General features: G+C 35.9%; 2 protein-coding genes across 6 annotated transcripts in view; both read right to left on the minus strand.

The window, feature by feature from the left end:
* Positions 1-7,417: 7,417 nt before the first annotated feature.
* Positions 7,418-37,365, minus strand: LOC116070587 (UDP-glucuronosyltransferase 2A1). 5 transcript variants are annotated; one of them, XM_031342025.1, is made up of 7 exons: positions 37,336-37,365; positions 33,494-34,263; positions 13,914-14,062; positions 12,539-12,670; positions 11,428-11,515; positions 10,501-10,720; positions 7,418-8,602 (listed from the first exon to the last, which is right to left on the minus strand). In XM_031342025.1, exons 2-7 carry the CDS (start codon positions 34,206-34,208, stop codon positions 8,323-8,325), a joined length of 1,584 nt encoding a protein of 527 aa, XP_031197885.1. In that variant the 5' UTR covers positions 34,209-34,263; positions 37,336-37,365; the 3' UTR covers positions 7,418-8,322. The 5 variants fall into 5 exon arrangements, with proteins under 5 accessions (XP_031197885.1, XP_031197884.1, XP_031197883.1 ...); XM_031342024.1 differs by lacking the exons at positions 33,494-34,263; positions 37,336-37,365 and adding exons at positions 24,793-25,535; positions 29,858-29,879; XM_031342023.1 differs by lacking the exons at positions 12,539-12,670; positions 37,336-37,365 and adding an exon at positions 24,793-25,422 and having other exon boundaries at positions 8,323-8,602; positions 33,494-34,208.
* A 23,281-nt stretch (positions 37,366-60,646) lies between these two features.
* The window catches only part of Sult1b1 (sulfotransferase family 1B member 1), a 13,639-nt gene continuing 2,196 nt past the window's right edge, over positions 60,647-72,089 (minus strand). Inside the window, exons 3-7 of the mRNA XM_031342028.1 lie at positions 69,957-70,054; positions 66,761-66,887; positions 66,062-66,156; positions 63,278-63,458; positions 60,647-61,013 (exon numbers count right to left, since the gene is read on the minus strand). Coding sequence (XP_031197888.1) covers positions 60,892-61,013; positions 63,278-63,458; positions 66,062-66,156; positions 66,761-66,887; positions 69,957-70,054 — 623 coding nt within the window. The 3' untranslated portion in view covers positions 60,647-60,891. The remainder of the gene's footprint in view (positions 61,014-63,277; positions 63,459-66,061; positions 66,157-66,760; positions 66,888-69,956; positions 70,055-72,089) is intronic.

The following is a 72,089-nucleotide window of genomic DNA, read 5'->3' on the forward strand; positions in this document are numbered from 1 at the left end:
CTTTAAGAAAATATTAACATGTTTATCTTAATGAGCAAAGTCTATGGAATAAAACTAATGTCGCAGAGGCAATAAAAATCATTTTATATAATCTGGCAAGCTTTGTGATATTATGTAAATTTGAAGCAAAAAAAGGTATAGTAGTAGATAATATCACTTGGTGTTTTGGGAACTGATTTCCAGCCATAGGTTTTATTAAAAAAATTCAAAGTTGCTTGATTTTGTAAAAAAACTAAAGTCTATATATTAAGATTTATTTAAATAAATTTAAAAGTGTAAGTGCTTTGGTGGTTTGAATGTGAATGGCTTTCCATAGTCTCATATATTTGAAAGCTTATTACACAGGTGATGGAAATGGAAGGATTAGTAGGTGTGGCTTTGATGGAAGTTATATTATGAGGTTTCAAATTCCTTGGTTTGCAATCAAGCCCCCAAGGAACTCATCTATGAGTTGTCTTTGTCTCTATTGATTTATTTATAAAACATCAGAATAATAAAAATAAAGCTGCAAAAGGTACATTTCTCTTCTAGTTAAGCATAATATTTAAAAGTATGGATAAAATGTAAATGTTTTTTAAATTAATTTTCATTTTGGCAACCAAATAAAAATCACCTTCTCTCTTTCCAGCAATTCACCCAAATATGAAAATAAAATCCTGGTATATAAAATTTCCCCAAAACTTCAGCACTTAGTGTGCTTAGAACAGTGATTCTCACCCTGTAGGTCATGACTCCTTTGAGGTTAAAGGACCCTTTCACAGACGTCACCTAAGACCATTAGAAAACACAGATGTTTACATTATGATTCATATCAGTAGAAAACTTACAGTTATAATGTAGCAATGAAAATAACTTTATGGTTGGTGGTAACTACACCATGAGGAACTGTATTACAGGGTCACAGCATTAAGAAAGTTGAGAACCACTGACTAGGAAAAATGAGAATCTCTAATATGGGACTCACAAGGTTTTCATTCATTCTCATAAGTCAACTCCAGTAGAGATGTTTATAGCAAGTAGGATACCTGACTTGGCATGACACTCTTGAAAAGAAAAAAAATTCCACCTTGAGTATTACCAGGTAGCAACACTCATAAGCATTTTCATATCTAATTAAAGTTACAATGGAATTTTGACAAAATTCTACATTTGAATTCAATTTTTTTCTTAAACAAAAATGATGCTTCATATAATAATCAACACCAGAAGTTGAATAAAATATTAACTTCATGAGTCTTGTGGTGGGCTTTGCATGCTTCATGGACCTTAGCTTCCAAAGTGATATATTTCTGTTGTCTAAGTGAGCTGGACAAGACACACCATGGCAGTAATGAAGTACACTTTAGGTTTTCCCTGAGGGTAAACTGAGGAGAAGGTACATTCAATCAATGTTGCTGGCAGCATCCCATGAGTGGAGCTATTAACTGAATATAGAGGGGAATAGAATTAAAGCCAGCTGAGATCCAACATTCCTTTCTCTCTGGATTTTATCTGTTAGGATGTGAGTGCCCATGAGTTTCTGTGGGCACAACTACAAGCTACTGATATGACAGTGTTCAAAAGTTGCAGTCTAAATAGATGTTTTATCCCTTTAATTTTCTTGTCAGATGCTTGACCACTGTGACAAGAAAAGCCCCCAGTTAGTATGAACCTCACGTTAATCATAAGAGCATATAACAGCAGTTAACAACATCCTAAATGAAATAACTGAGTACAACTTGAAACATACTTTTCATTCAGTATTTATTGGTACAGCCTGAAGTAATAAATTTGATTTATTGTATGTATTCTGTTCAATTATTATCATTTTTTTTTTACTCAAACTTGTATTTTTTTCTCCTTTTCACATTGGCTCCTTCCTTATTTTACTTGATCCCACTGTGATTAGAATAGAGGCAGATCAAAGCTGCAAGATCTCCATGACAGCACATGCTCCAGTGGTGGCACACACCTTTAATCCCAGCACTTGGGAGGCAGAGGCAGGTGGATTTCTGAGTTCGAGGGCAACCTGGTCTACAGAGTGAGTTCCAGGACAGCCAGGGATATACAGAGAGAAACCAACCCTGTCTTGAAAAAGGAAAAAAAAATCTCCATGACCCAGAACATCAAAAGGATATCTGAGAGGAGTCCCCCTGGAGGATCAATATATATATATATATATACATCTTGGGATGCTATCATAATTTAAAGCACAGTAAGATCTAAAATTTACCCTAGTTTAAATAAACATTTTTTTCAGTGTTAGATAGTACCTGTTTAAGGCATGATTTATTTGCAAACACCACAAAGATTCAGGTTCTCCATGATCCAAATATTTATCTCTACTTAGATTTCTTTTACCAATGGCAAGGATTTCTCTATGGTGGGTATTTTATCATGCATGAGGTTCACTGTAAGGACAGAACCCATCTATCCCCATGCCTACTTTTACATCTCTCTACTACAAATGTTGACAAGGCACATTCTTTATTCTCTTTTTCTCTGTTAACATAGCAGAAAGAATACTTGGCTTGAGAGCTGGTGAAACTTAGTCTGCTTTTAAATGATTCTTTTTATTCCAAGAATGAAAATAAAGATTGCATGAGTAACATAGGCTGCATGCTATTTTTTTATTTTGGATATCAGTCCAATACTACTGTGCAGGTGAGGTTATTGATAAAAATCAAACTTCTTAAAATGTCTTTAATATGTATAGTGACCTCAAATTATCAAGGAAAGGACAGAATCTTGGGCACTTTGTATTCTTGTTTACAGTATCATAATAACGCTAACATTTTATAATGACCCAAAGTCCTTGTCAAAGTCATAGTCAATCAAAAGCATAGTCTATACTATTATAGCATCCGTTATATTCATTTTTCTTTTTAAACTTGAAAAATAAATTAAAAGTTATACAGACACATACTTTTTCATACGGGAGTGTCTCTAATCAGATCTTTACACACTTTAATAGTTTGAGTAGTAGTGGACTAACACGGGCACATTTTACTTCACTCTGTGGAAACCATGCAGAAGCTGGTGCAATTGTGTTGGACTTTTCCTGTTATGTAACTAATCATTGACCCCAGAGAAAACACTACCACATTCTGCTCCCAGGAGCTCTGAATAAAGCCTTCCACTTTCTGTGAAGACAGGCTTTATTATATCACAAAAGAGCAACATCAGGGAAAACAGGAGTGTAATTGTTATGGAAAAATAACTAGGAGAAAAATATTGAGAATTATCAGGTATATATGCAGTCATTGTCTCCATGCTTGTACTCTTTTCTCACCCACAAAATAATTCTTAGAGCTGTCAGCACAAGTTCTTTGTAGTTTCTATGTTGGAGTTCTCTGTTTGTTTCCTGATTTCATTAAAACTGTTCAAGGCAGCATTAACAAGCAATGTTCCAAGTCAGATAAACACATTTTACTCAATATTTGTTCTTATTTAACATAGTTCTACTTCAACTACTGAAGTGATAATCTGTGTTTCTGACTCACTGTAGTCACAGGGTTTTACCATAGCTCTCTCTCATCTAAGATTACCATCTGTACAGTATATGTCCATGTTCTTATTTTTTACATTAACTTTGTCATCAGTTGTCTACTGGATGCCCAGGTCTCCTATGTACTCTTTTTCTCAGAAGATTCTTGGCTGTCCAGCAATTATACACAGGCTTTTAAAAATTATATTGTTAGATATAATCAGTATGTCTAAGAAGCCAAGGTAAAAGGAATTTGACACATAATACACAAGGTTCTTGGTTTCCATAATATGCATTTCATAGGTTGAGAGTTGTATCTACTATTAGCCAGATTAGATGAGTTATTTGCCTTTTTGCTGTCAATCTCCTTTTTTCTGATCTTCTAAAAAATTGCATAATTCATGTGCAATACAGCTATGATGGCCAAAATGGAGAATTTACCTAACTCCACAACATTAGATTCATCTTACCAAGGTTAATCTTTTCACTGAAACTGGTACACAATTACTGTGCTAATAGCAGAGACATCCAAGCAGCTCTCTAATATGGCACTGATTTCTGAAGTAAGGCAGCAAAATATTTGATGATGCATTTGTTAGTTTGTAAGAAAATAATTATAATGTCCAATCATTTTCATAAAGTATTCACCAAAATCACAATCTTGACCTTAACATTAAATATAGTTAGTGATATATTTATAGCAAAGGGATTGCATCAATGTCAAGGGTTACATTTTTAAAAATGCATTATTTAATTTTGAGTGTTTAAGGTTTTGGTAAGGACATTGCAAAGGACCAGCCCTGGCTTGGAGAGGGCTTCCTAGGAAAGGATGTTTAGGAGTAGCAAAAGAATGACTCGAAGTCAATCATGGGTACAACCAGAAAGCTCTATGTTCTGCTTTAGCTGGCTCTCCAGAGAGCTGTGTAGATAGTTCAGCTATTGTAGATCAAAGCCCAGGCATTCATTTATACATCTATTCAATCATTACCCCAGGTTCCTTTTTGATTATTCCACAAATCAGTATTTTATGACTTAAGTCCCTTGATTCAGACAGCCAGCAAGTACATCCTTTTTAACATAGCAAATGATCTCAGAGATCTGCCTGATTTTGTAAGCACAAATTATAAGTTTAGCTACATGTAGTCCCATCCTGAGATTACCATTCCCACAATGCCTGAACCCAAAGTCACTCTGTTCTAGGATGAACTTGAACTCAGGTATCTGCCTGCCTGTGCAAACACAAACAATAAACGTAGCTGGGTGGGATCTTCCCTGAGATCACCATTCCCTAAATTTCTTTATCTCTTTCCTTAATATCTTTCTGACAATCTGGCTCATTAGTGTAGCTGTCTGCCCTTTTAGGTCTGTGAAGTCGCTCATATTGCAACCCTATATTTTGCATAGTTGAAAAAGTATGTACTTGTGAACTCATGTATTCAGAGTTCTTTACCACAGCCCTAAGGGCTGTCCTTAGGTTACAGTGTTTACCTTTTTGATGAAGAACACATTCTTGCCTCTCAGACTCATCCTGTTTCTAATTATCATAGAGTCATTTACCTTAACAGGGAAAACACTCCACAAAGGAGGAACATTAATATATGTATATTATTTGTATATTATTACAAACAAGCCCCACACCCAAGCTACCATCAGCACTCATGGGAACCCATGTCCTGCTGTCTCTGCTCCAGGGGTGGAAAACTGTGTCATGCAGTCCCTTCCATGGCCATGCAGGACTCAGCAGACACCACACCATACTTTAGGTATTTGAGGTACTATAGTAAAGGATGTAGCCTAACCTTAAACTTAAAGCCAAATATATGATCCCTTTTTATTTTCTTTTGTATATACAAACCTAAACTCCAAAGGACTTAGAGTAAGACTGGGACCTCTAAAACGTATGATTCTTTATTTCCTTAAATGTTTTTTTAAGAATTAGTCCATAATCAGGTAATTTAGAGGTGATATTTTAAATAGGGCAGTGGTACTGCTATGGTTCACTTCAATTGGAAACTATTAGGGTTCTGTTATCACTTTGAGCTAGTAATTTTTAATTCAATAAGGAAAAGCTTATATTCTCTTATAGTTTTGCAACCAACTCAATTTTTAAAACAGGTTGAGAATAGACAAAATTCATATCTATCATCCACCATTCAACAACCATGCCAGGAGAAGGTTATATGAAATTATGAAGACATATTGTGTTAACATGCTGATTTGGAGTTAACCTACTAATGAGTCTCTTGTTCTGAAGAGACTAAGAGAACATTGAATACTTATGAACAATGTACTTTGTAGCTCCTCCCCACTCTTGTATACATCTAATTGCTATGTAGCAATAACTCTGCTGATATGGCCTGGCCTCTGTTTCATGAAGCCTGAGTTTCATCATATTTCACATTTGTCTTCTATCTTCACAAAATTGTCTTCCAGTTTCACAAATGTCTTCTATTGTCTTAGTTTGGGTTTTATTGCTGTGAAATGATACCATGATCAAGGCAACTCTTACAAAGTAAAACATTTAATTGGGCTGGCTTACAGTATCAGATATTTAATCAGTTATCGTTATCATTATGGAGAGAAGCATGGAGGCATGCAAAGCAGACATAATGTTGGAGCTGGAGTTGACAGTTCTTTATTTTGATTCAAAGGCACCAGGAGCAGAATGGAATTCCACTCTAGGAAGAGCTTAAAGCTAGAAGCCCTCACCCCCACAGGGATTCATCCCATCCAACAAGGCCACACCTATTTCAACAAGGCCATAACCCCTAATTGTGCCATTCTCTGTGGGTCAATCATTCAAATACAGGGGTCTATGGCAGCAAAACCTATTCAAACTACCACAGCTATAGAAGTCATTTCCCAGTTGTTTGTTTTGTAATCTACAGATAAAATAAGTTACACTGATGAATGTGGCTTGTATCACTGAGGATTTTCTGCAGCCTCATTTGACATTTGATAATACCTAGGCATGGGAGGAGCAGAAGAAAAGAGCAGAAGAGGGAGAAAACTTGAGTGAGAAGGATGTTGAGTGGCCAAGGTATCAGAGAACAAAAGGGGTTCTTAGGCTCGGTGATGTTTAATCACAGTTTCTCGCACTGCTGGCATGGCTAGCCTACTACTTCTCATACTTTGATCTCAGCTGGGAAATAAAATAAAGGGAAAAGAAAGGGAAGCAATCATGCAGCCAAAACAAAAAGCCGTTTTCAAAACATAAATAAAGATAAATCAAAATACATCAATATGAGTCATTTTGTGATAAAGTTGTTAACATTTACCAAATGCTTTTAATGTTCACTATATTATAGCAATTTATGTGCATCTTTAGTTATGTACATATACAAGAATATTATATAGTTATTTATTACATCATCCACCAGAGTGGCTCCTTTGGATAGCTGTTTCCCATGCTCCTTTGCTCACTTGGAAGAACTGATTTTCCTAATAAGAGCACAGCTGACTAGAGAGCAGATCAGTACTTAAAGGTAGCTGTCACACTGCCCTGCTAACTTAAGCTGCCCCTTGGAGGGATGGTCTTCACATGAATAAGAATGGACCTAACTACTGGTTGTAAATCTGAATTACCTCCAACGTTATGGGAATGGAATTTAATTAGCCTAATCATGATGAACAAACATTAGCTTACTAGCATCTTAAATTTTGCTGGTCTCCATCTGCCTTGGCTAGCACACCACTTCTTTAGTATTTTGGATGCAGTGCTCCTTTAGCTAAATTCTTAGTGTTATTTAATTACTTTTAAGTAAATCTATTAGTAAATTCTTTATGCATCAATTCCATCATTTCAGGCCTCTCCTACATCAAGATGAGTTCCCTGTTCTTTAATTTAGGCACCTATTGTCGTATTCTCAGTAAATCTGGTAAACGTATATATGTGTTGTTACAATTAAATAATGAGTTTAAATTTATAGAAATTAGAGACTGGAAAATAAAACAGCAATCACAATGTAAGTATTTATTTTAGCAGAAAATTAAATATTTCATTATAAATAGTGATTATACAGTAAGAACTACACAATTTTTAAATATAATAGATTAACACAGAGCCAAAGAACAGTCATTTAAAATTTAAGAAACTCTTACAATATTTCAATATTTGCTTTTTCTAGGAATAACTTTCAAACGTTGCTAGTAATGGTAATCTGAGGAAAAAATGGTGCTCAGTTCATGCCTTCTTTTTTTGAAAAAAGTATCTAAAACATTTGACTGGAGAGTGAGCACACAGATAAATATTTTAGGGAAAAGCGGGAAAATAGACCATCACAGTTTAAATATTCTAACAATATTTATGGATTTTTCTACTATAATATGGTGTCGCAGTTCTGAACTGATCCTCTAATGCCTGTGACATCAGAGAAACACAAGAGTTGGCTTTTATTTAGAAAAAAATAATGAATCTTCTCATACTATACTAATCCCTGTGATCAGAGCTCTGTTTGTGTGCTCCAGGAGGACTCTAAGTGACCTTCGTGTGATCCTTAAATAAAACTCAGTATACCCTGTGTGCCTTCTCAAAGATTAAGAATGCTATCAGTTATTTTCTCATTTAAATTTAAATGACATTCGGGAAAGAACATATTTAAATTAATAGTGCCCCTGTGCCAGGAAGCTAAAATAATTCTAGGACAGTTATTGAAATAGTGAAGGAAAGATGAGATTCCTTCAGGAAAGTGTGACTATGTTGCATCCTACAATTTACCTGCAGGCTAAATCAGGAGTGGCAAGTTTGAAAATGGGATGAGGATGGGTGACTGGCAGCTCCCTGGACTTCTAAGTACTATTGCTATTCCATTCTGTACTTCACCAAACCCAGAGACCTGACGTGTCTTTACCTTCATCTAATCTCTCTTTTTCTTTTTTCCTGTCTTACCAATTTTTTGAAATATAAACAAACAACATTTTGCAACCAATAACATAGCAGATGCCATGCAGGTCAGTAGGAACCCAATCACATCCAGAGAGTGGTACTGAAACCAGCTGAGGTCATGGGCTGCCACACGAAGGTGCTTGGCTCCTTTATGACGCATGACAAACTCAATCCAAAAGACTGCTCTGTCCAGGGGCTTCACTGGCTGGTCATGGTGAATTCTTGATAGTCTCATGGCATTTTCTTTATAACTTGAAAAATGCACAAACAAACATTTTGTTGTTTTTTTTAAAGTTAATATGTGACACATGTTTAACTAATCAATAGGTTATTTTAAGAGTGTTTGTTACAGCCCTAACAGTTTTAACCTTTTTCTCAAACAGTATCCAGGGCCCAGAAGGCCAGCCAAGGTTATATAATGAGATACTATGTCAAAATAAAACAACCAGAACAAAGCAAAACAAGAACAGATAACATCAACTAGAGAGCTAAATATTTAGAAGGCAAAGCATGCTTTCTCTTGGAGTTCCCTAGTAAATAAGGAGAATTAATACATTTAACTTTGGTTTGTTCACAAGGTAAAGTTCTGAACTCTGTCCCGACTATATTCATAGCAACGACGGGGTTTGTGAAGAGGTGTCCTGTTGCTTCCAAGACATCCATAGTATTATGGGAAAGTGATTAACACTTATTTGGGTGTTAAAGAGCCAGTGTGGCCTTACTCATGTGGGTCATTCTTGGTGCATGTTAGTGGAGGACCTGTGGGCAGGTGCTAGCTGATAGAGAAGGGAGATTCAGTTTTCTTTAAAGTTTTGATCTTGATGTGTTAACACTGCTCTAGTAGATAAGTCCAAACCTATGTGCTATGAGCAACAAAAATCAGACTCTGTGGTTTATTTTAAAAAAATAGATATGAAGTGGGAAGGAGTGAATCTGAGAGGATTTGGGGAAGGAGTAGGATATGAGATTGATCAAAATATCATGTATATATATGTATACATATATATACTCAAAGGATAAAAATATAGTTTATAAACTAAAATAAAAGAAAATAAATTTATAAAATAAATAAATAAATAAATAAAAAGTTTAATACAAATTAAACCACCTATTCTTTTTCACATGTATTGAGCTATAGTTAATTAAAAATAATAGTTTACATGTTCCTTCTAAGAAATGTTAGCAAATAATTTTTATTTATAAAAATTCTAAGTTAAGATTTTCAATAGAAAATGTAAAGTTAAATTTCTTGATTGAAAATATTTTTGTGAATACCAATAAAATTTTATTATAAGGCAGCATAATTAATAACCATATTCACATACCATTTTATATCATATGTGGCAATAAAGTATGACTGTTAAAATGCTCTAAATAGTTAAAATTATTATCATTTACATATCATATAATTTTTCATACTTTTAAGATGTCTTATGAAATCTGAGACTATAATGCAAAAATCACATACTTGTGATTTCAGATAATATCAGTAGTAGTAGTAGGCTTGGAGTTCATGAGAAGTTGTTTCCAATGCCATGCATTTTAGTGCATAAGTGGAGTTCCCAACAGTAATTGCAATTCTTTTTTATTTTCATAAATGTTTTTAAAATCTAACATAATCTAATAAACATTCTGGGAAGCTGAGCTGAAAACAATCATAGATTTTCTTACATTTAATAAAATGAGTCAAATCAGCAGCAATTTATACCTTAGTAATAGTTTAGTTGAATAGATTTCAAAGTCAATATTTATGGAAAATGAAAGCTCATACTAAGAGTTACTGATATTCCTAATGTATAATGTAGGTCCTAAATTAAGATTTGTATAATGTTTAGTCAATTAAAATATTTAGAAGTAACTTATAACACCAATGTGTGGTAATACAGTATTAATAGTTAATTATGCATGATTATATACAAGAATAAATATGCTAATAATATACTTGAAAAATGTTTACTGAATATTTAAATCCAATTTATTTTCAATTTTTGGAAATAGCTTTATTAATTGAAAATGAAGCAAGTAATATCTACATCAATCTCTTGTTACTTGTATTAAACTAAGTTCAAAAGAATGAAGTTTCGGAATACTGTAGAACTATAGACAGCCTAACCATGTCAACCATAGCTGTACAAGATTCAGTACTTACGATGGTTCGTTAATGACTGTTCTCACAGCATTGAGCAGATCTGAACTTGTCATAGTGTTCATGTTCACCTCCACGGCTGCTCCTTTGGCCTTCATGTGAGCAATATTGTCAGGCTGATCAGCGAACATGGGGACTCCCACCATAGGGATACCATGGTAAATGGCCTCATAGATTCCATTTGTTCCACCATGGGTGATAAAAGCTCTGGTTTTGGGATGTCCTATTTTGAGGAGAAAGGAAGAAGTGAGTATAGATTTCATGCTAATTACTTGGCAGAATTTCAGAGGTAGAAGGGATAAAGGGTCATAGTCATCAATGAAGGCAACGTTTTGTATAAATGTTGAGCATGAGACATTGCTACTCTAGGAAATCATATCCCCACAGTGGGGGAAATGAACTCTTTTTCACTGTCTGGGAAAGTATTACTGAGGTAATACTTTCTAACATCTGATAGGAACTGAAGATGTTTAAAGATGTCTTTTTGCGCACAGGGCAGTTGTGGATGAGTACAGTTCAATTATTTCTTCCTTAAACCTGGAGGTGAAGGACTGTGCTGTAGCTCAGTGGTGTAGTATTTTCAATGCATGCAGAATGTTCTAGATTCAATACCCAGTACTAACACAAAAGCAAAACTTTAAGTAATATATAAAACGTAAGCAATTTCTTAGTGTTGAGGAAGTGGAAAACATCCAATAATTTTAATTTTTATTAGATATTTTAATTATTTATATTTCAAATGTTATACGCTTTGCTGGTTTCCCCTCTAGAACCCCACTTTCCCCTCCCACTCTCCATGCTCTCCCACCCACACACCCACCCACCCATTCCCTCCCTCCCATCTTCTGCCCTGACATTCCCCTACACTGGGGCATTGTGCCTTCACAGGACCAAGGGCGTCTAACTTGCTTTCTGACTACACAGTCTTACCAAGCAGATCATTCTGAGGAATCCAATCAAACAGTCTAGTATTGGATCCTAATGTGGTTGGTATCTTTCCTTTGTATCGCCACAAAACCTGTGGAAGACAGTGCTTTGATTTTGCAGGTAAAGCACACATTTTGAAGGTGTGCTGAGGCAGCAAATTACTGAATACAGTCATTGTACATACTTTAGGTCGTATTTGAGAAAGGGTTACAGGTATGGGCATTTGCAAGCAAGGAGTTGCAGGGTAGGATTGTCCACAGCTAGCCACTCCTAGTGGCCTTTACTACTAATCTAATAAACATAGATTACTACTTTGATCTTTATTACTGAAAAGCTATTAGGAGTATACTAGAGTACATATGGGGATAATATTCTTTTCTTCTTTTAGTTTTTGGGTTTTTGTTTATTTGTGAAAGAATGAAAGAGACAAATGTAGGTATAAAAGCTACAAATTTTAAGATGCCTACTAATGTATTACCTTTATACAATTATATTAAAACTAACCAATACATGACTGACGCTAGATTAGTCCATGAATAGGAATAAATAGAGAGTTAAATTGTAGAATAACAAGGATAAACTTTAAGGTTAACTGAGTGTCATAAATTATAAAATACAATATATTTAAAAATAATATTCAAATTTTGTTTCTACAACTGTAGAATATTCAATTTAGAAAGAATAGTAGCTTCTAGGCCTTCTACTTCTAAAACACCTATTTTTCATATAGCCTTAATGTGATTCAGAATGTTGGAGTATAGTTTTTGGCATGATTTTTTTCTAAAGGGTGCATAGTGTCTTTCTTCTTAAAAGCATTCTGGTAAACCAAATTTCAGAATTTGGTGTCAGTCAATCCAGGCCAAATGGTTTTAGAAGTGGCCTAATGCTTTCTTTTCTATCCTATTAATAGATTATAGAAGTCTATTTTTTCATAGTAACTGGATAATAAGGCAAATGAACAAATATATCAAAAACATAGTACTAACCCTTGGAAACCGTAGTAGTTGGGCTCAGCAGCTGACAGGTTTCAGTGTCTATCTGCAGATAGCACTACCACTCTCTCTACTGCCTGCCTGAAGCTGCTCTGTTCTCAAGGATCAAGGGTTTTACTGACCTTCTGAGGAATCTGGGCGAGTGCTGAGGCAATGAGATTGGCCTTTTCATCTGTCAGGTTTTTGACCATTGACCCCAGAGAAAACACTACAATACCATGTTCTCCTGAAGTCTGGACAAATTCTTCCATTTCCTGCAAATATGACATTCTGTTGAAAATGTGTAGAATCATTAGGGGGAAATTTAGTTCGCTTACCATTCTAGGTAGAAAACATGGAAATAATGATCAAAGAAACTTTTTATATTTCTCTGTCCCATGATATGTAAAACTAGATAGTAACTGAATGAGAAAATATGTTTTCTGGAAAAAAAATAAGGTATATTTAAGAATGAATGTGACACGAAATCACCATAGAAGGGAACAGAAAATAAGGGCATCACTTCTCTTTGCAAGTGAACATGTTATTCCCAAAATGTATCTGAAAGAAAATAAAATGTTTGTTGACATTAGTGAAGACAATGAGCTAGACTTTTAGAATTATTATCACACCTGTTACACAAGTAATTCTAATAAAATTATCATGGAACTATCATAATATTTGAATTTGTCTACTCATGGTAGGATTTTTTCTTGATGTAGATGAGTCACAGTCTGCATCAAACCTTCTTTGTTGACCTAACCAAAGTTTCCTAAAAAAAGAAAAAATCATGTAAAATATCTTTTTATCTCCTTAATGATATTATGCTAAAACTTAAAGCCATCTTCATTATTGGTTCTTGATAACAGTTCCATACCAATTGTTACTAGGACAATACAGGTTACCACAATGTCTATTAACCCACACACTAAAGTCTGAGAGTTATGCCTGCTCTTGAAGGCTCTCAACATGTGCTTTCTCTTACTCATCCTAAACAATTCATCTGGAGTTCTCATGAAGGCATCTTTCTCTACCAAACAGTTAGGGAATATTTCCTTCTCCATAGCTCTGTCAGGCACATGAGGAAGACTTCAGCGTTTCCCTGGTCATCCATGGTCCTGTTTTTCTACCCCAATTGCAGAATCCATACCACAGAAAAACAAATGTTTTTAATATATCTTTTATTCGACTTTTAGTTGTTAGTTTCTTCTTTATTTTATTTTTTTATTGGAATTCTTTTTTCTCACATAAAATATATCCTGACCACTCCTCCCTCCATTTCTCCCAATTCTCCCCCTCCACCCAACTCCCCTCTCCCCAGATCCACTCATACGCTTAAATTCTCAAGTCCAAATGATCCACTATAGTTAATAAAATAATTATGATGAGAGCAGAAATTCTCCTGGCACAGTGGAGTTACTCAGAAATATAGATCTTTGTTATTAAAGATATTAATCTTGAAGGAAAATCACTTATTGTATCCTGGAATAATTAAAAACGTCTCTGTCATAAACGTACCTTAGGTAAAGGCTTGGCAGGTTTGCAGTGCAGTCCTCCCACAAACTCAAAATTTGGTAAATATGGACGAGGAAATTCAAAATCCCAATATGTTCGCATTAGCCAAATCTCAGCTTTCCCCATAGTCTCACACAGTGTGGTGGGTCTTCCTGGAGAATACACATAATATTGATTGGAAGAAATTAATACTCGTATTTGCCAAGTAAAAAGGTATCATGCATTTCCTCATTAGCTATTGGAAGAAAATGTAGACTTCCTAAGATGGTTATCATGACTATATTAAAAGAATAGGAAAGTGAAAACTAGAGATTACAAAGAGAGTGAAAAAGGGTAACATACAACTATTACCCCTCCCTAAAAATAAACCAATAAAAGTTTATGTGTAGCTACAATGACTGATGAATTCCACAATTTCTTCTCTTTAGTAAAAGGCAGAAGATAGATTGTCTCTATCCTGTAAACTACTTGCCATCATTCATTGTTCTCCAGTCTCCTGCTAGGAACAAATTTCTCTTATACACTGTGTTATACTTAGTTTAAAAAATATGTTGAAGGATTCCCATTATGTAAATGATTCATCATTATTTCATCATTAGGCGAGCCCTGATTAACTCTCTGAATACAACAGTTTGGGATGCGAGATACAAATATAAGGATAACCAATATACGTCTTTACACTTGCCATTAAGAAAAACACAGGAATGAGAAAAATATTAAATGATACTTTCAAGAGCTATTTAGAGAAGATGACTATGTTGAAATGCTAATATCAGGCAATTATACACAGAAAAACATGTGCTTCTGATGAGAAAAGAGTCAATGAGAATCTTTTTAAATAAACCTGTTGATCTTGTGCAGGCCTGGCATATATTATTTCTAAATGTCATCGTTTAGTAGTTTTGACAAGTGCGTGAAGTCACACAACTTAATGACATAGTTACATTCACTGCCTGAGGATACTGAGCTTGGAGTTTCCAGGCAGTGCATTTAAACCGTCGCAAATTTCCCCCACCAACATGTTTACATCCCTTCTTGCTTTATATTATGTGTGCTTCTTCCAAACTTTAGACAAGTTCAGTAGATGAATTTTATATTAATAGATTTTAGATTTAACAAATAATTACTTACAACAGTTATTGAATTCTATGTTAAAATAGCTATATACGGATTTTGGAGTGTACATCATTGGTAACATATTTGTCCTACATCAAGAAGTCTTGAGATTTTATTCCAAGAATTCTATAAAAGGCTGGCAGCAGTACATGCCTATAACCTCAGTTTGGGGGATTTAAAGAGAAATGAATACCTGGAATTCATTTGCCAACCAGATTTGAAAATTGGTGAGATCCAAGCTCAGTGGACCATCTCTTAGTAAGTAAGGCAATAGCAGTATGAGAAGACAGTTGATACCCTCTAGCCTCCACACGCAACAACACGTAACCTCATACACATGCACACATATACCCACAGAGATCCAAAACAGTGATTCGGGGATTGTAAATATGAAGTCCATGTGAAGTACAGAAAATTGAACAAATATTTACACTTACTGGCAAATAATTTCTTAATGTATATTTTTGAAATACTAGGGGGAAGAATGATTATAAACATGAGAGGATCAGGGAGTTTGCTATAAAATTGTGTCTACTAGCAGCGTTAGAAGGTATATCATAAGTTTCACCAACCGAGTGCTTAAACATGAGCTGAACAAGGAAAACAACAGAAGCCATATCAAAGTGGGCAGTGGAGAGACCTGGAGGCCTCAACCTTAAACAACTCTAGGTCATACTAATAGTGGAAGAAACAGTCTTTCCCAGAGAAAAGCACACCAATGGGTTATTCTTGATCCATTGAAAACATATATTCAGCCCTGAAAACATATATTCAAGTAGCATTTTGCTGACTAAGTGGATTGTATTTATATATTATATATATTTATATATTATCTATATAATATAAATATATCATATATATTTATATATTATCTATATATAATATAAATATATTATATATATTTATATATTATATATTGTCTATATATAGCATTATATTTATATATTATATATATTTTTATATATGTGTGTATGTGTGCTTACAAAAATTAATGAAAACAGAGGCCATCAAGTTGAAAGAGAATAGCAGGGAATTATGGAAGAGATTTAAGGAAAAATGGAAACTGGGGAAATGATGTAAAAATATATAGTCATAAAAAAAGAAAGAAAATTTCTTACAGTCATAAGCTGTACTAAATTGAATTTATCGAGATGTTTAAGAAATAGTTTACCAAGAACAAATTAATAACTATGATATACTAAGTTGACATTTAAGAATTAAAATAATGTGATAAAAAAGCATTTTCTACTAGATTGGCATTTATTTGTAGCTTTCTTGTATGTTTTGACAACATCTATTCTATTTCAAGTTATCACAAAGCAGTTTGGTGAGAACTTCATACTTCCTAGTTTCTAGAAGAATGAAATGTTGCATTTGTCATGCTGCTTGCAAAGTGGCAGTGTTATGATTGCATTCACAAGGAGGTCTACACTGTAGATTCTGTCATTGAAGCTATTGAATTGTTGGTAACCTCATTCTCACTGGGCACGTAGGAGACTTGAGGTGCTGTGATCTAGGAAGATACTCTGATGTGGGAGCTGTCACCTCTGTCCACTCTATGCAAGCTTCTTGAGAAGAAGCTCTAGGCTGAAGCCCATACCCTGGTTACACTCCAGGACATTGTTATGAAAGCTCTGATTAGCACAGCAGAGCCACAGCAGGGAATCATCATGGTCCTTTCTGAGAAACTACTGCTGTGGCTCCCCACCCTGCGCTGCAGAGATTAAGTGTCTGCTCAATCGAAGTGCCAATTTATATATGAAGCAAGTCAAATACTAACTTCCAGAGTTATAAAAACACACAAATGGGGAGAAATATGTCAGTTATTGTCTATGTATAGCATGTGTAGGCCTCATAGGCAGCTCTAAACTAATGAAATTAGAACAAAAGACATTTAAATTTCTTCTGTGACCCCATGGATCCAGTTGTCTCTGCCTCCAGAGCGCTAGTATTAGAAGTGTATGCTACTGTACTTTATATTTTCATGTGGACTCTGGTGATTATTATCAATCCCTCATACTCATTAAGCTAGCCCATTACTGAATAAGCAATTTTGTCACCTATTGTGATCATGTTCATTTGTAGAAGGATTTTTAAGATAATAAAAAGGTAAACTTGTTGGTCCATGATGTTTATTAGAATAAACTAGTTACTAGTCTCGGAAAATGCAAAGACAATATACAACAAATATAAAGATATGACTTAAAGGACAAGATAAACATTTTAACAGTAAAATTGAAAAGATGCCTTAATTTCTTACTAAAAGTAAAACCTGTCTTTCTTAAAGTTATGCTTTGTTTGTGTTCTGTTTCCATAACATAAATGATTTGGCTATAACATATAGAATATGAATTAGTTTAGTTAGCTCACTTTGTAAGGTTGAAATCTGACATCAGGAAGAAACTTGAGTTTGGAGATGAAGGACTTCTGGCTACATCAAAACATAGGAGATGGCATTCTAATTGAATGCATGTGAGTGTGAGAGAATAGCCACTCTGAAATATAGGGAACAAAGATGAGCACAATGAAGAATAATGGCTACATGTGCTGCTGAGTAGGAATGATATTATCATATTACTGATATTCCCGTTCCATTGCCTGTTAGGTAGATAAAGGTGATTAGCCCCTCTTCCCATAATAGATGCAATGCTGATAATACAAGATATAAACTTCACTTGTATGTATTCTTGTATTTACCTCTGGCCCTTAAAAGCATGTACCTCTGGCCCTTAAAACCACAATCCAACTTTACTACTCTACTTTTTTCATAAAGAATAAAAGGATAACATTATAAAGAGAACCTTGTAGGAAACAAGCACTTTATGAAATCTCTTATATTAAGAGTAATAATATAGATCCTTCCGGTTTCTGTCTGTGCCCTGAGCTGATCCTGAGCCACAGTGCTCCTTACATAAATACTTCCTGGAGAGACCTGGTCTCCCAGGAGTTCTGACACACAGGCTTTCAGGAGGGACAAGACACAGCAAGACACAACAAGACAAGCTAACACCAGAGACAACCAGATGACAAGAGGCAAGGGCAAGAACATAAACAACAGAAACCAAGGAAAACTTGGCCTCATCAGAACCCAGTTCTCCCACAACAGTGAGCCCTGGATACCTCAACACACTAGAAAAGCAAGTCTCTGATTTAAAATCACATCCCATGATGAGGATAAAGGACATTAAGAAGGACGGAAATAACTCCCTTAAAGAAATGTAGGAGAACACAGGTAAACAGCTAGAAGCCCTTAAAGAGGAAACACAAAAATCCCTTAAAGAATTGCAAGAAAACACAACCAAACAAGTGAAGGAATTGAATAAAACCATCCAGAATCTAAAAATGGAAAAAGAAACAAAGAAAAAAAAACAAAGAAACCATAAAGGGAGACAATCTTGGAGAAAGAAAACCTAGCAAAGAGTTCATGAATTATAGATGCAAGCATCATCAACAGAATACAAGAACACAAGAATAAATCACAAGAATAGAAGAGAGAATCTTAGGTGCAGGAGATACCATAGAAAACATTGATACAACAGTCAAAGAAAATGCAAAATGAAAAAAGCTCCTAACCAAAGCTATCCAGGAAATACAGGACACAATAAGAAGACCACACCTAAAGATAATAAGTAGAGAAGAGAATGAAGACTCCCAACTTTAAAGGGCCAGAAAATATTTTCAACAAAATTATAGAAGAAAACTTCCCTAAGCTAAAGAAAGAGGTGCATATAAACATACACGAGGCTTACAGAGCTCTAAATAGATTGAACCAGAAAAGAAATTCCTTCCTTCACATAATAGTCAAAACACAAAATGAACAAAACAAAGAATATTAAAAGCAGTAAGGGAAAAAGGACAAGTAACATATGAAGGCAGACATATCAGAATTACCCCAGACTTCTAACCAGAGAAAATAAAAGCTAGAAGATCCTGGTCCGATGTTATACAGACTCTAAGAGACACAAATGCTAGCCTAGGCAATTATACCCAGAAAAATTCTCAGTTACCATAGATGAAGAAAATAAGATGTTCCATGACAAAACCAAATTTACACAATATCTTTCCATAAATCCAGCCCTACAAAAGATAATAGATGGAAAACCCCAATACAAGGAGGAAAACTACACTCTAGAAAAAGCAAGAAAGTAATCTTCATTCAACAAACCAAAAAAAGATAACCACACAAACATAAAAATAACATCAAAAATAACAGGAAGCAACAACTACTATTCCTTAATTTCTTTTAACATCAAAGGACTCAATTCCCCAACAAAGGGACATAAAATAACTGGATATGTATACAGGACCCAGCATATTGCTGCATACACGAAATCACCTCAGTGTCAAAGAAAGACACTACCTCAGAGTAAAGAGCTGGAAAACAATTTTTCAAGCAAACTGTTCCAGGAAACAAGCTGGAGTAGCCATTCTAATATCAAATAAAGTCAATTTTCAGCCAAAAGTTATCAAAAAGGATAAGGAAGTATACTTTATATACATCAACCGAAAAATCTACTAAGAAGAACTCTCAATTCCATACATCTATGCTCCAAATGAAAGGGCATCCACATTCATATGAGAAACTTTAGTAAAGCTCAAAGCACACATTGCACCTCACACAACAATAGTGGGAGACTTTAACACCTCACTCTCATCAATGGACAGATCATTGAAGCAGAAACTACACAAAGACACATTGAAACTTACAGAAGTTATAGACCAAATGGATTTAACAGATATCCATAGAACATTTCATCCTAAAACAAAAAATATACCTTCTTCTCAGTGCCTCATGGTACCTTCTCAAAAACTGACCATATAATCAGCCACAAAACAGACCTCAACAGATACAAGAAGACTGAAAAAAAAATCCCATGTATCCTATCAGATGATCATGGACTAAGGCTTCAATTAAGACAAAAATAATAGAAAGCCCATATACACGTGGAAGCTGAAGAACACTAAGCTCAATGATAACTTGGTCAAAGAAGAAATAAATAAAGAAATTAAAGACTTTTGAGGATTTAATGAAAATGAAGCCACAACGTACCTAAAATTATGGGATAAAATGAAAGCAGTGATAAGAGGAAAACTCAGCTCTGAGTGCCTCCAAAAAGAAACTGGACAGAGGCTACACTAAGCAGCTGGACAGCATACCTGAAAGCTCTAGAACAAAAAGAAGCAAATTCACTCAAGAGAAGTAAATGGGAGGATAATCAAACTCAAGCCTGAAATTAACCAAGTAGAAACAAAAAGAATTGTACAAAGAATCAACAAAACCAGGAGCTGGTTCTTTGAGAAAATCAACAAGATAGATAAACCCTTAGCCAGAGTAACCAGAGGTCACAGAGACAGTATCCAAATTAACAAAATCAAAAATGAGAAGGTAGATATAACAACAGAAACTGAGGAAATCCAAAAAATCATCAGATCCTACTACAAAAGCCGATACTTAGCACAACTGGAAAATCTGGATGAAATGGACAATTTTCTAGACAGATACCAAATACCAAAGTTGAATCAGGATCAGATAAACTGTCTAAACAGTCCGATAACCCCTAAAGAAATAGAAGCAGACATTAAAAGTCTCCCAACCAAAAAGAAAAAAAAAAAGCCCAGGACCAGATGGGTTTAGTGCAGAATTCTATCAGATCTTCAAAAAGACCTAATACCGATACTCTTCAAACTATTCCACAAAATAGAAACAAAATGAACACTACCCAATTCATTATATGAAGCCATAATTACCCTTATTATTCTCTCTTGGAGATGGAACCGTTTCTGTCTAAGCATGAACTTGTCACAATTTCTTTTCATAAAGAACTTCATAAGAGATTTTTTCTACTTATATCATGTTTAATGTTCCAAATAGATTTTAAAAATTGGTAGAGTGCATATTACTTTTAGCTTCAGAATATATCATGTGTATTTAAGAGGCACTTAACTATTATAAATTATTTTGATGCCTAAAAGAAAGAATAATAATATAAAAATGCTTTTGTCTTCTTTAACTCTTAGTTTATTCACACTAGGTATTCCTAACACTATAAAAAATACATAATTCCCAGGAAAAGGCATTACATATCACCAGTTTCGGACAGTGTGGTCCTTCTTACTTAAAATATTTCATGTTCAAAAATGTTTAGTGGGCAAGTGAGCTGACTCAATAGGTAAAGGTGTTTGCCACGCAGCTTAAAGACACGAATTCAATCCTGCTGACTTACATGGCAGAGGGTGAGACAGATCCCCAACTTAAATTACAGCCTCCACCTGCACTCCATGGCATACAGAGAGAGGAAGGGAGGGAGGGAGGAGAGAGAAGGGGGATGTTTAGTAACTGGGAACATAATGGACTTAAGTACTTAAACAACTTCTCAAATGATAGGATTTGTAAGTCTAGTTATTATCCTGTAATGTAAGAAGTTGAGAATTTTTTATTTACAAAGACATTCACAGACATTATATGTTTGTTATGGCTTACTTTGAGAGAAAAGATTTAGTACCTACCATATTTTTTTGCAGATTTTTGCTTTTAAATTTTACTCTTACTAAAACACAGGACAATAGCAGTTGGATAAAGAGTTTTAGTTATTTACAACTAACCCCATGTTTTAGTTATCAATAAACCATGTAACTCTAATCAAGGAAGATTATAACTTACCAACTTAATACATCCAAAGATGTAAAAACTCCACAGTTAACATTCTTGACAACCATGTGAATTTCTTCTTGACCCCTGTGTGTCCTGTCACTCATTTTGATTATATTTACCCCTTACGCAACTCTTCCCAGATATACCCTCTCCCATACTCACCCAACCTTTTGTTTTATTTTGTTTTCTAAATTCTCAATATTAATTTGTGCTGCCTTAATACTCTTAAATGTCTGGTATCCCAGTGGAGCACATAGAGTTACTACATCCTCAGAGAAAACTGTCTCTTCCTTTCCTACAGTAGTTCCGGCTTATGGGTAGAATTTTATGACCCACTCCTAACACCATGCAGAGATTTAGTTCAGTTTTTACTTACCCAGGTTTTATTCATATTGTTGCAATCACTATGAGTTCCTTTGTGCAGGTGCCCTGCTGTGTCCGTGAGACACTTTTCCTTCCAGCCATCCACGTGTCTCTGTGTATGTACACATGAGGTTACCCTTGCTTCTGCATGCATCTCTGTATTTACATATGAGGTCATACTCGTCCCCTGCATGTGCCTATGTATGTACTTGTGAGGCCAGCCAGCTTCAGCTTTTGTTTCCCAGATGTTATTTAATTTTTATTGTTGTTGTACCAACTTTCCAAATGGACTAGGCTGGGTGACCAGCAACCCCCAGGGAACTGGTATTACAAGTAGATACAACCATGCTTACCTGTTTTTGTTGTTTGGTTGGTTGGTTTTGCTTGTGGTTTTGTTTTTGTTTTTAAAATATATGTACTGGAGATTGAACTCAAAACTCTCATGCTCTCAAGGCAAACACTTTACCTACCAAGCAATGGTGTTACATCTTTGCAAGATATTAGCTTTTGTGTCTAGATCCTCACTGGCATATCATCATGGCTCTGCCATTAAAGATTTAGTGAACAGTAAGTTGTAAACAATATTTAACATAACTTTTTAACATGACAGAATGCATCCACACACATAAACTTCTAGAGTCCACTGAAATTATTAACCTAATTTATAGAGAATAAAGGATGCTGACTGAACACTTCATTAAGCCATATACGTGATACCAGAGCAAACAAGATGTGTCTCTACCCAAGAACTAACATCACTTCCAAAGTCTTCACTATCATACTGTTTGAATGTCAACATTAAGGGAGGTACAAGTCACCTTAGCATCTACGATACATAGTGTACCCTGCAAATGTGAGCAGTGAATGATAACTAGTACAGAACATATATCAGAGGATGAGAAATGACCATGTAGACAATGCTTAAATCAAAATGTGTTTTTGATTAGCTTGGGAGATGGCTCAGCAGTTAGTAACTTATAATGTTCTTTCAGAATACTCAAGTTCTGTTACTAGTATCCATGCCAGATAGCTCACAGTTAATTATAATACCAGCCCCAGGGGCATACTACCCCTCTAACCTTCAGCAACACACACACACACACACACACACACACACACACTTCTATATAACCATACATACACACACATTAACTTAAAAATTAAAAACATCTGATGAAGCAGTTCTAAGGCATAATATACTTAAAATGCGTTCAAAATAAAGCCTAAATTATACTGTATGAAATATAAAAATGAATCATTTTACTCACCATTTTGTAGTTACCAGACCATCAAAAGATCATGCAAAAATTTTAATTAGCCTTCATATTTTACCTTATATACATGACATGTAGAATATCTTCCCTCTATAAAATTTTATGAAGAAATCAAAACAAAGTTCTGTGGATATTTGGATAAAGGACTTACAAAATATACAAGAAAGCAACAGAGAAGTGATTTTACCTATGACAGGAGTAGAATTTCAGTGTTGCAGGACTGCATGTGGTTGCTAGTAATTCTTTTTAAGGCTGAAACACTTTTGACACAGGCAAAACACTCAGCACCCTTGGAACCTCGTTCAAATGTTACTCTTAATTTTGATACCTCCAAAGGCCTCTCTGAATAATTGCAATTTCAATTTCACCCCAAAGGACTGATTTTCTTGCTCTACTACATAGTAGATGTCATAGGCTAACATATGTGCATATATATCATATAAATATATTGATATCTATAAGTATACATATAAATATACAAATATTGATTTGTATAAAAATACATTTTTACACATGTGATGAATTATTAACTTCAAATGTAAGCTCTAAGGGGTGATTGTTGTCTGCTGTGCTCATTATATTTTTTATATGCAGGAATTTACTAGCCATATATTTTATATTCAGTAAATGTTCCTTTACACAAAGAAAAGAATAGAAAAGGAAGAAAATGAAAAGGATACAAGAAGTAAAGGGATGAAAATCTGGGTAGAGGAAAATGTTTTGCACCTAACTCCTGCAAACAAATATCACTGGCAGCCTCCAGTGTTATTCTGTGTACTAATTAATCCCCCTGTGTACTAACAGAGCTAGAGGAAAGCCATTCAGGAAAGAAAAGAAATATGGAAGTAAATCTCACGAGAGTCAGAAAGAGAAACAATATAAACCATCATCCAGAACGGCCTTCTTCAGCTGGCATTGTTTTATGTGGTTCGTTCTCATAAGGAAGCTTTAAGGCTAGAAAGCTGTAGACCCATAAAAGACACAGAAGCACTGTGAGGAGAGAGGGTGAGTCCCCCTAAGATGTCTAGGATTAAAAGGAATCAGCAGAATAGAATGTACTTGTGAGTTTCCCAATAATAACCTTTTATGTTTTCCAATATATTTTTGCAGATAAAGGCTGAAGGATAAAGAGAGAGAATATGTATTATCATAATATTGCCATTTTGTTCATATGGCTATTATCATATTTACCTTAGTAAAGTGAGTTTTATTGGTTTTTGAAAGTTTATTTAAACATTGGAAAGCTACTACCTAAAATATGATCATTTTCTTTCCGGTGAATGATAACTGAATACAAATTAATAACATCAAAACATTTTTTGAAGGATTTTCTTAAACAAGAACAGTAACTAAAGACATATAGAGATATAACAAACATATTCAATCCATTCTGGTTCATCTAGTGGGCTAGATAACTTTAGCTGAATAAGAGTGAAGGTATCTGTGGTCACCAATGGGATGAGATGCTGAAACTCACCTAGAACTCTGCTGTAGTATGAATTCCATTCTCCCCAGTAGGTCTTAAATATATAGTCTTGCAGAGAATAAGAAATGGTATTCTTAACCCTTTCACCAAAAGACATCTGGTCAGTGAGCTCTGACAGGGCTGCAGGTACGTATGAGACCGGGGCAGGGATTTTCCCACAATGCCTCTCCACTGTAAAGGCTGGAGAGAAGCGTAGTGTATACACAAAGGGAATCCCCAATTTCAGAGCCACCAGCTCGCCACACATTGTTACCGGGTCAGATATTAACACATCGAAGCCACCTTTTTGAAGTCTTGCCATTAGAGTGGAATTGTTTAGTACACCATCACAAATTTGCTTATTGATTGTGTAGAAAGCAGCAAAGAGCTTTCCTAGTTCTTTGTAGAAAGTCCACATTGTGAGAGGCGTTGGCCTATGGTCCAGCCACAGTGCTATCATATGCTCTATTATTTCATCTATATTGCTTTTCGTGTAGGAAACTGGAATCTCTTCAAAACTTATAAAGGTATCAGGTCTGGAGTTGATGAATAAAGTTTCTGATGAAGCCAGTACAGTCACACTGTGATTTCTTTGAGCCAACTCCTCCAAAAGGATCTTAATATTTAGCCAATGGCTGCCATCTGTAGGCCAAATTACCACATTCCCGCTGAGAACAAGTTCAGCCAGAGCTAAATGAAAAATAAGCAGCCGTAAAGCCTTCTTGACCATGATGACATCCACCGTGAATGACTGGCTATTGTGGCTCTTTTAAGATGAAAAAGAAAAATTCAATGTATTTAGGTAGATTTCAGGTAAAATAATATTGAATATGATAGGCTAGTTACACCCATTCATAGGCCCATCGTTGTATAAATCAAGAAAGAACATATAAACTTAATATGCATCAACATGATTATAGTTTGGGTAGAAGTGAAATCTAGTCCGAATGTAATGAATAGAAGCTGTGAAAGGTGTGTCTGTGTATTCTGTGACCCCAGATCCACTTTGTAAAATTATATGTGTCCTCATTAGAAGGCAATGCTGTGGGTATTGTCTTATTAGACCCTCCTCCAACATTGTGTGTCAGATGTTATTTCTTGTATTTCACTGAGAACTACAGTTGAGTTTTGTTGCATATTCTAAAACTAATATGCAAAGTTGTTCAACTGGGATTATATTTTCAAATTTATTTGGCTCACTGCTGAACCGGCAGGATCATTCACATTTAGTAAGAAAACTGAAAAGAACATCCACACATTGAGGATTTCCTCCAGCAACTACCTTTAGAAGTTTTAGATCGATTGGATTGTGGAGTACATTAATAGACATGATAGAGAGGATGGCCTTTTTATTCTGAGTGATTCATCTTTCTTCCTACTTCCTTGTTATAGTCAATTCTCATTTCCCTCCTTGTGGCATCTTTTAAAACAATTCAGAACACAGTTCCTTGAAGGCTGTTGAAAGAGGGTCTGTTTTACACGATCTGTTTGGAAACTAAGCAAGAGGAACCAAGGAGTGCAGTAAGCCCCAACCAGAAGCAGTATATCCTTTGAAGGTTTTGAGATGCTGGAGACATGTTTGGGTCACCTTGGCCTCACTTTTCTTTGGTGTAAATGAAGGCAGCAGAAATAAGATTGGATTGATTTGTAAATTTGCCATTCTCTGCAGAGCTACCCCTAAGCCTACTTCCCTCAGAGCAATGGCATAATACTCTTAATAGTTTTACAGACTTGCCCAGGGCTAGGAGATTAAAAAGTCCCGTGATTACATTAGCAATCTAGCTTTAGACACGTGTGAACAGGTGTGTAGAGGTACCACCTGCAGTTCTGAACATCTCTAAAGTGAGCAAAGACAATTACACAACGAAGGAATGTGAGAATCGTCAAGACGCCATAAATTAAGCCATGAGAACAAATAGAATGATAAAAAGGATAAAAAGCAAAATTAAAGAATGGACATAAAAAAATCAGTTACTCCTGAATCAATTCCAGGCCCTTCCCTAACCAAAGGATCAGGAACAGAGAGAAAAGGAAACTTGGGCAAGATATGTCAGAATTGTCATTTTTATAGTCTCTGAGGAGACACCTCTAACTTGGAGGCAGCTGATGTGCTTTTGCAGTCAGTCTAGCTTCAAAATAAAGAAGACAAAGGATAGTTTGAAGCATCTCGTATTGCTGGCCATAAGAAATATCATCTGCAGTGCTGCTAAAAGTACTTGGAAGTTTAAAATAGGGTATTTTCAAAGACTCAGGGGATCCCTGCTAGACACCAGAGGCAGACTTTTTTTTTTTTTTTTTTTTTAGACATCATACATGGGTGGGCGGTAAAGAGTTGATCTTCATGAGTGTCGCTTTGGGCATCTGAGATATTTGTTCCCTAAGTTCAGAAACTATCAAAATATTTAACAATATTGTATATTCAAAACATGCAAGAACACTAAATTTGTGGAGGCTTGCAGGTATTAACTTATGAACTTAAATTTCCATAAGTGGCAAAAAGAAGAGCACTTCAAATCTGTCTGATTTAGTAATGAAAGTGGTATTTGGCAGATAAATATATATATATTAATTTCTAATACTTTGTTTTACAATAATTATTTAGTCTCCATGAGTACATGGTTCAAATAAACATCTGAATATAACATTTAGTTCAATAGCTTATTATTACTTCAAATCTCCTAGGTAATTTATATATATAAAACCCTAAATATATAAAAGATGTTCCTTTAAATTCCTGCTTGTTCTGTGGTGGTCAGAGCATAAAATTAACAACAGTGCATACTAGATTTTATATACTCCACTGTCATGAATTTTATATTATTTTCTTTTTCAAATATTACAGAGATATTATAAAAATAAAAATTACCTGCTTTAAGTTTAAAAAATCATACTTGAAATGTGTAGATGCTTTCTCTTATTTTCACTAGAAACTGTTCACAGAAGCCACTTAGAGCCAGAAAAATATCCCAGACAACAAACCTTAGACAACAGAGAGCCACAGAGGGCTATACCTTAAGGAATAACATAGTAACAGCACAAGCAATTAAACTTCATGCAACAAATCAAGAATAGGCAAAAAACCAGAATTACTAATTTAAAAAAAAAGTGAAAAAAATGCCCAAGAATGTTTAAGTAAATGTTAAATAACTGATAAATTTCTATCATAAATTTAAATTTGAAGAAAAAATTCTGGAGTCTGGTATTGTAATACCTCTAGTGTGATTCTTTTTTCTTAGGATTATTTTATCTATTCAAGGTCTTTTGTGATCGCATATACATTTTAGTTTTGTTGCTTTCTATTTCTGAGTAGAAATTCATGGGGCTTTTGATTAGGATTGCATTGAATCTATAATTTGCTCTTGGTATTATGGTCCTTTACACAGTATTAATTCTGTCGATCCATGAGCATAGGGAGTCTTTTGATTTTCTGGTGTCCTCCTTGAGCTCTTTCTTTAGATGTTCAAAGTTTTCATTTAACAGTTCTTTCAGTTCCTAGGTTAAGGGTTTTCTTTTTTTAATATATATATCTTTGAACCTACTAGGAGCTGTAGTTTTTCTCATGATTCCTTTCCCAGCATGCTTGCTCTCAGTATATACTGTATACTATATGCTATATAAGGCTACTTATTTTTGTAAGTTGATTTTTAATGCTTAAACTGCTGATCATTTTTATGTTTTCTGATGGAATTTTTAGGACATCTCATTTATTATACTGTCTGCAAATAGGGGGAACTTGGCTTGTTTTCCTATTTGTATTTTTTTTTTAATTTCATTCCTCTGTCTTACTGTTCTAGCTAGGGCTTCAAACACAACATTGAAAAGAAGCAGTGATAGTGGACAGGCCTGTATCTATCCTAACTTCAGTGAGTTTTGTTGTTTTTTTTCCATTTAGATTGATGTTGGCCATAAGTTTATTATATTGAGATAGTCCAACCTCAAGTGATACAACTGCAATGTAATCTACCACCAAGACTTAGTGAAAATCAGGGAAGAGGGAAGGGAAGGTTGTCAGAGCAGGTGTTCAAGGACACCTGCTGCTAGACATTGTCTCCTAGACCTAACAGGAAAAATGCACTCATGAAATCTCAACAATATAGTGCCTAAGCAAAAACAGAGTAATGGCAACATTAACTGACATGCCAATATAGACAGGGAAAACTCTTTATGATGAAGATATGGCCAATAGCTCCTAGGAGAGGGAGAACTAGTTTTCTTCAGTGAGGATCTCCTGCCTTGGTTTACACATCCCAAGTATTGAGCTCTCTACACATGCACATATAAGCAAAGTTCAGTCAACTTTATACATACTTAAATACATATATACATATACATGTAATAATAACTGACAAATAGATCATGACTTTGAGGAGAGCAAGAGTCAGAAGGAGTTGAAGGACAAGAGAAATATGGGGATGATACAGATGCAATAATAGCATATAGTTATCAAAAACAAATTGGAACAAAAGTCTAATAATAAGAGGGCCTAGGAGACTTTAATTTGAATATTATTTTAAGCTATTGCAATATGACTTTATGTTAACCTGCCTGATTTTCTGAACTCTTAATACTTTTCATCTATAATAATGATTTTTTTTGCTCTGAAGTGGTGTAAATTGGTTACAAAGATAGATGACAAAGACAAAAATACATGTGAAGACTTTACAATAGCACCGAGGAACTGGATAAGTTAATTATTGCTAGCTATGATTACTTTACAGGTCAATGAGGTTTAATGAAAGAGTCATGACAGGAGTAAATGGATAATTTTGACATGGTGAGATCCAATTCCTAGCAATTAACAGAGATTAAGCACTCATGCCATGGTTTTCATATCATTCTTCCACAGAGAACTAATATCTGGGAAATTTGGTACATTTATTTTCTCAGCTGTGACAACTTGAGACCTGAATGCGTTTGGAGCCATTACAAAAACTTCAATTAGATCAGGGAGCTAAAAGCAGATGATTAATGCGCATGACCCTTTGGAAAACATTCAAGCCCACTGCCAGCATCATTTTCATTACTATTCACTAAAATGATTTACTTATGCCAGTATGCTAGTACTTTTAATTCTTACCTGTTCTTTTAAAACCAAGTGTTCATGTCCCTCAGATCAACAGATTACTATGTCTGGGTAAAAAATGCGAACTTATATAGACATTCTGAGTCAGGACAGGGGTAATTCAGGACAGTCAGCAACACAATGCTGTATATCAAGATCACATTTAAGAAAATCTACATAAAGCCTCATTATTTTCTCATGAACAAGTTGTTAAGAAAGATTAGTCTCTCCTGCCTCAAGTCTAGAATTGTGTGATTCTATAATTAGCACTAACTTAAAAGCAAAGAACAATGGTCTTTGTATTCTGAAATTTCAGCCTGAGAAATAATACATGACAAATGATCTCACAGGTATAAAAGGTACTAAAGGAATTTTGAGAATTATGATTGTAAAATACTTTTATTAATAAGAGTGATAGTGTAAAGATGACATAATCCAAAAGACCCCGAGATATGTCTAGTACATCCTTCTCTTGCATTAAATGCGATGGTGCACATTAAGATTCCTTGTTTACTAAGGGTATAAAGACATAATGGAGCCTTGAACAACTTTGGAGCTTCATTTCTCCAAGAATCCTCTACTTTTTTTCACCTCTCTGCATCCCTTTTAAGCACTTATTTTGGCTGTGCTAAGTGGCCCATTTCCTTGAGTCTTCATAGTTTCCCAATGTAGACATCAGACCTATCCTTGTTTTCTCTAACAGAAGAAGGACTAAGTTGCCGTGTACACGCTGAAATAAATCATCAGTTTATGGACCATAGAACAAAGGTTAACAAAGGAGAAGTTGATACCTGTAGTTAGCATAGAATAAAGAGTTAAAATTGACACCCAAGTTTTTGGTCATGCTCATCAAACTTTAGTATCTTTTACTCGCACCCAAAAGTCATTTGTGAATATTTACTGTAATTAATAGGTATCTATTTACAAGTATTTTAGATTAGATATTTGAAAGAACTCAGGGTTCAAGGTATGATTACAAACAAACCTCTAGTTCTCTTTCTGAAGTTCTTATGAACCATTGGCTTGCTCTATTCATTTTGTCATTTTCAAAAGATGCTTGATATCATTCAATACTTTCATTCATTAGCTAGTAAACATTGCTAGGCCACATAAGAACTAACTGGCAAACACTGTCAATTCTTCACTTGGACACAATGATGTTCATTACTAATGGAGATGAATGAAAGCACAAACAATTCCAAAAGAGATAATAAACTTCAGAACTTAGCAACAGGACATATATTTCATCAAATGTGGGATTCATTCCTTGCTTGTCTCATCCTCACTAATAAGATTTTTATCTGGTACGTTGTATCAGGACAACAGAATGAAATAATGATATTTAGCATCTACCACCTATAAAATGCATCACCATCATGTATTTTGAAAGTATTTTAGGTAACTTCAAAGATGTTTACACCATGTAATCCCATTACTTGATTGCAAATTATTTGTTTCTTGGCAAATCCAGAAATATGTTATGTAACAAAACAGAAAGATTGTAAACAATCTGCATGTGATGGGAAAGCACAAAACATGGAAACAAAGATAGTGTCAGAATACAAATACTAGTTTTATATGAATGTTATCCCAATTTCTCACCCATATCCTTTGCTCTGAAATACTATTCTCTTTAACTCATTATGTATCGGTCCCTGCCAGATCTTCTGCAAAATAGCACATACATGAAAATGAAATACATTATTCACACTACCAAATTTTAATTTTTATACTCTTTACTTCAGTTAACCTCACCATTTGTAATTTACTGAAACCAGAAATACTGAAACTCGTTTAATCTTACATCTTTTTCAGTCTTCACAAAGAGTGCATCAGTCTTAAGTGCCTGTATATAATAAGCTAATACAAATTGGGTATGTAGTATCTCTAAGTTTGTAAAAACTACATATTCATGAATTTTATTATTTCCTTAAACATACTTGCTAGAAACCAGATAATCAAAATGTGGATGAAAAGGAACAATATTACTTTTCTGTGATCAAACAACTGTAGGCTTCTACTGTGTCAACAAATTTTTAAACAGTGTACACTGTACACTGTTTGTACATCTTTGTACATGATTTTTTTTCCTCATGTTTTAGCCACCTTTCTAACACATGCCCTTCTCATACATTTCTTGGGAGGAAGGGAGTAATACATATTTAAGACTGTCCCCTTGGTCTATGCATCTATCCAGACATTTTGGTAAAAAATAAATTTTGACAAAACAAATCTCTTTAAACAATTCCAAGCTTAAATGCCTAGTATAATGTGCAAAAGACTGTCAAAATATATATTGAGTATTGGGAGAGACTGTTCATTAGGTAATATCACTTGATGCAGAAACATGAAGGCCAGAGTTTAGATACCAGCACTCATGTTGAAAATATTTATGAATATGACCACATATGTCAGTAATCTCTAAACTGTTGCAAACAAGAGTGTGGCCAGAGCTCACTGTCCAGGGAAAGTGTTCAGTGATTAAGGGATAAGGCAGAGGTGACAGAGCAGTAAGGCCCATGTCTTCCTCTAGATTATGATGTAGATGGGCACATATGCTGACACACACACACACACACACACACACACACACACACACACACATGCACACACTCACACACACATGCGCACACATGCACACATGCACACACACACACATACACACAATCACACACTCAGACACATGGGATTAACAACATTGGCATCCCTCACATTTTTCTCTCATCTCCCACCTCTCATATTGACCCATACTAAGTACATCACATGTGAAATCTAGAACACATTATATTAGTTTTGATTTCTAACTTGGGCACAATTTTTATTCCAATGATTGTTTTCCAGAGGACCTGATATTTTTTACCTGTCAGTTTTCTGGTGAAATCTAAAGATTTTCAGGAGATCACTTACTTTTGATCATTCAAGTAAAGCCTATCTCCTCTACCCTATTTTTGTATTTACCTGAATAATTTAAGAGATAATTCACATCATACACATTTATTCTTCACATGCAACATCTATGCTTAATGCTCCCAGCCCATCATTCCAGTGGTAATGTCTTTTCTAAGCCAGCATTTGATGAATGCTAGGAAACCCATGGCTAGTAAAGCATAAACATCAGAGAAAACACAAAAACTACTTGAGTTTGAGACTCTTTGAGATACAGTGATGCTGTCAAGATACATATTGTGAATAAACAGTGGCTGCAGGTACTCATCAAATATCTTAATCTTTATTATGCACTAGCTGAAGACTACATGTACTTAAGAAACAACATAGATGTTGGTCTATATAACAGAAGGTTTATAAAAAAATGTAATTTCTCCCAGATACATTGGCACAAAACTGAAATTCCTAGGGAAATTTTATTCTTGTGTTAGAACTAAACAAGGATTAGTTTTACTTATCAATCCAATTTATTTCTTAAAGTCTTTATCCATATAATGATTGAAACTTTATGCCCATAAAATTAGCAAATTGGTCTGATAATTCTACAACCTATGCTTATTCAAAAGTACTCTTTCCTTCTAGCATGTGATAAAACTAGTATACTGCTATGCTGACTTCAAATTATAGATAGATTTACAGAATTAAAGAAGGATTTTCTAGAAGCCTTACTTATATTCAAATGATAAAACAAAAATGGCTACATACCTAAAGCTTTACTATAATAGGAATCCCACTGCTTCCAAAGAGTTTCAAACATGTAGTCCTGCATTCGGTAGGAGATGAAGTTCCGTACTCGGTCAGTGAAGGACATCTGGTCTGTGAGTTCTGACAAAATTGCAGGAACATAGGAAGGAGGAAATGGGACCTTTCCACAGTGCTTTTCTACTGTGGAGGCAGGAGAAAACCGCAAGGAATAGATAAATGGAATTCCCAGTTTTAAAGCCACGATATCACCACATGGAAATACAGGGTCTGATAACAGGACTTCAAACTCTCCTTTCTTCAGCTTGGCCATCAGCTTTTCATTCTTAAGAACGCCATCACAGATCCCTCTGGACACCAAGTGGAACTCCTCAATGACTTTGGCCATTTCCTTATAGAAAGTCCAGATAGTTGAAGGAGATGGCCTGTTTTCCAGCCATGTCAAAACAAAGTCCTTGATCACACTTTCGATTTTTTCCTTGCCAAAGGGCACTGGATATATTTCGAAGGTCAGAGATGGGCTAATGGATGGTGTGATGAAAAGTGCCCCGGATGCAACAAGGACAGTCACATTATGCTCTTTCCTTAGGAGTTCGTCTATTATGATCTTAACATTTAGCCAGTGACTGCCTTCCATTGGCCAGATGAGAACGTTCCCGCCAAGACTCATTCCTAGGAGACTTATCTGAAGAGACCACAGTAGAATGTTCTTCAACATGACTGGTTTGATGTAGACTTCTTAAAATGCTGAACAAACAAAATTCTCTACTTTCCTGGAAAAAGAAAGAATGAAAAAAAATAGGGTTCTCTTTTTACTTAAATAATTCAGATTTCATAAGTTATTAGTAGCAATAGTTTCATGTTTAATGGAATCAGGTTTAAGGTAAGGTATCATGTCTTTCAATGTGATTCCTATTTTTTGACCCTTCGAAATTTGATCTCTTGACCCCCTTTTTTTATACCCTATTTGTTGATATTTTCTCCTTAAACTGATCCAACTCTTTGTACTCATCAGTGCTTCCTTCAAGGCTAGATAATGTCAGTCGGAAGGTGCCAGAATCTACTCAGATATGTAAGGACCTGAACAGTAAGTGTTATTTATTTATTTATTTACTTTAGTAAGTCCACATAATTATATTACTGGTGATATAATGGTATAATCATATAAGTTTATGACAAGAGCATAATATGAAAGTCAAACGCATGTGGTACATTTGTATTCACTAATGCTTTACCATCACATTTGAGAAATTATCTTGTCAATTACTGAGAGAAATATAAATAAGTGAATAAAATATTCACTAAAAGATGTATAATGGATGATGAATGATGCTCTGGAGAACAGGATCTATTTGAAGAGGTTTGATCGTTCAAGGATAATCTAAGTTATCTTGAAAAGCAAGTGTACCCAGGGTAGTGACAGATATCTTAGGTATAAAGTCAGTCTTTAACACTTGCTAACAGTTGCTAATATGAAAGACCCTGGAGAGTGCTTAGCAGATATTAATCTCATTCTTTTCTTTTGTCATTTTCAACAGATTTGATCTAAATGAGAAATTTTATTGCACCTTAGGTTTTGTCTGATATCAGCCTCATCCACAGTTATGTAGTCTTTAATACTTCACTGGACTGGATAATTGATTGTGATTCACTTTATTTATGTTATTTTAAGCAAGAAGTCAGTCTCAGTTTCGTGCAGTATCTTCTAGTTATTTTTTAGTTCTTGGGTAAAGTGCTTTATTAGTTAGAAAATCAATCCAAAGTATGTTTTTCACATTTATTTTATACTAAGTAAAATTTAAGAGTAAATTACATAAAATGTGTTATTACATAAAATTTATGGTTATATAATATAAAATGGATACTTATACATTCATATGTACAGCCTGAATGAATACATAAAAAATAAAGCCATATTTATTAACCAATATTGTGTCAGACAATGTAATCTGCTCTTCTTAGAATCCTTCTCTGTTTTTTACTTTTAAATTTTAATTTAATGTTTTTACTTATTCACTTTATATTTCTCTCACTGTCCCCCTCCTGGTCACCCCCTTCTACAATCCTTCCCCCTTTCCCCTCCCCTTCTCTTCTCTTCTCTTCTCTTCTCTCCTGGGTATCCCCACACCCTGGCACATCAAGTCTCTGCTAGGCTAGGTGCTTCCTCTTCCACTGAGGCCAGACAAGGCAGCCCAGCTAATAGAAAATATCCCATGTAGAGGCATCAGCTTTGGGGATAGCTCCCGCTGTTCAGGACCCATCTGAAGGCCAAGCTGCACACCTTCTACATCTGAGCGGGGAGGCCTAGGTCCAGCTAAGTACGTTCTTTGGTTGGTGGTTCAGACTTTGAAAGCCCCAGTTACTTTGGGATAGAATGATGTATGTCATCATTTTGCACCCATTCAGAATATGGATTGCTCCCCAGACATTGTTTTTGAGGAAGGATCACTGAGGAGCTGAGAGGATAGCTATGGCCTCAAGGGGATCCTGATTTTCAGCTTTATTTTGTGTTCTGGGATACTTGGTGTGTGAAATTAGCAGGGTATGCAAGAGTTATCAGTATCACGTGAAAACATAAACTGATGTTCATATTCCAGGAATATGGCAAATAATAAGAAATTTCTCAAACTATAGAAATTAAGTTTTAGATTAATGAATTAAACTGGAGACTAAACCAGAAATAGTACTGATAAATATGTAAAGAAATTAAAAGTAAATATTGCCACAAAAAAGAAGAGAGCATGGTATTTTATTTGTTCTGACCTAAAGCTCATTGTAAAACTAAATTTATTTTTCATGGAAAATTTTGAGATAGAATACAATTGAGTATGGTAGTATATGTCTACAACTCCAGCACTAAGGAGAATGGAGTGGGAATAGCCTAAGTCAAATTAGCCTTGACTCTGTGTAAAATAAAACAAATATAAATAAAAATAAAAAGAGAAAAGAAAAGACCTATTACAATGCAATAGCAAACCTAAAACAGTGGTTACTGTGCTTATGCCAACTGGCATGTGCAAGAAATGTTAATATAGCTGAAAAGGAGATGCAATATTCAAATTTTATCCTAGGCAATGACAATAAAGAAAGCACTGCCGACTTGCTCACTGAGGGATAAGCACCCCTTTTACACCTGAAATTTCTATGTAGAAATTGTATTCATTTTAATTATTTCCTCATTTTAATTATTTCTTACGAAGTATATTGTATTTATAATTGAAACACGTAAAAAATTAAAATTAACTACATAACTTGACAAAAGAAAGTGCCACAGTATGCTGACACTGTACCCCTATTTGTGCAGTTGTGTCATGAGGACTGCACAATGAGCCTTTGTGACACTCACCTGCCTTTTGTTATAAATTCGTGTGAACCTTACAAGTTGCAATATGGTTCCCTAACAAAGGAGCAAGTTAAAGCTCTGCTGCAAATAGCTATAATTAAATTAACTTCCCTCTTACACATCTACTTTACAGCTATAAATCAATCGGAAAGGCACGAACTCAATAGTAAAACCAAATAACCAAAAAACAAAACAAATAAACAAAAAAAGATTAGGTTACTTCTGAATGTGATATTTCCAAGAAGAACCAGTTTAAAAAACATACTTTTCAGTTTCAGCCCAAAGCCTTGTCATTGCTGATTCTTTGTTTTTTTTTAAAAACTGTGGAACAAGTCCAAAATGTATTACACAGTATAATAAGAGGATTTAATATAATTTCAAAAAAAACTAACAAAAATTTCAGGTTACAAGACTCCTTCCCACAAGACAAATTTTGAAAACTCCCTTTCTCTAAAAGTCTATTATTTTCTATTGATTTTTTTTATGTCTATAAATCTCTTACCCAGTCTTCACAGCAGTGTCAGCAGGACTCATTTGCCAATAGGAAAAAGTGCAATTTAAATAAGGTTTAGCCAAACAGGGTGATAGGAGGTGGAATATGATCTTGAAGGTAAAAAGATTAAATAGATCTGCTTACACCCATCAACCTACCTATTACATTTTTGTTGAAGATATATATTTCTGTTGGTTGCTTTATAACTATTTGCAATGAATGCTGCCTATGCTGTCTATAGTAAGTACATTTTGAAAAATGACAATGATTAGCAAGCTTGGAATTACTATTAAGAATAAGAAAATATTAAAAATTCTCAAATTCATGTAACATAACCTCACAGCTTTTTATAATTAGTTATAAGATTATTTCAGTTGAAGAGTCGCTGCTGTATGAACTGATTAATTTTCTCAAACTTTTTGATGATAGTGAGTGATCTCATTAGTCTTTCCTATCTCTAAAAAGATTATTAATTATTCAAATATCTTGATATAGAAAGATAACATATTTAACATGGTTTAGATATGGTTTTCTAAATATGTGATACTTATTAATACCAAGTGTAGCTAAGAATGTCATCATTCACTGTTTAAGTTTTATGCAAATCTGGCAATAAATTTCATACAAATTTAATGGGAAATAACTTTCTCTCTGAGAGACACTCTTCCATGATGATGCTGGAGGAAAAAACATAGAGAAGAGAAGCACATGCTTTCTTCAAATTCAGCTGTGCATGGATTGCATACACCTGCTTGATGATGTTGCCAAGTTATGGGATGACTTCAAGTTAGAATTTGTACGTGGTCTATGGAAATATTTCACTGTTATATTGCTAGTACACACTGCTTTTCAAGTTCAAGAAAACATTCTTGTGAGCTGTCAAATAAAAATTTCCTCACTGTGCACATCTGTTCATAGAAGACAGCAGAAGCAGGAATCAGTTTCTTTAATCCCTACCTTTTTCAAGGAAGATCTGTCAAAGCAGAGTCTGCATTTTTAACACTCCTTGTTGTCAAATATAACACTGAAGTTATATTTGAAGGAAACACCTTGTTTCCCCCAAATGTGTGCATTTGATTTATATTATTTCTAGCAATCATTCTCCTATATTATGGGAGCCATACATAAGAAGCTCATTCAGTGTCTATGCGTCCTATTTATTCAGGAAAAAAGTTAGAAACTTTGATTTTAAATGTTTTGATCACTCGGAGAGATGGCTCAGTAGATAAGAGTACTTGCTACTCTTGTAGAGGACCAGGTACTGGTACCCAGCACCACATGGCAAATACAACCTTCTCTAACTCCAGCTCCAGCTTGGTGAAATCCAGATGCCCTCTTCCAGCTTCAACAAGAAGCAGGCTCATGTGTTGAGTTCCACATTCATAAAAGCAGGCAAAATACTCATTCATAAAATAAAACAAACATAAATCTTTTAAAAATAAGCTGGGTGATCTGTTTGGTTGATATTGTTGTTCTTCCTATGGGGTTGCAAACCTCTTCAGCTCCTTCAGTTCTTTCTCTAACTCCTCCATAGGGGACCCATAGCTTAGTCCAATGGTTGTCTGCGAGTATCTGGCTCTGTATTTGTCAGGCTCTGGCAGAGTCTCCCAGAAGACAATATCCAATGAAAATGTATTCCCCCAAATAAAATTATACTATTTTAAATATTAAAAAATAATCTAGGTGTCTCTACATTGATTTTCAATTCATATGCTATTCAAAAGTGTTTAATAACTTCATATAAAAAACTTGAGTGCCATTTTTACATGATTGGCTTCTTTATTATCTGTTGTCATGAAAAATTATACCAACATTAAAAGTTTTGAAGCAAAAGAAATCATTTCACCCACTGTCAATTGTGTGAGTGAGGGTGCTATGCTTGGTTGGGCATTTCTGCTTATCACCTGGATATAATCCATGCGGCTTAAAGTCGTGTTTGTTCCTCTGTGTTAAAGCCACACAAATCAGCTCTACAAAGAGTGTCTGATGTGCTCTACCTTAACCCAGTGAAGCTGCCATGTCCTTTTTCTTACTACGTTGATGCTGTCGTGAGAAGACTCTCCATCCAAGTGGTCCTTTAAGTAATATAAAAGAATGAAGGCCTTATCAGCTTCAAATACATTTAAAGAGAGACACAAATATTTTCCAATAATTTCTTTTCTGTGTAAAATTCTGATAGTCTTGTGTAATAACACTAAATGTTACTTCAACAACAGGCAGCTGCCTTCCGTAAAACCATTTGGTTAAAATAAGATCATTGTAAAGCTTCTAAAAAATCTATAATTATAGCTTCAGTCAGGAAAAATACACAAGCTCAATTTGTAATTTAACTTGACAGGTAATACAACCTGATAGGGTACTGTGAACTTGCAATTAGAGTAGAGGTTATTGCTATTTAAACTTAAGTTAATGAATACATTATTAATAGATCATATATATTACTAAACTAACTTTTATGTACTTATATAATTTTAACATGAACTTTTTATTTTTAATGATTTTCATTTAGTAGTGTTCCTCATGGTTATATGGGTGTGCTTGTGTGTTATGGTTTGCTCTTATAAAATATATCTATTCATGTATGTAAAATATCCAGTTATATTAATTAATTTTTTAAAAAATTAAATTATTTCTTTTCCTTTTTGAGATTGTAATAAAATTCCATAATTTCTTCTTCCACTTCCTCCCTCTAAAACCTCCAACATACACCTTTTATTTTTACTTTTAATTATACTTTGTTTAAAACAATTTTTAAATGTAGATATATTTTTGTCATGTTCTTCGCCTTCCGCTAAGTCCTTTCAGATCCTCTTCTTCTACCTACCCACCCAACTTTATGTTCTTTCACAAGGAAAGGCCATCCAGAAACTGCCCCACCGTGTAGTTCATCCCATCCACAGACAGGAAACCCCAACATTATTGCTGATGCCAAGATGTGTTTGCAGACAGGAGCCTGGGATGGTTGGACGCTGAGTGCCTCTGCAAGCACCTGTCTAAGACAGATGCAGAGACTCACAGCCAACCCCAGGACCCCAGTGGAGGAGTTAGAGAAAGTACTGAAGGAGCTGAAGGGGATTACAAACCCCATAGAAAGAACAACAATATCGACTAACCAGAGCTCCCTGGGACTAAACCACCAGCCAAAGAGTACACATGCGTCAGTCCATGGCTCCTTCTACATATGTAGCAGAGGATGGCCTCATCTGGCATAAATGGGAGGGAAAGCACTTAGTTCTGTGGAGGCTTGATGCATCAGAGAAAGAGGTTGCTAGAGGAGTGAGACCAGAGTGGGTGGCTGGGTAGGAGAGCACCCTCTTAGAGGCAAAGGGGAGAAGGAGTAGGGAGGGTTCATGGAGGGGAGACCAGGAAGGGGGGATAACATTTGAAATGTAAAAAAAAAAAAAAGATTAATAAATTTTAAAAAGAAAATTAAATATAGATTTACTTAATGAAGGGGATATGAACAAACAAAAAACAAAACAAATACTACAACAAATCACCCAAAGGAAACAAAATAAAGCAACATCGAAACAGAAAAAAAGAAACTTTAAAAAAAAAAAAAAAAAAAAAAAAAAAACAGCACAGAGAGAGAAAGAGAGGCGGAGGCAGGGAGTCAGACACACACACGCACAGGCTAATTTTGAGCCCATAATATGCTAGTCAACTACTAAACATAAGGCCTTGGATAGGTTGACATACTCAATGTCTCTACATTGGAGAAAACTGATTTTCCTTCTCCCAGTATCATTAACTTCACTCTTAGACCCTAGGGTTTATATCTACAGCATCCACCTGGGGGCAGCACATCCCAAAGAAAGCTACACAAGGACATTTGATGCTCCATCTCCCGCAGGATACATGTTTGCATTTTGACTTTGAATGTTCTTGTCCTTTTTCTTGAGTTCTCACAAAAGTTCTGGGATGAGAAAGGAAAGACGACCTGAGTTGAGATTTCCTAGGGAACTGAAAGTTTCAATTATAGAAAATTCTACTAGTCATACATTTCTCATTTCACTACTTTTTTTTTTTTGATCCTGAAAGATAAGCAGACAAAAGCTTGAGCAGACATTATTAATTCTTTCTCCTTAATTGTCATTGTTGAGAAACATGACCTATAAGTAAAGAACTTTGCATACACAGAAGAAAATGAAGATAAGTATACTGATAAGATGGCTCTGCAGATAAAACTGCTTGCTGCTAAGACCAAGAGTCTGAATTCAGTCTCCAGGAGCCACATGGTGGAAGGAGAGAACTGAAACCCACAGCTCGTCTTCTGACCTGCATATATACACTATGCCCTCACATATATATACAAATAAATGAATAATTTTTATTTGAAGTTACTTTCTGTTCGAATTATTAAGTCATTCTAATTACATTCATAAAGACAAAGAAAGTCACTCTGAAATCATGGGTGAAGACTAGGTCAAAATAAAAATTAAAAAAAAGATATCATTTTTCTGAACTTTAACGATGGTATTTATTTTATTTAAGACATTCATCCTGGGAGATAAACAATGAAATAAATGTATGCTTTGGAAGATGTGATGCAATTCAGCAAAGAGTAAAAGATCAGGAAAAGGAAAATGGATTGGGAGGGGTTTTAGGTTTCATAGGGAAATCTGGAAAATATTATGAAATGAGTCATTTACATATCTGAGGGAAGACTATCATAACACAGAGGGTGGCTGGCTTTGAGGCAGGATCCTACTGCAAATATGGTAATAACAGTTGTGAGTCAGAAAGAGATGGGGATAAATAAATAAGAAATAAAAGAAAAGGAAATGGCTTGGGCTCTCCTGTAGCCACTGAGAAAACATTGGTGTTGACTCTGGAAGAAAGGCAGCTTCAGATAGGAGTTAACACATTTCTGGTTGCTAAACTGAGGGTAGATAATAGAGAGCACAGATAAAATCCTAACCAACCCTTTCTGCAAGAACTAGAGTGTTTGGCAGTCTTTAGTCCATTGGTAAATTCCTGTGAATAGGTGGACATTTTATACACAAAAGAAAATGCTTCAAAGTTCAGAAGTTATTGGAAATAATTCTTTTTGTTTGTTTGTTTGTTTCATTTTCCCTAAACAACTATTATTTTCTCTCAAAGATAAGAAAGAGGTCTTGATACAATAATGATTTGCTTGCAATGTATGAAAAAAAAGAAGAGTTTTAGAGGAATTTCTTAGATCTATATGAAAAGATAATAAAAACTTGTTTTAGTCATGTTTGAGCATATGGAGGGGGTGGGCCTGTGTGAATTTAAATGGGATTTAATGATAGCCAAATCATACTTGAGAGGCTAAGAACTTAGTACTGGATCTTTGAGGGTGAGTGCCTTAAGAGTCGGAATAGTCACAGAATGAGGACCATTACTGAGGAGAGGTGACCAGTAGTTATCCAGTCCTCAGGGATGGTGCCTCAGTGGATGTTCCTGGAGAGCCACAGGTCATCACTATTCCATGATGAAAGCTTGAGACACTGATGTTGGTTCAGCAGTTATAGCAACAAGGTGAATCAACAGCAAGAATGCAAAAAGACTGAAGAACTTCATTCTGAAATACCCTTTCCAAGAAATATAGACTGCAACCTGAATATACCTCAAATTATTGGGGTGGTCCTTCCCCTGTCAGGCAAAGAATCAGAACAATGCTTCAGGGGAGGCACCCTACTCAAGTCCTTCTAATTTGTGGCATGTTGTCAATTAAAACCAACTAAAGTCTCAGAGTCTTATAGGAGACAAAGAGACAGAGAGAGAGAAAGAGAGAGAGAGACAGACAGACAGACACAGAGAGAGACAGAAAAAGAAAGACAGACAGACAAAATCTGAAGACAGTGAATATTATAAAAATTGAATTTGATTCAAGAGAGTAGGGAAATGAGGTGGACATGGGAGACCAACACTATAGACGCTAATTTTTCATTTTTGCTACAGAGGAGAAAACTGTATTCATGAACTATAGGAATAATTCTACACAAAAAGAAGAAAAGTTTACCTTTGCAAAGACTAAGTGTGTGTGTATATGTGTGTATGTGTATGTGTGTGTGTGTGTGTGTGTGTGTGTGTGTGTGTGTGTGTGTGATTTAACACAGTTCTTGAGAGTTTCACAGTATAAAACCAGGGAGAAATCATCCACAAGTAAAAAAAGGTGGTTGTTCTGGGCACTGTGACCAGAGGCATGCAGGTTTATCAGCAGGAGTTTATGAAAATTGTCTTCTGAACATGGCTAGGTGTGGGGCACATATATATACAGCCGGATCTGAGTTTAGTCAGAGAAGATGCACCTAACCCTCAAGAGACTGGAGTTTTGAGGTCTGGGGTGGGTGGGGAGTGGGGACATCCTCATGGAGACAAGAGGCAGGGAGTAATGGAACAGTACTATAGAATGTGGAACAGTCAGAGGGCGATGAAGAGAGGAATAAAATTTGGAGTTTAAAATGAATGAATGAATGAGTTAATTGAGTAAAAAAGTGTCTGGGTTTGATGTCTATATGTGGGATGGATCCCCAGGTAGAGCAGTCTCGAGATGGCCTTTCCTTCAGTCTCTGCTCTACTCGAATACTTGAGTCTTGAGAATGATTCCTGATGGTTCTGCTTGTATCAGTGGGTTCTGGAGATCAGAGGCATCCAACTGTCTCAATGCCAAGGCTGCTGGTTCTTACCCACTTTCATACTCCAGTCTCCTACTAAGTTTCTTTATATTAATGAATTCAAATTAAATGATTATATTTTAATAATGATGTTTTAGATGATAAATTTGATTTTTCCCTAACTTGGTACAACTGACAATTTTAAAATTGATAGTTAAGAAATGTACTTGAATATCGTCTGTGAAACATAGTTTTAAATTTTACCTGCCTCATAATTCTCACGCATTTTCAAGCAAAAACTGTTGCCTAGACCTGGTGAACTCCATAGACTGCTGAACTCCAGCTATCCTATGTGCACCAAGAACAATGTTCCTTTGGAATGTGAACTTAGCATTCTAGTCTCTGTGCCAAGAACATTAAGTGCTCCCCTTGGTGGCTGTACATCATGTACCTTTTACTCAGGCTTATGTTAACACACAGAGGCTAAAATAAATTAACCTTCCCATCCCTAATATCTCATCTGTCAAAAATCAAAATTTATAATTCAGTAGAGAAAATGAAAATTAAGAAAAACTTCATAACTTACATTTTTTATATAGTTTATGCTTTTCTTTTCTTTTTCTTTTCCTCATCTTTTATTTTAATAAAGTAAATGGCCTTTGTTTGACCCCTCCTAATATTTGTCAGGTCAGGATGAAATGGCAAATGGAAACTTTGGCTCCATGTTCTGCCTAACTCCATTCACCACTCAAAAGCACTTGGACAGGGCAGGAATGCATATCCCTTCCCACAAAGCATGTGCTTAGGAAGATAGTGCTGGAAAGAAGGCTTCAGTGGACTGATGCTTTTGACTCCAGGTTTTTAGACATCTGAAATCTGTTTGGATAGCCAAGAGTAGCCAGTTCCCCAATTCTTTGTTCTATACCACTGTGAGAAGTACAGAGAGAGACAGGTCAGAGTTGAACTGAAGCTATAGCTCTCAGCATGAATATAATCCTTTCAATTAAAAAAAAGAAAAGAAATACTAACCCACAGAATATACATTCTGAAGAGTTAATAATAACATGTAAAGAGTTGTAGGTCACAATGCCCCATAGGTCAACATACTCAGTGGGTCAGCATAGCAGTGAGGGTCATTTACACTTGTGAAACTCTATTCTAACAAGGTAACAGATTAAGTTTTATGCTAACAAAACAAAAAAAATGTCATAAATCAATACATTTTTAAAATTTAGTGGAGGAGGGCTTGGAGAAATGACTCAGTTGTTAAGTGCACTTACTGCTGTTACAGAAGATCTGAGCTCAGTGCACAGCATTCATGCTGGGTGGCCTAAAACCACTTAATTTTAGTTCCAGGGCACAGATACACTGCAACCAGTCTCCTGGGTATCTGCACTTCCATTCACTGTATCCCCACAAACCAACATGAATAACATAATTTTTAAATATATTGGTGGGAATATTAGGTAGATTAAAGTAAAGAAGGGACAATTCCTCTATCATCTCAGATGCTGTCACATATCATCCTTAGCATGTTTGGTAGTAAAATTTAGGGCTTGTTAAGATCATATAGTCTAAGATATTGTACCTGATGATAGTCACAGGGATATTAAGACAGGCATGGGAATTAGAAAGGAATGAGTATCAAGGGAGCCAAAGATGGCCTCCAATAAATTACTATTATACTATAAGCCTACAACACTCCAATCTTTCCACAATCAAGGTTTTTATCATTCTACTCAAAACTCTCCCTACATCCATCCAACTTCTTTATCCCACCAACTTCTCTCTCTCTCTCTCTCTCTCTCACTCTCTCTCTCTCTCTCTCTCTCTTCCTCAAAATTATTTATACTTCTTTGATGACTTTCATTAAGTAGTTCAGGAAAAAGAAATCTGTCCTACTGGTCTTCAAAATTGCTTCCTTCACCTGATATAGGATCTGCACGAGCCCTTTAAGCTGCTTTGTACAGTTTTGTTATTTTGACACTGGCGTCACAGAGTGTCTCACTATTACTCATGTCTGAATGTTTTTACAACCTGGGAATCTCACAGTACAAAAGTTTTGAGCTCAGCACACCTGTGGGAGCTGAAAGGGGCAGAATCAACAAAGTATTGCCTAAGATTGCTGTTGGTCATTGCCTGTGTGCTTGAGGCATGCCCGACTTTGTCCCGCTTTTGAAAGTTTCTTTTTCTTTAGTGTTTTTCTTTCTGTTGTATTTTCGAGTGTACCTTTATACCAGGTAAATCTTATTTAATTTCACATTCCAGGGTACACACACCACAGATGGCTTTGCATAAAACACTCATGAGACAATAATACTCAGGTTTTCCTAATTATGTTTTAAAATAAAATATCTGAACTTTTTTTTTTCTGGGAAGGACTTTAAAAGTCTCCTTTGTTTATGCATTTTAAAAGTTGAAAAAATGTGTCTGTCTACTAAAATCTTTAAGACTAATGATTCAAGAAGTACTCTTCATTAATGAATTCCCCCATGCTGGAATCGTTAACTTTCTTGATTTGGGGGAGGGTGCATATGGATTAGAACAGCTGGTTCATCTTTCGCATATTAGTTCTCCCTTCCATCTCTTCTCTAATGCTTCCCCATCTTAGAGCGGCTCATATAGTTGTCTCACTTAGGGCTGAGATACAACTGTTGCTTCTCAGCACTTCAAATCATTATTAATATCTGCATTAATTGCTACCCACTGTGCAAAGAAACTCTGACCATGGCTGACAATGGCATTAAACTTTGGGTATACATTTCAGAAATATGAAGAAGGCAGCTTGACACTACATTCATTCAGCAAAACAACCATTATTTAAAGATCTCTCCAGTCATGGGCTTTTGTCTAGCCTCTGTCAGAGCATGGTTTAGGAATGGAGTCAGGAGGGGAGAAGGCTGAGGTCTTGTGAGAGAACACAAAGAAAAGATGAGAAAAGTCTTATGACTTCAGTTTCTTCAAACTACAGAATAGTGCCTGGAATGTGATTTTGTGTTCACCACAGGTGTAGTGGATAGGAGTGGGTTTACTTCATATTATTCCTTATTGTGTGCTGCTGTTATTCCTCCTTGGAAAAATATGTCTTTGCTGTGTGTGGCTTGTCCTTGTGATTTTATACAGCTTGAACTCATGGGAGCTTTACTCATGTGATTTTTGCTTAAACCTCTGAGAATAAATTGTTGCTCAAATAAAGTTGGCTGTTGCATAACACCTTAGTTTGCCTCACTTAATGGCTCCATTCTTCCAGGTCCCTCCACCTCTAAAGCAATGAGTGATAGGCTGCAAGTTTTCAACTTGACCACTCCTATAACAGGAAAAACATATTCCAGATAACCCAATCTTATTGTTGCCGCTGGCCGGCAATAGGCGGCTCCCAGACGTGGGGCTGGATTGGAGAAGAAAGGAGCAGAGATCTCTTATTTAAATATTAAGGATAGACGGCGGAGTCACGTCGTGGTACGGCAGCTTCTGCCGGGAGATGGCCAGGGTGCCAGGTAGATGGCCAGTGGGCAGGAATTTGGAAGGCTGACTATTCTCCAGGGAAAAGGAGGCAGCCTTTCCCCCCTAAAAGCTCCGGGTTGGAGAGCTGGGGCCTCCCAGGAAGTGGAGGAACTATGGGGACAGAAACAGGCCATGTAGAGGCTATAGTTCCCTATGGCTTTTTCAGGAGAATTCCCTGATTTTTATCTATGTCTTGTTTATGTATTTCTATGCTGCATGCAAGTTTGTCTTGTCCTGTTGAGTGAATGATGGTCTTTTTGTGTCTTTGTTTTCCGTCTTTGTTTTTACACGCAAGAAAGATGGTCGTGGAGGCCCGCCTACTCATCACAGAGCACGCGGGCCAAAAGTTTCCTTTGTTCTGTGCTGGCTGCTCTGATAGGGGACCCGAGCAGAGAAAAACGGTCACTGGTGGGCGGGCAGATGCCAGGATCCCGATCGGGAGCATGCCTGGCGGTGCGCTGGCACTCCATGGAGGGGCTGTGTGTCGGCGCGTAAAAGTTCTCAGGAGAGTGCAGCCTCCTAACAGCCTGGCCATGGCCGTGCAGTCATGGCTGTCCAGGCCAGGTGACAAGGGGCACTCGCCAGCCTTGTCCAGGGTGCCCAAAAAACCGTGGCTGAGAGTTTCCATTGTTCTATGCCTGCAGCGAGACAACCCCGCATGGCCCGCCTCCCTTATCTGGGGTGTCTTTGGCTTTGCGACACTGCTGGGGGCTCCGTGGGGCAGCTGTGCAGTGATGCGGTGGCTGGTCTGGTGGCTACAAGTGCAGTTGGAGGGGGGACAGAGCCAGCTGGCGGGTGTCCGAGACATAGTAAAATGACAAAACAGAGGCCCAGGTTGACAGAGCATTGTGGCCGCCTTTCCCCAGTTGCAGCAGTGGGTGATAGGTGGGCCCAAGGCCATGGCTAGAGGGCCGCTGGGCTTGATCTGGCCATGCCCTGGCATGTCTCGCGGCTACCCCTGAGCGTCCACAGGTCCACGACTGGGAGTTTCCATTGTACTGTGCCTGGGGCAGACGGCTGGCGAGCTTGGCTGAACGTTTTTACTGGCCAACAAAGTTTGCTTGGTTGAAATGGATTCCACCTTTTTCTAAGAGTCAACATTGGCTTCCCTCTATACCTAGAGGCCAAGCCTTGGGCCTAAGTATTGCTAATTTGCAACTAAAGTGCCTGAGACGTCTTCAAGTTATTGTTATTTTTAAACGTTTAAGTTTTTATATCAAGCAGACTCATTCCTGGAGTACAAAGATAATCAAAATTCGCTCATTCTCGGAACCCTAATTATCTAAAAAGCAGGCTCAATCCTGGAGCCCTCCTTACCTAAAAAACAGGCTCAGTCCCGGAGCTCTCCTTCTCCAGGCTCAATCTCGGAGTTTCTAACATGAAAAGTTACTTATTGACAACTGAACTAAAGGCCTATTGAAGGCAAACCTATTGAAAAGGTTCCAAGCTTGGGAGCTACTATTTTACAACTCAATCAGGTATCTATGCCCAGCTGCCCATCAGCACAACAGCACTGTTTCACATGTACTTCAAGAAAAGTGGACTCCAGAGAGCCTGTGGTAGTTCCTGGACTTTGCAGACGATAAAGGCATGTCTTGATATTATAGGCATGGACTAGGTGCATTTAATAATCTGTCTCTGTGGCTAGGTCTCTGGTGGTATGAACCTAAGACAGAGGCACGTGTCAAGTGGCTGTGTTTTTTGAATAAACACATAATAAGCCCAGTTTGTAGAATCAAACGAGCTGCACGTGACCTTGATGATGGGTAAGATGCCATTCAGTAGAGTATTATCCACAGATTATAACCTTCAAGCACCATAAGACTTTCTGTACAAGATTGTGCTGTTTGAGTATGCCTTTAACCTGCTGTTTTCTAATAAAAAGGGAGGAATTGTAACCTTCCTGCTTGAACCTGCCTGCCTCTCATAACCACACCTCTCTGCCCACCTCCTGTTATTTGTCATGCCTCACTCCCGGTTCCAGTTACATCGGAAGTCCTGCCTCTACAGAGACTAAAGAAGCTGCTGATTGGACCTATATGCTGACGAACTTGGGGAAGGGGTTTTGCCTCACCTATTCTACCTGTTGGCTTGTAACAAGGGGATTATTAAATCCAAGATGGCTGAGTGATCACACTTGAATGCTGTCTAATTTTGATCTTTCCACGTGGACTAAGGTAACATTATGGCTAGCCAATTTCCTCCTGACTCCATATTGCAGATAACCCGATCTTATTGTTGCCGCTGGCCGGCAACACAATACAAACTCAAACACATTTTATACTTAAGAATAGATGTCAAAGTAATTGAGGAGTGGTTAGTCTTTTAGTGTCTTATGACTTCAATGTGATAATTACAGTTAGCCACCAATAGTATCCTAATCAATGGTGTATTACATGATAAAGAAATTAAAGAAAGTTCAAATACCGTCCTAACATAAGTACACAAACATGTTCTTAATGAAATAGGACAGAAATGTTCATGTCAATTAAAGTCCTCATTTCTCAGATGGGTCATGTGATCTTAGGTGTGACCAATAACATTGTTCCTTTACCACTCAATCTTTATTCCTCCCATAAACTACATTACAAGGTTCTTCACAAAGAGAAGTTGGTAACTAAATGATAAACTGACCTACATTTGTGGAAATCAGAATTGTGGTTTCTATTCTAGTGACTATTACCTGAAAGAACAGGAAGGTCAACTGCAATTCTAGTAGAATTCCATATCTTCTCTTGAGACTTGAATGTGATTATTCAAACATATTTATTTGGGGAGATTTATCAGAATATCACTGATGGCTCTTGATGTGTGTATGTTGCATATTAGAGCATGTGAATAAAGACACTGGCAAAGAGTTTTGATGCCTCTCATTTTCTATGAACTGTATATCATAATGCCTTGAAGATGCTTTATATATCTACTAATTTAGCTACTTATACTTTCCTGTCTGCATTTCTTACATGGCAGAGGATATACTGCAATTCAAATTTACAGCCTAAAATAGGACCATAAAAACAATTCACAGCAAACATCCTGAAGATATAGCTTCCATGTACACTAATCTCATCAGAAACGTAGTTTTTGTGCATTGAAATGATTAATTTCTAGGGAAATAATAAAAGAAATCTTTAAAGAAACCCAATCTATAGTAATAATCTCAGCTAATGAATGGGTCACATAGCGAGCAAGTTGTACTGAGAAACTAACCCATTTGTTGTACTTTGAAACTCACTGCACAATTGGCAAAAGACCCAGTGTTGAGCTTTGATTTGCCAAGCTCCTTTATCTTTTAAATTATATTAAATAATTGGTTTTGTGTTGTGCCTGCTTTTCTCAATTTACTTTTTTGTGTTTACAAATATGAATACAATCAACAAAGCACAGTATCTCGATAGCTGTTTTCATCCACCTAGTAGTCATGTGGAAAACAGTAGTTTGGATTTATCACATGGAAATAGCATTAGGTAATCCTGCCACTGAGCCTCTTAAAGTGATTATATAAAACAAAGAATGGGTGGCCTCCTCTAGAGTTTCTGAATCAGAACCTCAAAGGAGAAGCATGGGAATTTCACTTGCTTTAACAGAGCTCTTAAAATGCAGAGCAATTTTGATATGAAGAAATGAATATAGGAATGTAAAGTGAGGAGTTATATAGTCACTTTAAACTTTTTATGTTTTCTGTACTCCAGAATGCAAAAGAAGTTTCTCCATAAAATTTTATTTCTTTTCTGCATGAATAAAGGGGAACAGGGCAGAGGACAGTCAATGACAAATAAATATGCTTCTTTGCATAATTACCTTCTTGATCTTTGGTTGGTGTAGTATAAATTTTACCAGAGACATTCCTTTCTAATAAATAAGCTTTCAGATCAACACTATAAACTTGAAACCACACAAGTTTGAACAATGCTATTGGCACGGTTGTTTAAAACACTAAACAAGCACCAACTGTTGATGATATTTTTTTTTTTTTGTTGGTTTTTCGAGACAGAGTTTCTCTGTATATCCCTGGCTGTCCTGGAACTCACTCTGTAGACCAGGCTGGTCTCAAATTCAGAAATCCACCTGCCTCTGCCTCCCAAGTGCTGGGATTAAAGGTGTGCACCACCACCACCTGGCATTTGATGATACATTTTACTATTGATAAAGAACTGACATTCATAAATACAATAATAGATTCTCAGAAAATTTCCTTGAAACTTTAGAGATATCATATTGACTTCAGATTGGAACTTTTACATCGTCATTTGTGCTTCATTACTTACTTTTAGGATGATTTTTTTATTGTTTTTATATAATTTTTGGTACCACTAAAATGGTTGAATGTTTTCTGAAGACAAATTTAAATTTGAATCTTTAAGTCACACTTCATGTAAAATGGCTGTGGTAATTTTTTTCTAGACAGTCTGGAATGATCTACAATATAAACAAAATGCCAATAAAATATGAGAATTACATATTATTCTGAGGGTAGAGGATAGCTCTGCGGGTAACAAAAGTTTTCTAGAGGTTATTAATAATAATCATACCACTCTTGTAGGACAACTCACAACTACCAATAATCCCAATTCCAGGGCATCTAACATCCTCTTCTATTCTCTGTGCCTACCCACATATAAGTGGCATGCACACAGAAACACAAATAAAAGAAATTGTTAAGAGATTAATTATAATATAGATCAATTAATTCCAAATTAAAATATATTCTATTTTATTATCCCATTCCATAGTAATTAGGCAAATTATTTCCTTTTGTAAATCAATGAGGAAAGGTGGAACTTCACAAGAGATATGACTATTTCTTTTGCTTATTTTTTTTTTTTTGGTTCTTTTGCCTAAACTTCTTTCTTTCTTATTTTAGTAATTATTATTTTTCCTTCCTGTTTGTTTCTTTCTTTTTTAAAAAAATTAATTTATTTTTTACACTCCATATTCTGTTCCCCCCATCCACCCTCTCCGACTGCTCCACATCCCACACCTCCTCCCCACGCCCCCTGTCTCCACATGGATTCTCCCACTCCCACCCTATCTGATCTCTAAATTTCCGGGGGCCTCCAGTCTCTTAAGGATTAGGTGCATCATCTCTGAATGAACACAGACCCAGAAGTCCTCCACTGTATGTGTGTTGGCCTCATATCAGTTCGTTATGATGTCTGTTTGGTGGTTCAATGTTTGAGAGATCTCAGGGGTCCAGGTTAACTGAGATTACTGGCCCTCCTACAGGATCACCCTTTTCCTCAGCTTCTTTCAATCTTCCCTAATTAAACAACAGAGGTTATCAGTTTCTGTCCATTGGCTGGGTGCAAATATCTGCATTTGACTCTTTCAGCTGCTTGTTGGGTCTTTTGGATGGCAGTCATGACAGGTCTCTTTTTGTGAGCACTCCATAGTCTCAGTAATAATGTCAGGCCTTGGGACCTCCCCTTGAGCTAGAACCCACTTTGGGCCTGTCACTGGACCTTCTTTTCCTCAGGCTCCTCTCCCTGTAATTCATGCAATCCTTTCATTTATTATTTATCATTGGTTATTTTATTTATTTACATTTCAGCTGTTGTCACCCTCCCGGTCTCCTATCCACAGCAATCATTCCCCACACTATCCAACCTCCCCTTTGCCTCTAAGAGAGTGCTCCCCTACCCACCCACCCACTCCTGCCGCACTTCTCTAGGATCCCCCTTCACTAGGCCAACAAGACTTCACAGGACAAAGGATCAGTCCTCCCATTGATGCCAAATAAGACAATCTTCTGTTATATATGTAGCTGGAGCCATGGTTCCCCCCCACACACCTTTTGATTGGTGGTTTAGTCCCTAGGCATCTGGGTAGTCTGGTTAGTTGACATTGTTCTTCCTACGGTGTTGCAATCCACTTCAGCTCCTTCAGTTCTTCCCCTAACTCTTATTGGGTTCCCTAGGCTGAGTCTGATGTTTGACTGTGAGTATCTGCATTTGTACTAGTCAGGTGCTGACAGAACCTCTTAGGGGAGAGCTATAACAGGCTCCTGTCTGAAAATACTTCTTGACATCAGCAGTAGTTTCAGGGTTTGCTGTCTGACATTGGGAAAGATCCCAAGGTGGGGCAGTATCTGGATAGTCTTAACTTCAGTCTCTGCTCCAATTTTTTTTTGTTCCTAGATTTCTTTAGACAGGAACAATTAGGGGTTAAAAATTTAGAGATGGGTGGGTAGGCCCATCCCTCAACTGGGGGTGACACCAATATACTGGAGGTAGTCTCTCCAAGTTCTATCACCACTCTGTTGGATATTTTGGCTAATGTCATTCTCATTGGGTCCTGGGATCTTCTCACATCCCTGGCGTCTGAGGCTTTCTAGTGATTCCCCCTGTTCCCCACCTCCCACTACTACATGTTTCTATTCAGTGTCCTGGCCCCTGGACTTTCCCACTGTCTCTTTTCATACCTGATCTCACCCCACCTTTTACCCTCCTCCTTCTCCCACCCAGGTCTCTTCCTTCCTCTACCTTTCATGGCTATTTTGTTCCCCCATCTACGTAGGATTGAAGCATCCACACTTTCTTCTTGTTAAGCTTCATATGATCTGTGAGTTATATTGTAGGTATTCTAAACTTTTGGGCTATCCATTTATCAGTAAGTACATACCATGAATGATCTTTTGGGTCTGGGTTACCTCACTCAGGATGGTATCTTCTGGTTCCAACCATTTACCTGAAAAATTCATGAAGTTGTCATTTTTAATAGCTAAGTAGTATTCCATTGTGTAAATGTACCACATTTTCTGTATCTGTTCTTCCATTGAGGATCATCTGAGTTGTTTCCAGCTTCTGGCTACTATAAATAAGGGTATTATGAACATAGTGGAGTGCTTGTCCTTGTTATGTGTTGGAATATCTTTTGGGTATATGCCCAGGAATGGTATAGCTGGATCTTCAGGTAGAACTATTTCCAATTTTCTGAAGAACCGCCTGCTAGATTGATTTCCAGAGTGGTTTTACCAGCTTGCAATCACACCAGCAATGAAGGAGTGTTCCTCTTTTTCCACAACCTCGCCAGCATCTGCAGTCCCCTGAGTTGTTGATCTTAGCCATTCTGACTGGTGTGAGGCAGAATCTCAGGGTCATTTTGATTTGCATTTCCCTGATGACTAGGGATGTTGAACATTTCTTTAAGTACTTCTTGGCTATTCAAGATTCCTCAGTTGAGAATTCTTTGTTTAGCTCTGTACCTCCTCTTCCCCCCTTTTTGATAAGCTTTTATAATTCTCTAGAGTTTAATTTCTTGATTTCTTTGTATATATTAGATATTGCTCCTCTATCAGATGTGGGATTGTTAAAAATATTTTCCCAATCTGTAGGTTCCCATTTTGTCCTATTTAACAGTGTCCTTTGCCTTACAGAAGTTTTTAATTTTATGAGATCCCATTTGTTAATTATTGATCTTAGAGCTTGAGCCATTGATGTTCTGTTCAGAAAATTTTCTCCTGTGGTGATGTGTTTGAGGTCCTTTCCCACTTTCTCTTTTAATAGGTTCATTGTATCTGGTTTTATGTGGAGGTCCTTGATCCATTTGGACTTGAGCTTTGTATAAGGAGATAAGAATGGGTTAATTTGGATTCTTATACATCCAGACCACCACTTGAACCAGCATCATTTGTTGGTATGCTGTGTTTTTCCACTGAATGATTATGGCTTCTTTGTCAAAGATCAGGTGACTATAGGTATGTGGGTTAATTTCTGGGTCTTCAGTTCTATTCCATTGACCTATCTGTCTGATTCTGTACCAACACCATGCAGTTTTATCTCTATTGCTCTTTAGTAGAGCTTGAGGTCAGAGATGGTGATACCCTCAGTTCTCTTATTGTTGAGAATAGTTTTCGCTATCCTGGGTTTTTGTTATTCCAGATGGATTTGAGAATTACTATTTCTATCTCTGTAAAGAATTGAGTCAGAAGTTTGATGGGGGTTACATTGAACCTGTAGCTTGTTTTTGGTTAGGTGGTCATTTTTATTGTTAATCCCTCCTATTCATGAGTATGGAAGATCTTTCCATCTTATGAGGTCTTTTTCAATTTCTTTCTTCAGAAACTTGAAGTTCTTATCATACAGATCTTCCACTTGCTTGGTTAGAGTCACACTAAGATATTTCATATTATTTTTTGTAACTTTTGTGAAGAGTGTCATTTCACTAATTTCTTTCTTGGTCCATTTATATTTTATGTAGAGGTAAGCTACTGATATTTAGAGTTAATTTTATATCCAGCCACTTTGCTGAAGTTGTTTATCAGGTTTAAGTGTTCTCTGGTGGAATTTTTAGGGTCACATGAGTATTCTATCATATCATCTGCAAATAGTGATATCTTGACTTCTTTTTTCCAAATTTTTATTCCTTTGACCTCTTTTTGTTGCCTAATTGCTCTGGCTAGAACTTTGAGTACTTTATTGAATAGATAGGAAAAGAGTGGGCACCATTGTCTTGTCCCTGATTTTAGTGAGATTGCTTCTAGAAAGTCTTTAATTTCTTTATTTCTTCCCTGATGAAGTTATCATTGAGTAGAGAGTTGTTCAGCTTCCATGAGTATGTGGGCTTTCTGTTGTCTTTGTTGTTATTGAGGACCAGCCTTTTTATATGGTGATCTCATCGAATTCATGGGATTGAGTTAATGTTATTGTATCTCTTGAAGTTTGTTTATGTTCAGTTTTGGAGAAGGTGCAATAAGGTGCTGAGAAGAAGTTATATTCTTTTGTTTTAGAGTAAAATGTTCTGTAGATATCTGTTAAATACATTTGGTTCATAATTTCTGTTACTTTTACTATGTCTCTGTTTAATTTCTGTTCCATGATCTGTCCATGGGTGTGAGTGGGGTGTTGAATTCTTGTACTATTATTGTGTAAGGTTCAATGTGTACTTTGAGCTCTAGTAACATTTCTTTTACAAATGTGGGGGCATCTTGCATTTGGCGTGTAGATGTTCAGAATTAAGAGTCCATCTTGGTAGAGTTTTCCTTTGATGAGTATGAAGTGTCCTTCCCCATCTCTTTTGGTAACTTTTAGTTGAACATCTATTTTATTGGGTATTAGAATGGCTACTCTAGTTTGTTTCTTGGAACCATTTGCTTTGAAAAAATTTTCCAGCCTTTTACACTGAGGTAGTGTCTATCTTTTTATTGAGGTGTGCTTCCTGTATGCAGAAAAAATTCTGGGTCCTGTTTATATATCCAGTGTGTTAGCTTATGCTTTTTTATTGGGGAATTGAGTCCATTGATATTGAGAGGTATTAAAGGCCAATGATTGTTGTTTCCTGTTATTTTTATTGTTAGCTGTAGTATTATGTTTGTGTGGTTATCTTCTTTTGGGTATGTTGCTGGATCATTAATTTGTTAATTTTTCATGGGTGTAGTTTTCCTCCTTGTATAGGAGTTTTTCTTCTATTATCCTCTGTATGGCTATATAAGTGGAAATAAATTGTTTAAATTTCTTTCTTTCATGGAGTGTCTTGTTTTTTTTTCCATCTAAGGTGATTGAGAATTTTGCTGGGTATAGTAGCCTGGGCTGGCATTTGTGTTCTCTTAGTGTCTATGCAACATCTATCCAAAATCTTCTGGCTTTCAGAGTCTCTGTTGAAAAGTCTTATGTAATTCTGTCTTTATATGTTACTTGGAATTTTACCCTTAATACTTTTAATACTCTTTCTTTGTTCTTTATCCTTTGTTTAGTGTTTTGATTATTATGTGATTGGAAGAATTTCTTTTCTGGTCCAACATATTTAGTGTTCTATAGGCCTCTTGCACATTTACGGCAATCTCTTCCTTTAGTTTAGGGAAGTTTTCTTCTATGATTTTGTTGAAGATGTTTTCTGATGCTTTGAACTGGGAATCTTTCCTCTCTTCTGTACCTATTATTCTTAGGGTTGGTCTTTTCATTGTGTCTTGAATTTCCTTGGCATTTTGGGTTAGGAGCTTTTCGCATTGTGTATTTTCTTTGACCGTTGTGTCAATGTTTTCTATGGGATATTCTATGCCCGAGATTCTCTCTTCTGTTTCTTGTATTCTGTTGGTGATGTTTGCATTTGTAACTCCTGATTTATTTCCTAAGTTTTCCATCTCCAGGGTTGCCTCCATTTGTGATTTGGTTTTTATCATTTCTTTTTCTGTCTTTAGATCCTGGATGGTTTTGTTCATTTCCTTCACCTGTTTGATTATGTTTTCTTGTATTTTTAAGAGATGTGCCGGGCGGTGGTGGTGCACGCCTTTAATCCCAGTACTTGGGAGGCAGAGGCAGGTGGATTTCTGAGTTCGAGGCCAGCCTGGTCTACCGAGTGAGTTCCAGGACAGCCAGGGCTACACAGAGAAACCCTGTCTCGAAAATCAAAAAAAAAAAAAAAAAAAAAAAAAAAAAGAGATGTATGTGTTACCTCATTAAAGGATTCTACCTGTTTTCCTGTATTCTCTTATATTTCTTTAAGGGAGTTATTTATGTCCTCCCTTCTGTCATCTTCATGAGATGGGATTTTGGTGTCAGAATCTTGCTCTTTAGGTGTGTTAGGGTATCTAGAGGTTGTTATAGTGGGAAAACTGGGTTCTGATTGTGCAAAGTCATATTGGTACTGTTGCTTATGTTCTTGTGCTTGCCTTTTGCTATCTGGTTAACTCTGGTATCAGCCTTGCTGTATCTGACTGGAACCTCTCCTTCCTGTGAGCCTGGTTATGACCTCCTCAAGTCAGGCTCTCTCTGGATGTGGAAGAGACTCTGGAGCACCTGATCTGTGAGCCTGGCTGTAGAGGACCTCCTGGGAGTGATGCTGTTTCTGGCTGTGAGAGGAGTTGGGGCAGAGTGCTGGAGCACATGATCTGCCCCTAGGCACAGTTGCAGATTGGTCAGAAGATGTGTATCCAGCAAGGTATGAGGTCCTGCATCTTCTGGGTTCCCACTTAGGCCAGGTTTGGGGGTGGGGGATGGTCTTGGTTGTATTGGAACTCTTAGGAGTCAAGTTTTCCATGACTATTTCTTATAGATATGATTTTTTGAAGTGAAAAACATATGGCCCATATATACCATAAAAGAAATGAGATATAGTTTATTCTGCAGATAGATATAAATGACTGTAGCCCAAAACACAGATCAATGTTAGCCCAAATATCATGGTGATAATTATATGACATAGTATTCTTCCTTCAAATCTTTCTCAGATGGGACAAGGTAAGCAACACATATTGAGACAAGTCAGGAACAGATTCACATCATACAGGGCTAGGAGAAAGAAAGGTGCCCTCTAACACAGCCTTTGAAATTCTGCTCAACATTCAGTGGGGCTTATCCAACTGTGATGAATGGATGCCATAAGAAGTAAGAAGCCATAAAATATTTAATGAGATTTTCCCTTGTTATTTTCTATCAAGATTTTTATATTATGAGGTTTTGTTGAAAACAGGATAAAACTCTTATGGTTTCTGTTTGTAAATTGGTGAAGGTACAAGCAAAGCACTGTAAATTAATTTAGTGGCAATATTTTGGATGATATAAAAAATCAAAAGATAATTGAAAAGTAAAGAAAATGTACACTTTATTTTTTTCAGTCTATGTTCTATGAACTTAAACTACTGGAAGAATAGTTCAAGCTTACAAAGTTGAACAGAATTAAACAAAATTCCTGAAAAGGAAAGCCAAAGTTACTTCATTGTATTAGTGAAGGTAAATGATTCAGGCAACCCATTATAACAAAATTAGTCCAGATCACAGATTCTTATCATTTGCCAATAACTTGATGTTGTATAAAATTCTGGGTCACATTAACTTATTATTAATGATAATAAGGCAGATTGGTATATGCCTACATTAGTTTATTGTTTTCCTGGGAAGAATATTCTCCAAGTGGAATTATATTTTCATACCTGCAAGTAATTTATATTGACTTCAACAAGACATTTCTAAGCATTAGAACACATGTTTCATAACTTGAAAAAAATTATAAACCATGTTATGAAGCAGCTATCACCCTAAGCAGAGATGTGTATTTTCTACATGTTTGCACTTGTACTGGAAGACTTTCTTTGCTGAATTTGAAACAAGGACCTGTTGTACCTAAGACTTACTTGTAAAAATACAAATTCTTTAACTACTTCCCATATCAGCTATGGGTAAGGGTGTGTTTACATTGTAAATGAGGCCTCCATCCCTTGAACAGGTAAAGGAGAAATCCAGAGCCCATTAACCAGCTTTAGTTTGGAGACAGTTTTGGATGCAGTTTTACATAGGTTGATATTACCTACAGGTAGAAAACCTTTTCACACAGAGTTATACATAGCCATGTCCAAGACATATCTGGATATGAATGGGGCAGGCATTGAGTAGGCTTCCCCAGCTCAAGGGAAGAGTTCTAAGCAAAATAATAAAAGTCTTCCATTTCTCAGAGTCTTAGAAATGAGATAAAATATAGAAAAATATTTCTAACATGTCTGCTACTAAATCTGGGACAAATTATCCATAAAAGTATCTATCCATATGACCCTTCTATGTATACCCCACTCCTTTTTGTGGATGGACTGATGATCCTCAGTCTAATAACCCTCCCTTGGGCACTAAGGACAATTTCAGATACAGTGATAATTTCACCATGTGAAATGAAAACACTATTGAAGGGTCCAAACACACTTAAGCACAGGTCATCTGATCAGCACATAAGAGTTTGTTTCAGGAAATTCAAAAGGATCTGTTGAGAGGATCCTCCACGTAGGTAGGTAAGGCAGGGATTGATTACAGCCCCTGAGTAGTCTCTCAGAGATAAGCTCCCATCTCAAGGGAGTTTTAAGCAAAATTGTAAATCTTTCATTCTTTGGAGACATAGAAATGAGATAAAATATAGAAAATTTAAAATATTTCCAAGTCTCAGCTACTTGATCTGGAACATGAAATAACATTATTGAAGAATTATTGATAACTCACAGAATGGCATGAAAACCTGGAGATAGCCAGGGAGCACAGTGTCCTGGGTGAGATATTCAGGAAAGGGAAACCAAGGCAACTGTAGAAAATGCAGATCATGTGCAACCATGCAGACTGTTTCAATAGCAAAGGAAACATAACTCTAAGAAGTACTTAGCATTCTCTAAGTACTTTCTCTAAGTACTTATGTACTACATGGAAGACACAGTAGAAAAGTACAATCTCCTGTGAAATATGTTTCTCAAGAATGGGAATGCAAGTTTCATACCCTGAAACAAGTTATATTCCATGTTATAATAAAATCAGACCAACTTCTTTTTTTTTTTTCAAAAATCACAAAATGTATTTCTTCAATTCAGTAATCAAGGAATCTGAAGACATACCCTTTGAAAAATAAGATAACAAAAGACCTTGGCTCTAAATAATTTGTAATATTACCTGCTAAGTAATGTGTAGGATATATTTCATCAGCATTTTTAAAGCATATTTTTCCCCTCATGAATTTATTTGATTTACCTGCCAAGTTACTATTTCAAAAAATTATATATTCAAGTTGCAGATTAGGCACTCTGAATGTCTGTACAGAACTCAAGTGTTGTTCCAGACATTTTCTTCTTATAGATAGCATCAAATTTCTCATTTTGGGCCATTGTGAAGTAAGTTTTCCAGTCCCCAACAATACCTAAAAATAATAAGAATACATGAAAGAGTTAAACATGAATTACAAAGAAAACTAATATACACCAGGGAAAGGCTGGATACTTAAAGGATAAAGTTGAAAAATAATGCATTTGCTTCAAAGATAATTTTAATATGAAAGAACAAAGAAATATGTTCTTAGTTTGATTCTAACTTGAATGAAAGTGATTTAATATATATGCACATATAGTTATATTGATACAAAGATGTCAGATGGATCTCTAAAAATAACCTCATATTGATAAATATGACTGTTTTTATACCATCATTTAAAAATAAATATTATCATCAAAAGAGAGGCCTCTAACTAAGCACAGAGTTTATATTTTAAGAGTTATTTTGAGACAGATGATTTTCTTATCTAAGTTTTCAGCAAGAATACTCCTTCATAGGAGAGATGCTATATTTTTTCCTCACTGTCCTTGGTCATGGAGTTATAGTTCCATGTTCAGCGGTAAGAAGACATTTTATTTTCTCAGTTGTAGTCTGGAAAATTGTTAACTGTTTATTGTCTAGTAGAGCCATCAAATAGGAAACAGATGAGCTTAATTTCCTGGAATTTACAAATGAGAATTCTGTTCTCATTGGAAGATACTTGTCCTCTAATTCACAAGATTTTAACATTAATTGTAATTTAGATGAGAAAAACCAAACATATAAATGAGACCTCTGAGCCATCGTGAGACAAACAGATGACTTTGAATGTTTCAAGGAACAAGTGATTCCTGCAGGCACTCAAGGGGAACCTGTACTATATATGATAAACATTCATCCTATTGAAGGAGTGGATAAACAAATGAATCTAGACAATTGCCACAAATATTTTAAGTTTATGCTTAATTTCTGTCTAAGTTATTCTAAATTCTTATGTATTATTTCACACAGTACTTTTCCAAGTTTTATACCACAGATGTTATATTTTACAAATTTTGTCAATGTTGTAAGTAGAACATTGGCTGGATAATTAATGTAATTGATGTTATTGATTTAGAAAGGACTATAGCCCAGATAAAGTTTGGATCAGTCTAATCACAGGGCATACAATTTTCTTCCTGTACAGGAGGTGTAAAGAGTTTATAATTTTTAAGCCAGTATGTTTTCTTGAATGATGAAGCTGCACAACACAAAACATCAAATACAGACGTGGGACTCTTCAGTCTTTGAGCTATCAGGAGATTATATCCATCTTCATATGACTGGAGTTAAACTCTTTGGGAAATTATACTCAGTGACATGACTGATTTGAAAGACTTGAATAAAAGAGATTACTTTTTAAATCTCAATTAAATAAAATTTATATGTAAAAATATATATAGTCAAAAATACATTAGTCATTTTTGTTCCAAATTAAAATAATACTAATAATACTTTTCCTTGTTCTGTTATATTATAAATTATCTTTGAAGACAAATACAGTGTTTTCCTAATATATTTAATACTTGTTAGTTAAAATTATTACTAAAATATTATAATATAATGCATTTCCAAATTATTTTGATTATATGTCTATCTCTACACAGATACTTGGTTTTATGTTTTGTCCAGCACTAAAGAGGATCTTATTGCTCTGTCTCTATTCCAATAAATAATAATCAGAATAGAAGGTGACATTAGTAAGAAGACAACTTTTAATTTATTTAAGTTACTAATCTATTTTAAGTTTTGATTTATTATTACAGAAATGGACTATAAATAAGAACCCACAATAGGTATGATTTACTTCAATGTAAAAAATATTTTCAAGAGTGAATTATGTAGTCTTTTAAGTTAAATTTGGATCCTGCTTCCAGAAATTTAGATAATATCTGTAAGTAGGAAAAATTTCCTGTAAGGAAAAGAAATTTCTTTTTAGTAAGATGTGTTTATAAAAGTGATAATTATTTTTTAAACAATTTGAGGCTTTAAAGAAGTTGAATTTTGTTAGGTAAACAGCCATTGAGGAAAGAAGAAGGTCTAGGCCAATTTGTAGAATGAAGGGGAATGATGAACAAGAAAATGCATGGTAATTGTAAAAGTCAACTACAACTAGAGTAGCAAATGTTAAAGGTATTTATTGAACCTTCGTTAACTATGTACATTACTCTTCTTTGTAAGATTGAATCTAATGAAGCAACTTTTGACTGTATTTTTAGTTTTCATTGATTTTCTATGAAGAACGGAAGCATTAAAAGTTAAATAAAGCAGTAAAAGTCAGAACTGTTTCTTCACAAGAAAGTAGAGAGTTACATACAGTCAGGGAAATTTTACCTTTTCTCATGAAAGGGGACTTGCTGTGATCCATCATCACTGTTGGCAAATGGGTGTAATTAACCAGGGGGTTTTCCTTCATCATTTCAAAGGAGGTGTGATGGACAATCCTGTCCAAGGTCTCTTCATCCAAGGTCTTGTCTAGAAAACTGGCAATCTTCTTGATTTCTTTCTTTGGGTTCTGTCAGTGAGTTAAATGATAAATGCATGGAAATAAAAAAAAATGAAAACCATTCACATAATTTAAAAAAATAATGCAACTTTTAGAATTCTGTTCTTGTGGTTGAGTCTTATGGTATTCAGGAGGTTGAGGAAGAGAGGTAACAAATTCAAGGTCTGCCATGCTACACAGAAAGGCATTAATTCAATGACGAAAACAATGAGCTGAGGAGACAGCTCAGTGGTTAAAAGCACACGTTGCTCTTCTGGAGTTCTCAAGTTTGAATCCCAATCTCTGTACAGGATAGCTCACTACTTGGGACCAGGTTCCACTGGTCACAGCGAGTTTGTGCACTCAGATACACAGACAGAAACACTCAAGCATAACTATAAAAATTAATCAAAATTCATCTTCTCATTTTAGTTTGTACAATAACATGACTTAATGTTTGTAACTTTAAGGTAGACATTAAACCTCCACTGATATATCACAAAGATTTTGAAAAGAAATAATATCAAAACTTAAACTGAGAGGTGTGATTTAGAATTTAACAAACTGTACCATCTATTGGTACAATTGGTTGGTGTCAATTCCCAGGAGAAAAAACAGCTTAAACTCTTAGTATAGAACTTTGAAATGTTTTCCAAAATGGTTAAAAAGAAAGAGAAGTCATTAGAATTAGATTTGAGGAGTTCATATAAATGAGAAAATTATAAATTATAATTATAAAAATGAGTTGGGAAAAATAATTACATTCTAGGACATATTCATGAAGAGAGTGCACTGTATTTTTATTAAATAGGGAAACAATGGCATTTTAAAATATTATTAGCTATGTGTGTGCATATATATACACATGTATGTATTGGCAAGACATCTTGCAGTAAGAGAAGTTTTGGTAATATTTTCAGGAAGTAGAGAATGCAGTATCTGCAACATTATCAAGAAAGAAGAGCTCATTGAGACTTCCTTTGGAACACATTCTCAACAAACAAGACCAACACAATGTGTCTCTGTATATATACATACACGTGTATGTATTATCTAAAGTGTATTGTGTAAAAGTGTTTATATGATAGAAAGAAAACTACTGCCTACTTAGAGTAATATGTGTAACAGGTTTCAGGGAGGATTTAAAAAATGTTTGGGTATTCTTCAAAAGTTCTTTGGACTGGTCCATACATCAATCAGAAAATATTGTTTTGAATAAATCACATAAACTTAATGAAGAAATTAATCAACTAAATTCTTCCAAGGATAACATAGGACCTCACTCAGAATTAGAGTAACTTAGATTCTCTTTTGGTCTGCAAACTACCTACAATATGATATAGTGGAAATTTTCAGGTTATTTGAGATAAAATATGAGACATGCTCTGAGGTCTCCAAGAACTGCATTCAGAGAGTATCACCATACAGAGGGACATGCTGCCACTAATAATTTGGTTACTACATTCAAACATTCTTAAAATAATCACATCTTTAAAGGTTTTCTCCATATATTACTGAGTCACAATATTTAAGATGAGTACCATATTAAGTACTATAAGCATAGTTTCACAATTGACAAGTTTTTAGTTTCCATCTTGGATTTGAGAATTGAAAGGTGTTCCATGTTTGTTTATCTGTTTTTTCCTTTTTTTGTTTTCTTTTGTTTTCAATTGAAGATTATATTATCTTATACATAATGTTCCAAATATTTTACTGGAACAATTGTAGAAATTATCAGAAATTTCAGTAAAGTGTTATGATACATAGAAAGGTGTTCTAAATTGTATATTTGGATTTTTTCAAACAAATAAACATTTCCATGGATTTTTCATTAGTGTGTGAGGGTATTCATGATTGTCCAATTTTGGTAGAAAACACCAGAATAGTGGCAAATGATACTGCAGTAATGTTGAACAAAGTTACATCACACAGACTAGCTGAATTCATGAACTAAAATAGAGTGGAAAAGTTCATAAAAAATAAGAGAAATATAACACAAAGCATGCAATTCAATCCAAATCTAGAACATAGGAAGAACACACTTTAGTTATACTATACTCACAACCTAACTGAAACCTTGAAAAACAGGAAAAATATAGTCAACACTGAAAGAAGAAAATAAGAGTTGTAAAGAATGGCATGTTGGAGAACAAAACAAATCGAGTTTGCCTTGGAACACATTATGTTAATTCAAATGTGGATTTGAAATTCAATTTACAAACTGATGAACATAAAGATCTGGGGATGATTTACAGATAAACATTAGTGGAAATGCTGAACAAAGGTGTGAAGGACACACTACAGCAAGTGCAAAGGGAAACAACTGGGAGCTCACACAGATACCAAGCATACAATCATGAGTGTGATGTCATGATAAGTACAGGGTAGAATTTATGGATGAAAGGAGGGTTGAAAAATCACAAACGAACTGAAAGAAGAAAAGAAGAAATATAGATAAATGATTTGACAATTTCAAAGTGGTTACTGATCTGAAAGACTTGCAGATAAGAGGCATGGTAATAGGAAAACAGCTGTTTCATTTTGGATTCTAAATTTAAATAAAAAAATAAAACTTAATTATTTTCCTATGACAGGGTATACACATTATTCGGAGTAAACATCTAATATATTACCTGTTTCAAGTCTTCATAGTGTAAGTAAAGTAATGGATGCCCTTCCCTCTTTTCCCACCAACTCTTAACATGATCGAACCATGAACCATAGGCCACTAAAATAGAAAAAAAAAAGTACTTTTATAAGTGTTCATCAGATCAAGTCTTTTTTGTGATAAGTCAATCGCAATAACATTTCATGGATTTTAGTAATCAAAGAAGCTGAGACTATGGAATAAGCTTCCAAGAAGGTAAGATTAACCAATAATAGATGTACAATCAACTTTTAAAACATACATTATAAAAAGAGTATTCCAAGTAAGAATAGATTGGTTGCCACTGAGTCATGCCGGTGCCCATAGAAAATTCATTACATAACAGAATTAGAATCTAAATATCACAGAAATAGCATATATAATAGAGATCTATCTAATGATGAGCAAAACATGAAAAGGGACTTTAATACTGGGAATGTGTTCATATGCCAGTGATTATCATCATACTTACAAGTTGAATTTTATGTTAAAAATTTAAATGTACTTTCCTACAATAGAATTTAATATATTAAATTATACCAAACTCGAATGTTCTGACTTTAAAAATTATAAAATTTCCTTTCATTTTCCCTCAATTATTTAAATTTTAAAATTATTTAAATTTTGTAATATTTTAAATTAAAAATTATTTAACATTTTAAAGCTAAGGCTTTGGCCTACCTACCATTTCCAGCTAGGAATTTCTCCAGATATTCTTCCCAGGTGCCAGGAAAAGGTTGAATATTATTCATTAGGTCAAAATGATAATAGGAGACAGCAACATCCTTGCCATTTCGAGCAAGATAAATCATCTACATGAGAAAGGAAGAAAAGCAAAGGATGCTGCATTATTAATAAAGAAATACCATTATAAGTTAATAAAATAACAAAGGCTGTTTTCTTCTAGAAATTGTGGATGATAGTGCATCTCTATTAGTACTTCTCTTCCTCCTCTACCATCCCTCCCCACCACCACCTCCTCCTCCTCCTCTTCCTGCTCCTCCTCCTCTACCATCCCCACCACCACCTCCCACCTCCTCATGTTCCTTCTCCTCAACCATCACCACCACCTCCTCCTCTTTCTGTTCCTCTACCATCATCACTACCTCCTTCTCTTCCTCCTCCTCCTCTTCCTCCTCCTCCTCTTCCTCTTTCACCTCCTCCTCCTTCTTCTGGAGGAATGGGTTTATTTGACTTATGTATTATCATTATCAGAGAAAGACAAAGCAAGAACTAAAACAAGGATGATAAAGGAATACTGTACACTGCTTATTGGCCTGCTTCCCACATCTTCCTGCTCAGCCTCCTCTCTGTCTCTCTTTGTCTCTCTATGTATGTCTGTTTCTGTCTCTATCTGTTTCTCTCTCTCTCCTTTTCCCATCTCATTCCTGCTTCTCTCCTCCTATTTTATTACCCTATTTCCTTCTCCTAACCCACCATGGAGAATCAGGTGTCATCAGGACTAAGTACACTCTCTTCCACTGAGGCCAGACAAGGCAGCCCAACTACAGCAAAGGAATTCAAAACCAGGCAACAGAATCCAAGTCCAACTCAGCTCCAGCTCCTGCTCCAATTGTAAGAGGACCCACATGAAGACCAAGCTGCACAGATGCTACATATGTGATGGTGGCAGGAGGTAGATCCAGTCTATTCTTGCCCTTTGGTTAGTGGTTACGTCTCTGTGAGCCCCATGTGCCCAGGTTTGTGGGGGCTCTGTAGGTCTTCCTGTGGGAACCTCTCCTGCTCCCTCAATCTTTCCCATGATTCTTCCATGAGGTGCCCTGAGCTATGCTTAATGTTTGTCTGTGGGTCTCTACGTCAGTTTTCATCAACTACGAACAGCACTTCTAATGTAGAATCTCTTCTCATGAACTTATTAAGGTTTTGGTTACCATACAAGGATGATACTTTCATATATAAGCAAAATTATATCTTTGTTTTTACCTTGCACACACCAAATTCTTTACATAAATACAACTAAGGAAAACTAGATAATTTGCATAGCAGAGTTACTATCAAAGACATCATGATTTTTTTAGACATATGGATGGAACTTGAGAATGTCATTCTCAGGGAGGTAACCCAGATCCAAAAGGACATGAATGGTATATAGTCACTTAAAAGTGGATATTAGCTATAAAGTACAGGATACCTACAGTACACTTCACTTTAAAGACCCAAAGAAGCTAAATAAGAAAGAAAGTCTAAGCGAGAATGCTTGAATCTCACTGAAGAAGGGGGAATAAAGTAGTTGAAAGAGGGAAATGGAGGTGGAGAGGACTGAGTGAAAGAGAGGATGGGGAGGGAAATAGAGTAATTCAAGATCAGGTGTGGGAAGCACAGAGAAATGGCAAGATGGCAATGAGAATGGATGGAAATCTATAACTTGCAGGGTGGGGAGGTCAGGAGCATTTCAAGTCCTAGGATGGGGAGGAGCCCAAGAACTAAATGGGGTGATCTTAGCTGGGACTCACACCATTGAGGATACGGAACCTGAAGAGGCTACCTCCTGTATCTAGGCAGAAACCCCAGTGGAGTGATACGAACACCAACCTACCCACAAAACATGTGACCCCAAATTTAACCTGTCTACAAGAAATGTAGAGATGGGAAATGGAGCAGAGACTGAGGGAATAGCCAACCAATATTTGGCCCAACTAGAGACCCATCTTATGGGCAAGCACCAATCCCTAACACTATTAGTGATGCTCTGTTATGCTTGCAGACAGGAGTCTACCATGGGTGTTTTCTGAGACACTCTACCCAGCAGCTGACTCATACAGACACACTCAACCAAACAGTGGATTGAAGTATGGGACTCTTATAGAAGAATAGGAGGAAGTACTGTGGCCCCGAAGGAAATAGAAATTCTATAGGAAGACCAACAAAGTCAACTAACCTGGACCCTTGGGGCTCTCAGAGACTTAACCACCAAACAAAGAGCATGCATGAGCTATACCTAGGCTTTCCACACATATGTAGCAGTTGTGCTCCTTGTCTCCCTAGGTGGGTCCTGAACAACTGGACCCAAGGCAATTCCAAAAGCTGTAGCCTGTCTTTAGGATATGGTCTTCTAGCTGGGCTGCCTTGTCTGGCCTCAGTGGGAGAGAATGTGTTTAGGCCTTCTACAGAGACTTGATGTGCCAGGGTGCGGGGATATGGGGGCAGGCTCCACCCTCTCAGAGGAGAAGGGGAGGGGAATGGGGGAAGGATTGTCAGAGGAGGTGACTGGGAAGGGGAAGGGGCAGTGATGGATGTAAAGTGAATAAGTGAAAAGAAAGACAGAAAATAAATAAATGATTAACTAATGAAGAACTTGAAATTTCTTGCTGAGTAAACAGTCACAAATATTTCACTAAATAATGTCAACAAACATTATGGGAAGAATACATATTCTTTTCTTAATACTCTTTGTAGATTAACATATGATTGTAGGGAAGGAAGGGGATAAAAGTGACAATACTGTGCTGTTACATTTAAGTTTAGAAACTTCATATATATAAATTAAAATTAATTTTAAATATCTTAATTGTTGATAGTGACAAACACTTATTATTGTAGCATTTGGGGGACTGGAGAAGGAAGATTAGGAGGGTAATATCGATATCAAGGCCAGCCAGGAATATATAGTGATATCTTACCTCAAACAAATGAAATGGAACGAGAAGAGAGGAGAGAAGAGGAGACAAGGAAAGGGACCAGAAGAGAGGATAAAGGAGAGATGGGGAAGGGAAGAAAATGGGAGGAGAGAGAAAAGAAAAAAAATCAAACACTTTCTAGTGTAGTTCAGTTTTCAGTATCACAAAGCTACTACTTCTTACAATGAGAAGAGTTAATGGACAGGGTTGGACTGGAAGCTTGGCCTGTCATCCACAATGTACCTTGCACTTGTTCTCCCAGAAGGATTTTGGGAGTAGATCAATTGGAAGATGTGTCTTTATTATCCGAGGTGATGGAGTTTTCTTCAAGAGTTCAATACCTGGGTTTAAAACACAGAAAAATCAGAGTATCAAAGAAGCTCAGATTTCTTCTTCATCTTTCCCATGAATATTTGTAAATGCTATTTTACTGTGTGCGTGTGGATGTGCATGTATGTGCACATGTGTGTGTGTGCATATATGAGTGTGTGTGTGTGTGTGTGTGTGTGTGTTAGATGTGCATTAGTCAGAGCATTCTTGTGGAAGTCAGGATAAGTTTCAAGAGTCTAACCTTTTCTTGCACTGTGGGTTCCAGATTCTTATACATATGCAATAATTACCTTTTCCTGTTGAGTTTTCTCACTGTCATCCAACAAATTTTTCCATTTTTGAGCAATATTAAATGCAGGTGAATTTTAAATAAACTACAGTCATTTTTTTTTCAGAATTTCGCAGGTTGTATCAGTTGACAGGTAACAGTGTAATGTTGGACATTTACCTCACTGTGTTAAAATATCTACTATCATTTACTCTTTGTGAGATATTTTTAAATTATTTGTGAGTTTTGTTTTATTTTCTTTATTCCAAAAGTGAGAAATAAAACACTATTTAGTAACTTGGAATTTATCAGATCCATTTCTTCAGAATTTTATCACATATATTTCTATCGTGTCTTTCAGACAAAATTTAAAGTCTTATGCATACTTTAATTTCAATATCACTAAGAACTACTCTAATCTTTAAATTATCTGTTAATAGAATATATTCTTGTTATTTTCAGCATAAGAGTCTATTTTTCTGGGCAGGGCGGTGGTGGCGCACGCCTTTAATCCCAGCACTTGGGAGGCAGAGGCAGGCGGATTTCTGAGTTCGAGGCCAGCCTGGTCTACAGAGTGATTTCCAGGACAGCCAGGGCTATACAGAGAAACCCTGTCTTGAAAAACCAAAAAAAAAAAAAAAAAAGAGTCTATTTTTCTGAAAAAACCCTTACATTTGATTGATCGACTCCAAACAACCACTTATTTTAATAATTTATAATTTATAATACAACAGTTTTAATTTTTTATAATAATTTATAATACAACATCCAGTTCCAGTGTTCTGTATAACACTTACTTGTATGTAACACTGTGTGTACTTTGTCATTGTGGCTCAAAGTTTTAATCCCAATACTCAAGAGGCCGAGGCATGAGAATCTTAAATTCAAGGCCAGCTTGGACTATTTAGAGATGTCCATGGCAGCCTATTCTTTATAGGCAACGTTTTGCAAAAGAAATGCACTGATCCACTGTTCTCATGCTTATTGCCTTTGATCACTCTATTATATATAATAATAATATAATATACAACGTGCAGTATATAATAGAATGGAAATTCTCTCAAAACATGAATGTACTTTGTGTTATTTACCAGTGAATATCTTGTTGACTGAACTCCATGGTCACAACAAATATTAAACACAATTCTTTTATAACAATAGTAATAAGTTCATGAAAATCAAATAAAAATCTAAGGTGTCCAGTTAAATTTGAGTTTTAGATAAATAACAGTTATTTTTCATTTGTGTCTCTTTTTTACATCTTTGGGATGAACTTATTCTAAGTCAAATCTTTTATGGTCTGAATTTTAAATGTAATTGGAGGTTGGATGTCCTGGATTTATCTGAAGATAGTAACTAAAAACATAGGAAATTCCACATCAGATCTCAAGTCTCCAAACTGGCAGCTCCAGCCATGTTTCCCAGTACAGAGAAATGAAAGTTGTCATCTCCTATAGGCATGACTTTCCCTCTGTTATTCTTAGGCTGTCTTTCTCATGCCTATTTTTCCTCATCCCTGCCTCAAATTTCATAAAAGATGTCTCATTTTCCTCTGTCTCAGAGCCATTTTTCCAAGTGAGGTGGGCTAACTGAGCCTTTTAGATCACAAACACGACCTCTAGGAGTTTATCAAGGTATCCACAGTTGGCTCTAGAGTAAACCGAGTGCCACCTTCATCTCCTGGTTAAACTTCAACAGACCTCTCTATGGCAATGGACTCCACCCTTAACCCTGCCTTCAGCAGTGAACTCTGTCTCCCATATCTACATTATGTGGTT

The sequence above is a fragment of the Mastomys coucha genome, unplaced genomic scaffold, assembly GCF_008632895.1.
Source record: "Mastomys coucha isolate ucsf_1 unplaced genomic scaffold, UCSF_Mcou_1 pScaffold22, whole genome shotgun sequence".
Classification (NCBI taxonomy): domain Eukaryota; kingdom Metazoa; phylum Chordata; class Mammalia; order Rodentia; family Muridae; genus Mastomys; species Mastomys coucha.

Bases quoted from the DNA above. Each gene is read 5' to 3' on its own strand.
- LOC116070587 (XM_031342023.1), bottom strand. From the start codon at position 34,208: ATGTTGAAGAACATTCTACTGTGGTCTCTTCAGATAAGTCTCCTAGGA. The intron at 25,423-33,493 runs GTATGTAGCCAT...TTTGGCCTACAG, and splicing joins CTATTATAGTAAAGCTTTAG to ATGGCAGCCATTGGCTAAAT. The intron at 14,063-24,792 runs GTGAGTTTCAGC...TGTATTCTCCAG, and splicing joins ATACTACAGCAGAGTTCTAG to GAAGACCCACCACACTGTGT.